At 40.9% G+C, this 71236-nt stretch overlaps 4 protein-coding genes across 4 annotated transcripts; 1 reads left to right on the forward strand and 3 right to left on the reverse strand.

The window, feature by feature from the left end:
* Positions 1–2898: 2898 nt before the first annotated feature.
* On the reverse strand, positions 2899–16469 carry kansl2 (KAT8 regulatory NSL complex subunit 2). Its single transcript, XM_079580858.1, has 10 exons — positions 16393–16469; positions 14210–14470; positions 13905–14074; positions 13708–13822; positions 12875–13038; positions 12143–12306; positions 9558–9636; positions 7919–8166; positions 5614–5841; positions 2899–3014 (listed from the first exon to the last, which is right to left on the reverse strand). The coding sequence occupies exons 2-10, from the start codon at positions 14461–14463 to the stop codon at positions 2940–2942; spliced, it is 1497 nt and encodes a 498-aa protein (XP_079436984.1). The 5' UTR covers positions 14464–14470; positions 16393–16469; the 3' UTR covers positions 2899–2939.
* Positions 16470–24024: 7555 nt separating this feature from the next.
* ccnt1 (cyclin T1) lies at positions 24025–35759 on the reverse strand. Its single transcript, XM_079580857.1, has 9 exons — positions 35579–35759; positions 34954–35035; positions 34083–34211; positions 32014–32074; positions 31553–31615; positions 31430–31475; positions 27892–28055; positions 27688–27758; positions 24025–25440 (listed from the first exon to the last, which is right to left on the reverse strand). Exons 1-9 carry the CDS (start codon positions 35749–35751, stop codon positions 24199–24201), a joined length of 2031 nt encoding a protein of 676 aa, XP_079436983.1. The 5' UTR covers positions 35752–35759; the 3' UTR covers positions 24025–24198.
* Positions 35760–38263: 2504 nt separating this feature from the next.
* Positions 38264–46314, reverse strand: sarnp (SAP domain containing ribonucleoprotein). Its single transcript, XM_079580904.1, has 11 exons — positions 46205–46314; positions 45527–45626; positions 43923–43966; positions 43375–43448; positions 42536–42584; positions 42366–42439; positions 41258–41295; positions 41156–41181; positions 40998–41066; positions 38608–38688; positions 38264–38529 (listed from the first exon to the last, which is right to left on the reverse strand). Exons 1-11 carry the CDS (start codon positions 46235–46237, stop codon positions 38488–38490), a joined length of 630 nt encoding a protein of 209 aa, XP_079437030.1. The 5' UTR covers positions 46238–46314; the 3' UTR covers positions 38264–38487.
* A 6254-nt stretch (positions 46315–52568) lies between these two features.
* Positions 52569–70733, forward strand: pmelb (premelanosome protein b). Its single transcript, XM_079581121.1, has 12 exons — positions 52569–52634; positions 56686–56781; positions 56871–57017; positions 58984–59112; positions 61121–61282; positions 63581–63886; positions 65383–65520; positions 65717–65851; positions 67398–67497; positions 67575–67780; positions 69376–69466; positions 70475–70733. The coding sequence occupies exons 1-12, from the start codon at positions 52577–52579 to the stop codon at positions 70593–70595; spliced, it is 1689 nt and encodes a 562-aa protein (XP_079437247.1). The 5' UTR covers positions 52569–52576; the 3' UTR covers positions 70596–70733.
* Positions 70734–71236: the final 503 nt, after the last annotated feature.

Raw genomic sequence — 71236 nt, forward strand, 5'->3', positions numbered from 1 at the left:
GCGTGCCCGTGGAAGAGCATGGTCGCTTCCAACTTCACCCCCGTTTGGAGCCATAGGAATATACTGGGAGAGGCTTAATGCTAACAACATCTTTGGTTGTTTTGCGTGACTGAGGGCACGCACAAAGACCAGACAGGTACGCATCAACTCGTCTAAACTCAGGTAAGAACATATCTCAGTATGGAAAAACGGTGAACTATTCCCTTCAAGCGTTAGTTTTGTCCAAGTTTACTCCAAACTTTCAGGGGTCACTTTCACAGAAATGCAAGAGAACCAGCCTCATAAAGTTGATACAAATGCTTTATAAGAAGATTTTTTATTTATTTATATTTTTACCACAAATATTAAAGTTATATACAGAAGGACAAAACACATTTTGTTCCATTACTAATCTATCTTCAATGAAGGTTCTTGAGAGACATATTACTCATCTACATTTTTATGCCAATATGATATTTTTTAGGGGCTGGGACGATTCTCTTCATCACGATCCGATACGTATCACGATACAGTAGGTAATTATGATGGATAATATCATTATGGTCACATTTACTGTATTGCCAGAGGCACCTTAACCAATGGGCTAGCAGGGGCTGGAGCCCAGGGGCCCATCATAGGCAAGGGCCTATCAGAATTAAAGGAAAAAAAAATGGGATTTGTTGATTTTCATGTCTATCACTTCACTTTGCGGCATGACTAGCCATATGCGATGATTGTGCTGCGCTCCTACAGTGGGGAAAAAAAGTATTTGGTCAGTTTCACATAGACATTGTATTGGATTTTGGCCAAATACTTTTTTCCCCCACTGTATGCGTGTACCTGGAGTAGCCCGCTCTACCCGGCCCAGAGAGGTACATGTAGGAATAGCAGGGTTAGGGTTGTTGTGGGATTTAGGGTTAGGGTTATAGGTTAGGGTTTGTGCTGAAGGGGGGGGGGGGGCCTGCAGTTCTGTTTAAGCCCCGGGGCCTATGGGTGCATTAAGGCGGGCCTGTGTATTGCTGGGTTTCACGTGACATAGGCCTCTATAGACCTCAATATAATATAGGTATTATTTACTAGGGTTAGAAAAAAAAATATCGGATCAGACTGGGATCGCGATACTTTGTGCTGCAATACCAAGTATCGATACTTTATCAAGTATCGCAATACTTTCAATACTTGTGTTTGGAGGCTTTTTTTTTTTTCCAGTAACAGTTACACAGCACTTTGTTACATATTGCGTCAATGTACTTTTCAATCTTATCACTTCAGTAAAAGTCAAATACATGGTTTATAAACATTATTTTTTACACATTTTAAGATACACATATCACTTGCTGTAATTACTGACCGTATCACAATATGGATCGGCCCCTGAGTATCGTGACATGTATCCGATCATGACAAAAGTGGATCGTTCCAGCCTCTTGATAACATTATCATATAGAGCTGGGGTAGGCAACGTCAGGCCCGGGGGCCAAATCCGGCCCTCCAGCACAGAACCTCTGGCCCTCAAGATGATTATGAGAAATATTATGTAAATAAGAGATAAAATACATGATAAAGTACTCTTAAAAAATACTTTAGGCTACTATGGTGAGGTTCGGCCCTTGATGTTTTGGCAATGATGAAAATTGGCCCTCCACTACGCAAACTTGCCGACCCCTGATATAGATCGTGTAAGATCATGGACCCAGTGACTGACATTAATGATATTTTTTGTAGTTCATACATATTCTTTCAAGATATGTCTTTCAAATGCAAAGATTTCTCTGTTTACGATTTCCAAACATTCCGTCTGTCAGAGGAAAACACGGAAATGTCGATATTCAAAAGCAAACGAGTCACAAAGGACAACTTTGAAAACAAAAAAAGTGTGAACAAGTTCAGCCAAAACGGTGGTTGAACATGTTAAAGCAGAAACGGAGTTGAGTAACGTCAACATTTTCATCATCTATTCAATGCCAGTTTCAATACTTTTTAACGACAATTAAGGCACAATACATTAGGGCTGTGCAATTAATCGAAATTCGATTACGATTTCGATTACAACAGTAAACGATTACAACATTAGCATAATCGCAAAAAATCGATTACATTTTTTTTTTTTTTCCCCACATTTTTTTTCTAATTTTTGGATTTTTGTCACTTTTTTGATGGATTTTTGTCTTTTTTCTGCTGGATTTTTGTAATTTTTTTTGATGGATTTTTGTCTTTTTTCTGCTGGATTTTTGTAATTTTTTTTTATGGATTTTTGTCACTTTTTTGATGGATTTTTGTCTTTTTTTATGGATTTTTGTCACTTTTTTGCTGGATTTTTGTCACTTTTTTGCTGGATTTTTGTCACTTTTTGATTTTTGTCTTTTTTGCTGGATTTTTGTCACTTTTTTGCTGGATTTTTTTAAAGGCAACAAATAATCGTTTGAATAATCGTGATTTCAATTATGACAAAAATAATCGTGATTATTATTTTTTCAATAATCGAGCAGCCCTACAATACACTGAATGACTTAAATGCCTCACAGTATCCATCAAAATGATCCGTTTGAATTGCCTTAAGTCACATGTGTCACGGTCAAAGCCACATACAAGATAATTTATTGTGGCCGCTTGAGGAGCATGAATGGCTGTGGCTACAATAGTAACTTGTGCTGCCGAGTGTGGAGTGAATGAAGAACTGAGTGAAGCGCTTTGGGTCATGTGAAAAGCGCTTTACAAATAAACTTCCATTCTTTTCTAAAATAATGCTGCATTTCTAAATCCAGGCTCAGGAAGGACAGAGGAACCCACACAAACAAACGTGAAAGAAGAGCTTTATTTCTGGAGGAACGAAACATTAACAGTGACAGAAACATGTGACCAACGAAACCATTCACTGTCACCGTCTGTCGGGAACTGACAGGAACTCCTTTAGGAAACCGTGAAATGAACATGTTTTAAACTTGGTGGTTTTGGTGAACTCATCTCGGCGCCTCGACAGTGGAAGAGTCCGTGTCCTGTAGAGAGTTCTCCGCTCTCATCGCCTCCGACACCACCTGGCAACCAGAAGAACGCCTGTGAGTGAGGGCGGTGTGGACTTTTGAATATTAAAGAGTGTTAGTAAAATGATAAGAGAGAGTCTGAATCTAAAGGTAGTGATGGGCGAGTGAAGCCTTGTGACACTTTGAGGCTTTCCTGCAAAAAAGTGTTGTAGCTTCAAAGTCTCTGAAGCACCAACACAATCATGTGGAAGAGAAGTTTCAAACAGACGTGTGGCAGTTTTATTATTACAGCCTGATACTGAGGTTTGATCAAATAAATCATACGCTGATGAATAAGAGTCAATAGGTGTGTTTAGGATGAGCGAGGCGGCTGCAGGCGAGCGGTGCAGGCCGGTCAGAATCGCTCTGACGCCACCTGTGCGACGGTGCCCGTATTCTCGTGAGACCGAGGCGGCTGGAGTGCCTTGGGTCGGCGAGCGAAGTTGCTTTTCTCCGCCTCGCTCGGCTGGCTGAACTACAAAGGCCAAAGGGATTGTGGGAAATGAAGTGCCGTAAACACGTACGCTGACAGAGGACTGACAGATGATTGGATATGAGTTGTGTTTAGATCAGAAACGTGTTGCCGTGACGCTCCGCAGCTCCTGCCTCCTTTTTTCTCATCACCAGGATCTACTTAAATCTGCAGAAATGCTTCATATTTGACAGAAAGTGCCAGTGTGTTCAACATATGGCCTACATTTAAATATGCATAAGTTTACTATTCTAATCCTAAACTGTAAGAGGAGAGTCTGTTATTTTTGCTGTAGTGATGGAGCATCTGTCTGGTGTGTGGGAGAAGCAGAAATGTGTTCACAAACTTTTAAAATAGTTTTATTCCCAAACTCTTTCTAACAAACGCGAGACGCTGCGTGACCTGAGGCTCCTCTCTGTTCTCGGGGCTGAGATGTGTCTGACTCGATTAGAGGCGCCTTTCTCCGCCCTCTGACGCCACCGCCTGGTCTCGTCTGGAATCGAGGCGAGGCTCACTTCATCTTAAACACACCTATTTTCTTTGTAACGTGGGTCTGTGGGCGGAGCTCCAGTGGGCGGGGCCTAAAGGCAGGTCATCAATGCTTGATCTTTTTACTTCATTCAGTCAAAGCTCATTTTGACACTGTTTCCTGTAGATGGCGCTCCTTACATTTCCCTCGCCTGCTTTAGTATCTGTTCAAAAGCAGGACTTTGTAAAGAACAAGAAAATACAAAATGTATTCTGACCCACAGACACTTTCTCCACATGAACGCAGTTAAATGGGGAAAATGCAGCACATTTATTTATCTAAGAAAATAAAGTTATACACTGGTTATAAAGTGTAACATACTGTGATTGTTGACTTAATGTAATGCATTGTTGCATTTGCTGTAAATATGTAACCGTATGTTATTATTGCAACCACATTATTATTGAAGTGAATAGGGGGTGGGAGTTAATAAGCTTGTCTTCTTCCCACTCCTTTTCGAGCTAGAATGCTGTTTTTTTTTTGTAATTATTATTATTGTTTTTCTCGCTTTTGCGTCGGTTTTGTGTAGCTCGAAATAAAATATATCAATCAATCTATGACTAATGATTTACATCCTTATATGGACGAGGAATCATCCGCTGTTTAGCGCCTCGATGCTAAAGGCAGCTCAGTGAGACGCTCTGAGCCGATGACCCGCTTTAAGACTCGATGCGCAACTCACACAGTGAAGCAGTTTTACACATAGTCACGTGACCGGATGTTACTGCAAGAGGCTCCGACGCAGCTTCAGGAAGATCGATAAAATTTCGTAACGTTCATTGTGTCTACTTGTGTTCTAGTATCACTGTTTTTGTTCGTTTTGTCAGACACTAAGGTTAGAGATGTTGAAGATCTTCAACATCTCTAACCTTAGTGTCTGACAAAACGAACAAAAACAGTGATACTAGATCGATAAAAGCTCCAGAGCGCTCAGTTTTTTAGCCATCACTACCAAAAGGTGATTTATTTTCCAGCACAGAAAACAAAATCTTTATAAAGCCGTACTCGCACCTTTACTCAGACATTTGAAAGACAAAGATAATGCTTTCTACTGCACTGGCTTTCAATAAAAACTCATGTGTTTTGTTAATTTGAAAAGCCTAACAACGCACAGTCGTATGAACAGCAGGGGGCGCTGTGGAGACGCCACTGAATCACAACAAGGGAGAAAGTTTGTCCCTGTTGTGTTCAGCGGAAAGTTGTGTATCGGCCACCACCTAAAACACAGTCCTCTTTCATCCCTGGTGTCAGACTTTTCTTTGAGACTTTTCATCTCTCTGTGATAAGATATTTCAGTATTTAACCATCAAATCTAATGTTTATGCTTCAGTTTATATCTGTCTGTAAAGAAGCGACCTTCAGCTGCGTTAATTCCCAACACAACTGGCACATTTACAACATTGAAAATTCCTGGATACTTTGAAAACTTCAATATTTTCTAAAGCAAATGCCTCAGTAACGTTTTGATCAACTTTTACTTTAATTGGAGTAATATTTAACTAATCTGAACTTTTACTCAAGTACTTAGACGATGTCCTTGGAGTTTCTGCCTGTGTGAATCTGCCAGGTTGGTAATTTGGAATTCAAACCCACATAACTGATGAAATCTGCACCTGGTGGCCGATGATGGCGTCCACGTCCCGCTCGCTCAGCCCGGACGCCTCCAGCTCGTCGGGGGTGTCTCCCGTGAGGTCCGGGTTCAGGTCGGGCGTCTCTCCTGTGAGGATGTCCATGGGCGCCTCGGCGATGGCCCTGATGGTCTGATCCTCCAGGGCCAGAGCCGTGTCGAACTGCAGCGGCGACGGGGGACACTGCATCCCGTCGCCCTCCACGTCCAGGTCCTGGAGACATGAGTGGAAGAACAGAACATGCAGATAAAAGATGCGGAGAGGACTTTGATCAAGTTTATGGATAACATTTATGACAGATGTATGACTAAATCGTATTTCCAGGCCTTTATAGTTTATGTCAATTCCATCACGCATTGTCTCACGCTTGGATTAGAGTCTGGTGCCCTCTAGTGGCGATGGTAGCAAGTGGCTTTTCATTAAAAAATAAATATTCCTGAAGCGAATCTGCCATGTCAGCAATTTAAAAGGTAAAAACCCCTCCGATTTTTATCTGAACCCAAACCGGCAGAGCATTTGAAGGATATAAAGGTTCTAGGAAAAGACATTTTAGGAGAATACAGGTACAGTGAAGGCAGGTAGGAAGGATGTCTGTGCCTTCCAACTGAATTGATTCACCCCTTTGAGACTCCGGAGAAACCAACAGACCACAGGAAGGAGTTTGTGTGGGCGCCCTTAGAAACCGGCGGCTACTGCAAGCGGCAGGTCTTGATTGGGGCCAAGTTATGGAAGGAGGGATGAGAAGAGGTGCTTTTTTGGAAGACAATAGAGTCTCCGTGAAATAGAGAGGGCGGGAAACAACAAGAAAGACTTGTGTTAAAGCAAGAAATTTACATTATTCATCTGTTTTGTGGTTCTATATGACAAATGTTTTATTATTATTATGAAAACCAAGTACCGTTAAAGTACTGGTATTGAAAAATGTTTAAGGTCAGCTCACACTACACGACTTTTATGCCCGATTTCGCTCTAATTTTCAGTCGTGCCGAGTCTAATCGAGTCGCGTCTAGTCGAAGGCGGTCACACAGAGTCGGGTCGTGTAGTGTGGGGGGGTCACGACTGGACTGACGTTCGAATCGTGTCGTGTCGGCGGTAGAAAGACGCGACTAGACTCCAGTCATAGGAAATCAAACATGTTTGATTTTTAAGCCCAATTTTGGACGCACGGGAGAAACGTGGGAGATTTTACCAACACAAATGTGAATGACAGAGTGATATAAAGAAAGAAAAACACCGCCGCGCCTCCTTTTTCCACTTCTCTGTTAAACCAGCAGCACAAACAACTCATTTCATGGCCACAGCCCCACACACGAAACAGCACAACTTTATATCAGCAAAAGTTCACGACAACCACCTTTTCCAGCTACATTTCAACCACGAACAGAGTTTAGCGGCACTGACTGTGTTTGGAGACGAACTGTTTAGCTTCACCTCCCCGCTTTCTCCTCCATCCTGAGGTTGACGCCCGTCTCCTTTTCTTATTAAATCCACTGAAATGCGTCCCGCTTATTCATGTCGCCAACTTTTATCTCCATTTGACAGAACTATAGCCCAGTTGAAGCCTTCGTAGTAGCAGTAAGCTAGCGCTGCGGTGTTGTGACATTGTTGACACCGTTGACCAATCGGTACCCGCACACGTTATCCCACGCTCACAAACACAGGCCTGTCTTTGCGGATTTGGGGTCAGTTTTCGAAGCCGTACAGAGGACAGACGCGCTGTGTTATAAAACATCAGCTGTTTGTCAGAATCGTGTGTCGCTCTTACGATTCTCAGTTGTTAAGTGTGAACCCCCAGACGTTCGAAAATCGCACTGAATCCAGTCGTGTAGTGTGGACCCCCATTCTATATAAAATCGTTTGCGATTTGTCGTGTAGTGTGTGCTGACCTTTAACGGTACCCAGCTCTATTAATCACATCCATATAGTGGTTATACGTGTTATGTCATAGCATAACGACAGCATAGAAACAGAATCAAAACATCTCCATCGGAATAAAAATTTTACCTGAAAATGTCCATAATAAAAGTGAGTTTATGTCCGTTGGTTACCTGGGTTACGGCGCAGTGGCCCCATTGCAGCATTTACCCAGCAGAGGGCGCACGAGTGAGTTAAAGTGCAAGCTAAATTTTGTTCTTGCTTTGTTTGTAGCCATAGGGCAGATGTGACGCTTATAAAGCACAACGTGACTGACATTTAGCCCCAGTATTACAGGATAACGCTACAGGAACAACTGCAGCCCGTCTGACTGAGGACATTTAGGGGAACGTGGGTCCTTGGGTTTCATACGTACGTCGCTGAACTCCAGGGGCAGGCTCTCTGTGGGCTGGAGCTCGGCGGCGCTCAGGTACAGGTCTCTGGGCGTGAGCGGCTCCTGGGGCGGCGGCTGGGTCTCGGGCTGGTACAGCGGCGGGGGGAGGGGCAGGTGGAGCGGGCAGCGCGGCTCCTCCGACTGTCCCATGTGAACGGTGCGGTCGCACGGCATGTCCCTCTGCCCCGGGCACAGCTTGAACAGCACCTGGTTACTGTCCTGGTGGATGTCTGCGGCGGCGAAGGTCAAGGGGGAAACGCAAAAGAACGAGGGCGGAATCTGAACCCAAACCGGCAGAGCAAGATAAGAATGGAGATTTTATAAAGAACAAAATGAAGGCAAAGGAAGGATGTCTGTGCCTTCCAACTGAATTGATTCACCCCTTTGAGACTCCGGAGAAACCAACAGACCACAGGAAGGAGTTCGTGTGGGCGCCCTTTGAAACCGGCGGCTACTGCAAGCGGCAGGTCTTGATTGGGGCCAAGTTATGGAAGGAGGGATGAGAAGAGGTGCTTTTTGGAAGACAATAGAGTCTCGGAGAAATAGAGAATGGAGAATGAGGGACAAAATAACTTTGACACTGCTCATAAGAGGGAAAAACGTATTAGAAAGATCCAAGAAGCGTCACAGCCTCGAAACAAAAGACGAGCCTGGGACGCACTGAGGAAGTCTGAATATAACATTTCAGACCAGTTCTAATGAAAATCTCGCTTGAAATAAGAAAGTAAAATTGCCAATGAGATAAGAACAATTTTCTTACCCCATTGGCAAAGAAAATGACCTGAAATAAGGACGAAATGTATCGAAACGAGTCAGAAACATCTCAGAACAAGTGAAATAATCTAGGACAATTCCCAAGAACTTCTTAACTAGTCAAAACATCAAAAAATGTGATTATTATGCTCAAATTGAGATGTTTATACTAGTCTAGTTAATTACTCTTTGCAGTGTGTGAGGAAAAATAATTCACGATCATCGATATTAAGGAAGAAAATACAGAGAATTTGTCAAACCTTTTACACTACGGTCCAAATGTTCTGCCCATTTTATCTCCATGCTTTTAATCTTGTGTGTCAGGACTCCCCTGACAAAGAGATTCTTAATCTCAGTGGGACTGTCCTGGTGAAATATAGGTCAATAAAGTCTTAAAAAATTTGAGGAAAAAATGGAGGGGAAAATGGCAAAATATGTGGCTAAAATAAGGGAAAATTTGGGAAAAAGTGGGAGTTTAATGGCAAAAACCTGTGGACAGACAAAATGGGTAAATAAATTTGGAAAAATTGGGGGGAAATTCACAGGAAAATGGGAGAAAGAATAAGAAAGAGCAAAATAAAGTTGGGAAAAAATTGAGAACAATTTGGAAAGTGTTTTAGTTGGACAATTATGTTTTGTTTGCAGCACATTTTCGCATATTTCTGATGTTTTGCAAAAATATCGCTTCATCATCGTCATCGAGAAAGTCCCACAAAATATCAAGATACTAATGTGAATCAATACGAGATGCAACCGTGGGTCCCGAGATTCTTACGATTGACCTACCGTGAGATTCACAACCGCGGTAATTGTAAACGCGGTTAATCTTGACATCCCTGTTCCCGAGTGAAGCGTTTGTAAAGGATACGTGTGAGGCAGTGCCGCGTCATGGGCAGGCAGGGGTTGGAACACGAGACGCATTTCTCACTCGCCGCTCGGACGAAAGGCTGGAGGGAGAGAAAGGAGGCACAAACAAATACAAATTTAACCCTTCAGAGGTGACCAGGGGGGCAGGAACCACGGTGACACACTGTTGAAACACATCCTTGAGCGACAGAGTTTATACGTGACATTTTACATCACTTTAATGAATCGTCCTGTGTGTTTTGGAGGGCGCTGTCCGGTGCTGAATCGGCCTCTGTGTGTCCTCCGAGGGCTTTGGATTCTGCATTTGTTAAGTGCGTGAAAAACCAATACATAAAAAAGCGTTTCTAAACCTTTGGAGGGTACTGTACACACCGTCACAACAACGCCACGTGACAACTCTGAGGAAGGCCACAGTTGTATCCGAAACAGTCAGGTACGAAATCAACACAAAGGTCTGGCTATAAGAACAAAAATGACTAAAAGACCTAATGAACTTATATGTGTGTATTGGACTAAATTCAAATTAAATATAGTTGTGTTAAAGCAGTACTAAGTGACTCTTGCCCCTAGCCTATATAATGCATTTTGATTCACAGAGGTTTTAATTTTACATAGTATGGCAAGACTTTAGTGTATTTATGTGCGCTTTCCAATTTAACTTATCATCAATATTGATTCCCAAAAACTTTGTTACATACACCCTTTCGATTTCTACCTCTCCAATTTTGAGTTGACATGGTTTGTTTACTTTACTTTGTTTACTTTACTTGTTTCCAAATACAATATATTTAGTTTTATGCAGATTTATAGAAAGTTTATTTATATCAAACCATTTTTTTTAGTATCTTAAGCTTAGTTCCTACTGTATTCAAAAGCAGCTCAAGATCTTTTCCAGAACAGAACAGACTGGTATCATCAGCAAATAGGATACATTGTAATTTGTTGAGGATCTCAGTGATTTCATTAATGTACATGATAAATAGTTTATGTCCCAATGTTGGACCTAAAAATCGTAGCATGGTGCAATTTTTTTTAACTTATTCATTGTCCGTGAGAGTAAATACTACGCTGACAGAAAAGACAAAGGGACAGAGGTATATTGTACATCCAATTACACAATGGAAATATTTTCACTCAAACATGGCTGTGAATACTGTTTAAGCAGCGCAAGCCCGCAGTTAGCCTGTTAGCTTCTTCTGCGTGATTGTATTAGTGTGTATTGGTGGCTCCGGTCCGGTGGCAGTCAAGTTGCTATTGTGGTTTTCTGGCCAGAGACACTAGGGGGAGGGACTATGAAAATTATTTATTACGGTAAACAAGTTACTTAGCATTGCTTTAAAGCTAAAATGCTCTGAAACACAACCCTTTTACAGAAAACATCATTAAAATAACTACCCAGCTTCACATTTATTATATAAAAAAATGTTTTTGACTAAATCTCGACTAAAATTACATTACATTTTAGTCAAAAGACTAAAACTAAAATAAAATATGTTGTCAAAATTAACACTGCTATAGGCGCAGATTGTGTGCCACACTTTCATCAGTCCCAGGCAGAAGTAAAGCAACTTAGCATTTCCAGATAAGTGCTGTATTATCATTGTCACTTCTTCATATCCTCTAGTCTATAGCCCTATTCACACGGGATTATAAAAACCTCGAGAACTCGGGTAAGAAGTTAATATTTCTGCCGTCCTCTGAGATTCTGCCCGTGCAAATCTGCCATGTCAGCAATTTAAAAGGTAAAAACACCTCTGATTTTTATCTCGAGTAAGGTCAGGGGAACCGTAAAACGACAAGGGCAGTATCTGAACCCAAAACGACAGAGCATTTGAAGGATAGAAAGAGATTTTAGGAGAATACAGGTACAGTGAAGGCAGGTAAGAAGGATGTCTGTGCCTTCCAACTGAATTGATTCACCCCTTTGAGACTCCGGAGAAACCAACAGACCACAGGAAGGAGTTCGTGTGGGCGCCCTTAGAAACCAGCGGCTACTGCAAGCGGCAGGTCTTGATTGGGGCCAAGTTATGGAAGGAGTGATGAGAAGAGGTGCTTTTTGGGAGACAACAGAGTCTCCGTGAAATAGAGAGGGCGGGAAACAACAAGAAAGACTTGTGTTAAAGCAAGAAATTTACATTATTCATCTGTTTTATGGTTCTATATGACAAATATTTTAGTATAGGTATCGAAAACCAAGTACCGTTAAAGTACTGGTATTGAAAAATGTTTAACAGTACCCAGCTCTATTAATCACATCCATATAGTGGTTATACGTGTGATGTCATAGCACAACGACAGCATGGCAACAGAATCAAAACGAGTGGCAAACAGTGTCAAGTAAAATAGACAAATAACGCCGTCTCCATCATAGAAAATGCGCAAAATTTCACCTAAAAATGTCCATAACAAAAGTGAGTTTATGTCCGTTGGTTACCTGGGTTACGGAGCAGCAGCCCCATTGCAGCATTTACCCAATGTCCAAAGACTAAAGTGAGTAGCAAAGCTCGAGCAGAATTTGGACGGACTGTAACGGCTCAGACTGGATATTTTGTTCCTGACCTTAAATCCCCCCTCTCTCTCGCTCACCTGCGGGGCTCCGTCGGTCAGAGCCTGCCTCCTCTCTCTCAGCTGTCGGTGAAGCAGAGCCTCGGTGCCGTAGCGCCGGCGGTAGCGGCGCAGAGCCTTGAGTTTCTTCAAGTTCTCCCTCTCCTTCAAGGACAGACCCTCGGGCCCCGTCAGCAGACTGCTCCCTGTGAACACATGATCGTGAGAGGACGAGGCCACGAGATGAGCACACTACAAATAATGGCTTGGTTTACGATATAGTATCTTCGTGACAGTGTGTTTTAAAATTAAAGGAATAAAATACACTAAAAACTAAACTTCATACATTTTTCAGGGTTTATCTAGGTAGCAGTAGGTCAAATTTTATGCTATCTTAACCCCCACATGAACAGAGCACATTTTCCCCAGTTTGATGATCTAAATCTAAAAGCTTCTTGAACAAAGCATCAAAAAAGAAGCGAAAAAGTGCTGGGATTTAGCTGTAGAGTTCCAATAATCCAGCCCATTTTTCATGATATTTGTAGCACCACAGCGTATTGGAGAAAAATAGAGAAAATATGCTCAGTTAAAGGCAGGAGTTAAGAGGTTAAGATCCGATCAAACAAAGAAATGAGCAGTGTTTCTGCCATAATGTCATTATTCTCTCAAAATGATTCAATGCCAGTTTGAATCCTACTTCCTGTATTCAAAGGCCTTAATTTGGCACGATTCCTTCAGTGACTATAAAAGCTCTTGTTGTTCCGTGGTGTTTACCCAGAGTCTCGTGCTCCACTTTGCGGTGGTGCAGGTATCGTCTCTTCTTCTCTTTCAGCAGGTGCTGCAGCCGCTTGAACTGGTCGATGTAGAGGGACTGGAGCCGGATGAGTTTGTCCCGAGTGATGAGCGCCACCTCCTCCGCCGTGTACACGCCGGCATGTCTGCGTTAGACACATCAACCCCACAGTCAGACCAATCAATCATCTCATCCACTAAAATAAATCATTTGAGCATCGTTTACAACAGTGGGTTATGAGATTTCTTCTGTTCGTTTGTCTCCAGTGTACAGACAATTATTTCCAAAGCACAGAAAGTCATCCTCACTTGATAAATAAGCCGTATTTACAATTTGGAAATTCAGTTTTTATAGACACGGATTGTACATGTTTATATCAGGCAGCAGCAAGTCAACTTTAAAGCTTTTTACTGCCATTTTAATGCCCAAGTACAATAATCTCATTTATTATAACAGATGTATGCATGTATCATTTTTTTTTAAAGATTGTGAAACATTAGTTTAAGCAGAGTAAATGCAAGAAACAAGTTGGGCAACTGTGAATGGGAAATTTTGCTGAAAATGTGTTTTTTCAATGTGTTTTTATGCAGATTAAAAAGGTATAATGTAAATGATAAAGCAATGTCATTATTTTCAGGACCTTCGTTCTATGATTCTCTTAATTGTGAAGTCTTTCCTGCTAAGTTCTCTGGTTTATTAACCAGAGAGTCGTACTTAAGACGGTCTTTGTCCTATGATTGTCTTAATTCTGAAGTCTTTCCTAGCGCTCGCTGCTATGTTCTCTGGTTTAATAACAAACTGTGGCGGGTCGTACTTTAGAGGGTCTTCGTGGTCGCTGTCGACGCTGTCGGCTTCACTGTCGGGGTCTCCTCTCCAGGTCTGATCCAGCCCCAGCGGCGCCTGCTCCTCCTCGCTCACACTGTCCTCTTCTGCGGAGGCAACATTTCACAGAAAATCATAAGCTCGCGACACAAAAGAAAAGAGCGAAAGACATTCTGCGCGAGAAAGTACCTAAGATGCGGCTGGATTCCGAGCGTCCGTCCAGGCTGTGGCTGTCCGTGCGGTGGATTCCACTTAACTGAGACACCAGGGCTTCGGCGGACGGTCCCGAACAGGCTTTCCTCATCTGTGCCCGGAGCGCCAGAGCGTTCCTCCGGGCGTGTTCCGCGCAGAAGGCCACTCTGACAAACACCCACAGTGCAGATCTTTAGTCAATATTTTACAGACGTTGCCATCCAGGGTTTGAAATCACCAGCCAACGAGCCAAAAGCTTTATTTATCTTTATTTATCCATGAGACAATTCAATATAACTCACCCATCTTTCCTCTCCATCTTGGGGGCTGCGTTTGGACAGCGCTTGCCGTTTTTGGAGGAAACATAACTGCACTGCTTGTAGGGGGCGCTCTTGTCCTCCAGAATGTGCTTGATGCAGAACTCCTGTCCCTCCAGGCGGGTCTGAGAGCAGGGCCGCAGGGCGAAAGCGCAGGTCTGAAGCTCCAGCGGCCGTGGGGGAGGCTGCTGCACCCGGCCCCGACTCGAGGGCAACACGTGGATCCGGATCCGGTTCATTATAAACCTGAAAGCAAAAGAAGAATATGTGAGTCAACTTAAAATTACTGTTATAGTGCTTGTTATCGACTAATTATCATGGCTCATCCGAACTAGTTCATGCCAATCATTTTTATTATTCTATCATATGTCTTTGTTCTTATTATTATAGACACACAAGGGAACATTATATTTTAGTAGTGGGCAACATTAATGAGTTAAATAAATAATAATAGTTCTCTGATAGGCCACAACAATGTTCACAAACAAAGAAATGCTTCCCTCGCACTGTAAAGATGTGTGTCATTTTAAAAACAGCACTAAAGGCCTGGATAACATTTACCAAAACATTTGTAAAAAATCTTATTAGCTGTAGTAAAAATGAACAGACCTAATGATCAGAAGACATCAGAGACATGGCTATTTTTAACAGTGAATTGCCAAGGACCTCATGTTAGGGCTGCTCGATTATTGAAAAAATAATAATCACGATTATTTTTGTCGTAATTGAAATCATGATTATTCAAACGATTATTTGTTGCCTTTAAAAAAATCCATCAAAAAAGTGACAAAAATCCATAAAAAAAAGACAAAAATCCAGCAAAAAAAAAGACAAAAATCCAGCAGAAAAAAGACAAAAATCCAGCTAAAAAAGACCAAAATCCAGCAAAAATCGTGACAAAAATCCATTAAAAAAAATAAGACAAAAATCCAGCAGAAAAAAGACAAAAATCTAGCAAAAAAGTGACAAAAATCCAGCTAAAAAATGACAAAAATCCATTAAAAAAATTACAAAAATCCAGCAAAAATAGTGACAAAAATCCAGCAGAAAAGTGACAAGAATTAAAAATTTGAAAAAAAAGTGAAAAAAACAAATGTGAAGACAAAAAAAAAATGAAAAATAAAAATTATAATCGATTTTTTGCGATTATGCTAATTTTGTAATCGTTTACTGTTGTAATCGAAATCGTAATCGAATTTCGATTAATTGCACAGCCCTACCTCATGTAGTTATGTTATGTTCAACTACAAAAGCATGTACATGTAGACATATTGTATAGGATAATAGGGTAGAGTAGCTAAAATATTTAAAGGTGCACTATGCAAATATTGATGTTAAAAAAACTTTTTTAGGGTCTCTGGTAGGTTTTCACTGCTGACTGAGCCGTCTCCATTGTTACTACTGTATTCCATTCAGAAAATCTACCAGAAACTCTTTTTTTCTTACATAAATCGTTACATAATTCAATGCATGTCTCAGTGTGGATGTAGTAGGACAGGCAGCACCAAATAGAGCTCAAACAATATATTTTACTCTTAGTTACTGAGTCCCCTTGCCTGTTTTTCTCAAGCAAAGGTACTTTAACAATCTCTCAATGGACCGTCAGCAGCACTTGACAACATACTGGGTGCAGCTAGATATTACTACTCATGTGGAAGTAAGATGTACTGGGTGATTGTTGTTTTTTTTTTGGCATCTTTCACCAGCAAAAACAACCGTAGTAAAGTAAATGCTTGTGTTTCTTTCAATTTAGTGCTTGAAATATTATGCAACGTGGCTTTAAGTTTAAATAGCAGCACCAGTCCCTTTTCAATGATCATAGTGATAAAATGACATATTCCAGAACTTTATATTCCTGTGTTTGGTTTCATTTACACACGGACATAGTAATGAATTTGAAAGACAACCCAGTGAACTACAGGACGTTGTGCTGTCATGTTTTCGCCCCACACCGTTTATCCCGCCCAGACCTGCGTCACAGCGGCCGCCATCTTTGTTTAGCAGATGCTAACACAAATGCTAACCCGAGCCTGTAGCAGAAAAATGCTACTTACGAGAAATTGCGCATGTTCTAATCGAACATATTGAGCGGTCTTTGAATAATGTAGGTGTGAAACGGCTTAACTACAAAATGAGACACAAAATCCTCGATACAGTTTGTCGCTTACCCTTATTTTTGTGTCCAAATGCCTGCGTTCTCACGAAGAGGACTCTGCAACAACGGCTTTGACCAGTGATGAACGGCCAGACTTTGCACCACAGAGGGCCCGCCCTCCGAGCACTGCCATTGGCTGATGAGCTAAACCGGAGAGATTTGATTGGATAACTGTCAATCAATCACACAAGCGCATATCGTAACATGAGTGTAGTGTAATAACAGGACTAGAGTGAATCAAATACAATAAATAATAAATATGGTAATAACCAGAGGCGGGAAGTACTTATTACTTTTACACAAGGGCATAAACTTTTTGAAGTAGTTTTATTATACGGTACTTTTTACTTATAAAGAAGTATTTGTACTCTTAAAAAATTGAAATTAAATGGGTACTCGTTCCACTAACCTCTTACCAACCGAGTGCATGTTCTCCAGTTCGGATTTACTCAAATCTAACAGTTTTGAGTAAATCCATTTGAAAGCTAAGACCTACAAAACTGATCTAAATGGATCTTTTTCCATCTCATTTTTGCCACTTTTTTGTTGTACTTTCAACACTTCTGTTTTCACATTTTTGCTGTTTTTTGTTGAGTATTTGTCTCTTTTGTGTTGGTATTTTGTGGCTTTTGTTGTCACATTTTGTCTCACTTTCATTAGTTTATTTAGATGCATTTTCATCCTCATTTTCATCTCATTTTTGATGCTATTTTGACACTTTTCAAGCTTTAAGATTTGGGTAAAACCGGAGAAAATGTGCTCAGTTCAGGCGAAGATTAAGAGGTTAAAAACAGATGTAGTGGGTGTTTTGTACTTTAATCTTTAGAAATATCTTTTTTAGATGTAATTTTCTTGAATTTGTCACTACTCTTACAAATTGTATTTTACGCTCGGACAGTAAAACATACTCACTTCAGCACTACTTTGGGTCACTACTTTTTGATCAATAAACTAACCCAGACTATAAAAGTCCAGAAAATTGTGCTACCATTCCATTTACACCTTATTACCATGTTATAACTGTGGTGTAAAGTGAAGTACAACCACCATTTCAATATAACCACATAAAAACGCGTGGAAGCCGATTCAGTGTTTTTCTTTGGGCCAAATCCTGTGGAAAAAGTACACACACGTAATACCCAACGAATAATAAACCGAAACAATTACCAGTCGGTGTTCCATAAAATATTTATTGACTTTGATTGGGAATAAAGCAACCACGTTATATCAAAAAGAACCGTATTCACATATAATCTTTTCGACTGAGGGAAAATAAACACGTTATGTCAGGACCTGAGTGTCAACGACTTTTGAACAAGACATGAAAGACGTTACTTTGACAGAAGTAAAAATGGAGCTATGGCTGTTTGCATTGTTCTGTTGCACGAGTGTCATTTTCTCACATTTAGTTTGAAATGCTAATGTTTTCTCGACGAGACGGACATAATTTGGAAGGTTCGGGTTTGAAGTAAATGACATAGTTACACCAGAACTTGTTCCGTAATACTATACAGACAAAATAGTGCACACACTCACTCCAAAGTTCCAACCCATATATTAGAATAATATTTCAGAGCCACTGCCTGAGTTGTGTTATTAGCATATAGTTTTTACTGGAGAAAAAAAAGAAAAAACAAGCTCGAAACTAACAAAAGAGTTGCATTAACCACGAATAGCCCGAACTAAACCTGGTAAAAATGTATTGCCAAGAGCGTGTTGATATATTTATAGACTTATACTCAATGGGGCATTCAAAGCCAACAATGATTTAGCTTATAAATCTAAAAAAACAAATGTATTCTTCAGATTGGACACAGATGATAAACATTTGAACCACCTCAAACTCTACACGTGTCATAGCTTTGTATAATGCATTCGGAAATGTAACTGATAATATCTATTTCACACCGGCTTTGACAAATGTTTTACAAAAAAGGAATTCGGACATTCGGATTTCAATGCTGCAATGACCCGGAGTTGTGTTAAGAGACAGCTCGACGACAAAAAAAGAGGACATATCAAGCAAAATTGAGTTTTAAGCAATGTTTCCTCGACTGCTGGAGCGCTGCTATCTGCATTTTCTGGATTACGTCCTCTAAAATTTGTCCCGTGGATTGATTAGCACGCCGTTGAGTAAAAACGCAGGCTTGTATGATGTTTTAATCAGGCTTAATTTCACCTGTCACCAAGAGAGGGCGCTCCAAGCAAGCTTTTAGACAAACCAAAGAAGCCATACAGAGAAATTTTGCTTTTAAGGGCTGCGTGATATATCGCAAAAAATATCGTATCGCGATATTGGTTGATGCAATAATTGTATCGCAAGAAGTCCCAATATATCACAACATCACTGAAGCTTTCACCCGACTGAGACACACATTTTTCCTAATTTTGTTAAGTTTTGGAGCTGATGTGTTTTTTTTAAGTCGTAATTGACACAATTTGCTGAAAAACAAGTTACTTACAATTTGTGTTTAATTATGAGACATATCGTTGAAATGGTTTAGTGAAATATCGCAATATCGTTATCGCGATATTGCACAGCACATCGCAAGTTACTACGGTATTGTTCAGCCCAAGTTATTTTTTTTGTATAACCACAGCTAAAAATCACTGGTTTCAGATAGAACAGCTGAAAACACGATTTTAAGCCGAGTGCCCTTAACTTAAATGTTGCCTAAAAGAATAAACCGTTTGTGGGACAATGAATCATGGTGTTTTAACTGCACACACGTTAGAGTAACACCACTCCGCTCCATGTTATGCGTTAAAACTGTGTAACGCACTGCTCCTCGTCGGTTAATCTTCATTTACACTGCTGTTCAAAAGGTCAGGGTCACTAAAACGTCTTATTTTAGTCAATGTCTGGTTTGTAACGTGGTATATTATATTTTTAAAGGAATCCCTACATAGGTGATGGAGGCCGTTACTCCAGCGTTGTAATGGTACATTGTGTTAGCATATCGTGCTAAAGGAATAGCCCACCGTTTTTCCATACTGAGATATGTTCTTACCTGAGCTTAGACGAGTTCATTTGTTCCTGTCTGGTCTTCACGCGTGTCCTCAGTCACGTAAACATTGTTAGCATTTTGCCTCTTCTTTAGCCTCTCCTCTATAGCTCCAAACGAGGTGAAGATAGAAGCTACCAAGCTCTTCCACGTTTCTCCTATTTAAATATGGCTACATGAAGTGTTACACTATAAAGTATAATACACAAAATTAAACAATGCCAATTTCCTAAGCAGATAAAAGGGGGAACTATATTGTAAGGTGTAATAATACCAGGAGCAGCTCGACACGCCAATGAACTCTTGATATTATTACGCCTTACAATATAGTCCCCCCTTTTATCAGTTTAGAAAATCCACATTGTTTAATTTTGTGTAATTATACTTTGTAGTGTAACACTTCATGTAACCATATTTAAATAGGAGAAACGTGGAAGAGCTTGGTAGCTTCTATCTTGACCTTGATTGGAGCCATAGAGGAGAGGAGAGGCTAAATGCTAACGCCGTCTGTGCTGTGTTTACGTGACTGAGGACACGTGTGAAGACCAGACAGGTAAAAATGAACTCGTCTAAGCTCAGGTAAGAACATATCTCAGTATGTAAAAACGGGGGCCTGTTCCTTTAAAGGTAATATTATACAACTGAAAACGGTTGTTCTGTTTAGAGAAGCTAAAACAGTCCTTTAAGCTATTTGAGTATCTGGAGCATCAGCATTTGTGAGTACGATTACACTCTCGAAAAAGGGGAACTTTCTTCTGATTCTCCACTAAGAAATTAAGGCTATTCCATTCGAGATTTCATGGAAAACACAAAACTGTCCGAGTGACCCCAAACTTTTAAACAATAGTGTATTTTACACTAAATCAACACGGAGGAGCCCAAAAGCATGCATGATATGTCCACTTTAATAAAAGTTACTTCCATTGCTTGGACCTTGCTACAGTTTCAACAAAAAGGTTCTTTTTATAACTTTGTGGTTTTATAAAATCCTATTATTTGACCAAACCTGTAGATATGTATAAATCACCTTTTTTTTCCATTAGTGTGAATAGTACATTAGAGAAATTACTATCTTACAACCATTTAAAACAATGACTGCAACATCAAAACTAAAAATGAAAAAGTACAAACTTTAGGAATTTACATCTTTTTTTTTGTTGCAAGTTTTTAACAAAAACGTTTTGCGCTTTAAAATATTTATACACATCATCCAAACGTCTCAAGAAATAAAAACCGAAACCGTAGTTTTTCCTCCAAAAAACGAAATCATGGTTTAAGCATCTGGAGAAAAAATATAAACGATGGCTATGAAGCATGCACTTGAAATGGGCCTGTACAGATTCAATTTTAATGTCCTCCTTTCACACGAGGACAGAGCCAAGGAGCACAACTGTGAGCGAGGACTTCCGGTCCCAGGAGAAAATATACGACTCATTTCTACCACAGACTCAGGTCCCACAATATATGATGGAAACTGTAGTTATTTCAGTATTGATGATTCAGATCCATATCAGGAGGAGCCACATTCAGCCAAAAGAAGGTTGAGATTTTGCCTTAAAAATGTGGGATAATTTGATGTTTGTCTGGATTCTCATTTTGTACTTTTTAAAAACGTACTGTGCTAAAAACATCGCAATGGTGTTAAAATATTCAAGACAGTTCTCGAATGCCATTGTGCAGCCCGTATCATAGACTTACAAACATTAACAAAGGTAAAAACGCAGCTAATCGGCTACAGAATGTGGTGATTGATGAAATGTGATCTCTGTAATCGCCCATATATGGTCATGTTTGAAAACAGTTAGGGGGAAAACAATGAGAAAAATTTCAACTTTCTCTAATTATTCAAAAACTACTTTAACAAACGCTGAATTATGAAGATAGTTTTCTACTAAATAAAGATACAAAGACATGGGGAGGAGCAAAGTGGTTCAACAGGCCATAAATACATAAACAGAATGCATCGTGCTAATGCTAACGCTAACTAGCACAAGCTACAACTGAACAATCTGCTGTCAAACATCCATATGGACCCAATTTAGACATGACTCTATTTGTATCTGATAAATAAGGTTATATTTCACCAGAAAATGGCTATAAAGAGTGAAAAATGGTGTTTCCCAAAAGATTGTTTTCCCCTTGTCGAGGCCACGCCCCCTTCTATCTATAACTTATATATCACATACAAATAAAGTCAAGTCTAAATCGGGTCCATGTGCATGACAGACCGCAGATTGTTCAGTAGAAGCTAAAAAAACGTCAGTCGTAGCAAGTGCGAGCTAGCGTTAGCATTAGCACAACGCTAACATGTAGCATCATGTTAGCATTCTCCGTTTCTTTAATGTATTTATGGGCTGTTGAACCACTTTGCTTCTCTTCATGCCTTTTTATATTTATTTAGTAGAAAACTACATTCATAATTCAGTTAAAGTAGTCTTTGAATAATTAGAGAAAGTTTACATTTTTCTCAAGATTGTTTTCCCCCTTAACCGTTTCCAAACATGACCATATATGGGCGATACTATGGTGAAAACGTTTAAAACACTGCAAACTGGTTTTGACCGTCTTTCAGTTTACGACGTTTCAGATTTAATAACGATAAGTTTAAGTTTATATGTGAAATGTATCTGGTAACTTAGTGGTTAAGGCTGCACATATGCCGAGCACTTTGTCTCAAGTTGAACCGTCCATAAAATAAGTCTATGGGAAAACTGAATTGTAAAGTGACTTCTGGAATGACAAGGACCCGCTCACAGCTCTCGTGGGGATGAGGGGGGGGAAGTTTCTCTTAAAAACATTCAAATAAATAATATACTATAAAAAACATTATAAAAAGACAATCGTAAGAATATCTGACAGACTGTAAACCCATTTCTCTTTTTGGACAACTCTCCTCAAACTGAAAAAAAGAACTCATTTCATTCCGCTCCGATCGAATAAAAATATTATGTACAATTTTGCTGTTTTTCTCACATTTCGAGGCTCGCGTCGCCCCGTTCAGATAACAGTAATAATCACTGTGTACGAACTAAAAAAAAAAAAACTAAGATAGTCCCCTGTACAATTCTTCGCTGTCACACTGAAGACCACACGATGTCAAATCAAAAAAACAGAAATGTACAACAATACTGTAACATGATAATGATGTTTACAGGACAGTGATGTAAAGAAAAGGGCTGGGTGCTGCTCGTTTTCACCGAAACACCTTCTGGATCCATAAAACTGAATAAAAAACGCCGTGTTTAAATTGGTTGCAGGCTACAATTACGCATACTATTAATCTTCATATTGAAAGTATTGTAACTTCTTCCCATAACAGAGCAGCGAGTCATAATTTAAAGCCGATATACTACAACAAATCTGTGAATATGGGGAGGGGACATTCTGATATTCGAAAGCAGATTAGACACAAAAAGCTACTACTTTTTAGCACAAAACTGGACAATTTCCGCCAAAACTGTAGCTGAATGTGTCCGACCATAACTTTAGGACTTTCAATGAACTTGTGCAATAATAATAGTTGAGTTAATGACATTTGTGGCCTTCATTTTGGGACTTTTAATGCCCCGTAACAATTTAGGTTTGAACATTAGCTCACACTTCGCTGTGATTGGGCAACCCCGCCTGTCACTCGAGCAGGAGTGGGCGGGGGAAAGTAGAAGTGAGAGGTTTCACGCCGGAAAAGCCGCAACTGAGCGAGAAATGGCCCGAAACTGAGCAGTGAGAGTGGCTGAATTGTGGGTTAAAAAGAATGATAAAGAACAAAACCACGAGAGAGCTACTTATGCTTTGAAAGACCCTTAGCAGCAACTTGGGAGGAGTTCCCCCTGGAGAGTTAGTAGCCAGGATAATGAAGAAATTAAAAGGCTCATTCATGCTTGGAAATGTTTTGTTGCAGCTCCATGGCGACAAGGCAAAGAACGAGAAGTTCTTGCGTCTCGTGAAGCATGAATGAGCCTTAAGAAAATGGCTTGAAGCGTCGTCACTAGTGTAAAATGTGACTCATTAAGAAGGTGAGGAAATGTAGAAAGCTTTTGGTGAGCTGCTAGTTGGAGATCCTTACTCGAGGGTAGGGCTGGGTACCATTTAATGACACCAGTACTACTAAAGCATTGAAAGCAAATCTGATGCTGTTGGTCCAGTTACAGCATTAAAAAGGAATTTACTTGGTTGTTTCAGCTTAAAGACATTTTTTTTTCTTCAAATTTCCCCCAATGTTCTACACAGTTTTCTTATTCATTTCCCCGATGTTCTTCCCTCATTATTTCTACTAATATTTTCCAAATTTTCCCACATTTTTTGCCCCATTTCCCGCCCATATTTTTGCACTTTTTTCCCCCAATTTCCTCCCCAAATTATTCCCCATATTCACACTTCGCTTGGCATTGGAGATGAACCCGATATTGTAAATTTGCAGATCTTCCAACACATGATTGTTCTCTGGTTCTAGATAAAGATATCGGTCATAAAGCATTGTTAAAGTACCGGTACAGGAAAAACTGTTGTGGTACCCCCTACCCAGCCCTACTCCCTGTGCGGCTCGTGTGGCTGTACTGGTGATTTTACTTCACGGTGAAAGGATTAAGCGAAGAAAAAGACTTTAGGGGGAGATTTTTCAGAGCTCTTAAGGAAACCCACTGGTGAAGACTCAAAAATCACTCAAAAGGTGCGAAAACGGGACGATGAGAGAACATTGTCACGTGGTAAAAAAGCTCTAAAAAGTCGGTTTTGCATATTTAACACACAAACCTCGAGATAAAAAAGGCGTTGTTGAGCAGCACCCAGCCCGATTCGGAGAACTTACAAAAAAAAACTCATTTAGGCAGCGGCGGGAGGGGCGGAGGGGGTTCTGACGGCAGCGGGGGCGGTCTCGAGTTGCCCCCTCTCGTCCCGCCGCTGAACCTATACTCCCCGTACTGCTGCCTGTAATCGAACATGGCGGGCTGCGACGGCTGCACCCCCTGCGCGCTCAGCAGGGAGTTCAGCATGTCGAACGTGTCCTGAAATTCGTTCGACTGGCCCCCCGCCGCCGCGCCGTGCCCGTTCGTGTCCGACTTGTCGCCCTTGCCGTGGCCGTAGCTCCCCGGCTGGTGCGGCAGTCCGACGGCGGGGAGCGCGTCGGCGCCCTGGCCCGACGAGGAAGACATGGCGGCTAGTTTGTACGGGTTACTGGACGACTTGCTCAGCTTGGCGTGGGACCCCGCCGACGACGGGTCTTGGGGTCTTTTCCGCGACCCAGAAGACGAGCTCGTTCTGGAGGAGTCGTTGGCGGACTTTTTGCCCGTCAACGCGCTACCGGACGAATGTTTATGCGACGAGGAGGACAGAGAGGCACTGCTAGAATGGTGATGCGAGTGGTGGTGATGGGAGTGGTGGTGGTTGGATCGCTCTCGATGCTTGTCTCTGCTTTTGCCCTCCTCTCCCGAGCTGCCCCGCTGCTTCTCAGGCACGCGGATTTTCACTTTTATGTCCTGGTCCTGCCCGCTGCGACTGTTCGAGCTGTGGCTGCTGCTCCCGCTCCCGCCGGACGGGACGGGGAACCGCATTTTCAGAGAGCTGCGGTCGTGCCTTTCCTTTTCCAGCGGGATTTTGAGGATTATGGGCGATTGGTTGTCGGAGGCGGAGGCGGCCGCTTGCTGCTGCTGCTGGTGGTGGTGGTGCTTCTCCTTCTTCTGCTGCTGTCCGATCAGCGCCTGGGCCGCGTTGGCGTACTCCCGTTTCACGCTCGCCTCCATGTTTTCCAGTTTCCGCTTCTGGGCGGCCAGCACGTCGGCGTTCTTGGCGCGGTACTCGCTCAGGGAGACTTTGGCCGGAGTGTGGATCTCGTTGTTCGTCGGCGTCTGCTGGTCCTGGGCTTTCCCGCTCCAGGTCTGAGCGCTTCCCGGCGTGGTCCTCTCCCCCTTCTCGCCCATAGAGGAGGAGGGAGGCGCGGAGAGACTCATGAGGCCCGCCACGGTGCTTTCAGAAGACGCCATGGAGATCATACTCATCATGGTGTCCCTTTGGTCGCCTTCCTCCTGGACCTTGGGCTTGACTTTGGGCGCCTGTCCCCCGGCCTAGGACAGAAAACAAGCCTTGTTACAAAAAAGAAAGGTTTGCCATTTACTGATCAGACGGCGAATCATTTAACCCCTGAACCCCCACTGTCCAGTTCGGCTTCACCCAAATCTAAAGGCTTCTTGACTGGAGTTCACAGCCTGTAGGCCAATGTAACGCCGCATTTGAAAGCAATGACCTACAAAACTCACCTATGCCTCTTCATGGTGCTTGTTGTCAAGTTTTAGTCTTTTTTTGCTTCATTTTTAAATTTTTAACTTCCTTTTATAGGGTTTTTGCCACATTTTTGTTTTCGTTGCTTTTTGAAAATGCAAAACTTGATGTCGGTAAAATTTGAGAAAATATGTTACGGTTATGGTGAGATTTTCTGGTCGAATGGCGCATCGAGTGGACACTAAACCACGTAAGATTAGATAAGAGGGGTCAATGTGCTTGTTGCAGGTATTTCATGATAATCTCAAATACATCTTTACCACCATCTTGCACTTTGTAGGCTGTGTTAATTTAGTCGACTAAAATATTTAGTCTTAATTTTAGTCAGATATTTTTGACGACTAAAATTGGACTAAAACTAAATTAAAAGTTTTTCATGAGACTAAAACTATGAGTAAAATGTCCAGATATTTTAGTCGACTAAAATAAGACTAAATAAAAATGAAAAGGAGAGACTAAAATCAGCCAAACTTCTATTGAGCGTCTGAAAGAGCCTCATATCATTTAAATTCTCAGCCAAAGGATCAGCTCTGAGCTTTGTTCATGTGGAGCAGCTCCATGAAGCAGAGGAACAAGATTAACTAGATTAGACTTCTTCTAAAACTAGACCAAAATTGAAAAGATTTTTTTGACTAAATCTCGACTAAAATTACATTACATTTTAGTGAAAAAAACTAAGACTCTTAAGGTGTCTTTCCACATGCAGGCGCTTGTCAGCAAATGGCCTTTTCACCCACTTTGCCGAGCTTTTATCCATAACAAAGGCCAGGGCCAAACCGGTCTGACCAGGTATAGGTTTTGGGACGGACCTCTGGCTGTGGCTGTGCAAACCCTTGTATGATGTGATGTGAACTGACTCTGAGCTCTGATTGGCAACGAGAGAGTGGACAGCCGTCACTAACACGCAGGTCATACGGATTTAGTATTTCACATTACATACGGCTGTTCTAAAAGGGGATTTTGCCGATGTTAGCATTTAGTCGCTGTTAGCGCAGCTGGTGCTAGCATAACATTTGCGTGTAGCTTACAAGTCGTAGTTTTTATTCTATTTTACAGCTTGGCACCTCTGAACGATTCCATAACTCCCACCAGAAGGCAGCATTTGTCCACATTTGTTCTCATCGCGGCTCTAAAAACTTTTAATGACGATGTGTACAGCTCCTCTGTGAGGGCGCCGCCCACAACAAAAGCATGTGTGGTGGAAACAGTGTGTGAGTCGATATGTGCGCAGTCAGGTCACGCTATGTGCAACGACGGCTTTAGTTTCTCATGGGGCTGATATTGCGGCGATACCACCCCCTAGTGGCTGGGGCGACTCCAAAAGGTTGACCATAACTCGTGTCAAAAACACCTTAAATGTCTGGCTCTAAAGACTTTCATGGTTTCTAAAAAATACAGTTTATAGTTTATTCCCATGACAAAGAGCGACATATTTTTTTACCACGCCGTTTCTTTCTGGCATGCCTTTTTAAATATGTGTAATTTTATGTACGTGAAGCACTTTGAATAACCTTGTGCTCTAAAATTGTGCTCTACAAATAAGCTGTGGGCTTTGTTTGACGGGCCCTGGAGCACTGTTGCTGCTCAGCTGAGTTTCCCGCCATTTTGTCCTTTGTAAGAACACGCTGTGTACTCTCGACTGGAGTAATTAATGTAAATGGGAGGAGTTAGCAATGACAGCCTATAAATACAAGTCTGTGGTTGGAAAATGCAATATTGATCAAACAGCTGAAACAAAACATCCAGTAGCTTAAACCTCCTGATTTACAAGTGATCTCCCCAAACCCCACCCACCCTGCTCCAAATGTTTCTATGGCAACTTTCAACTTTATATATAGATCTCTGCCCCCGGTGGTTGGGGACCACAGGTGTAGCGCTTTAAGAAACTTATGATTATACGTAGGTGGAGGGAATCTGGGTAGAACAATTCCAGGAAGCCAAAACCGCCTGAGCAGTTTCACATGTGAACTTTCCTCTGGATTATTTTAATGTTAGCTACGACAACTGAACAGCGAATATTAAGATATGCGTACCTTCCAGTTGCGAATGCGCTTCAGTCGACTCGGGGTCTTTTCCAGGATTTGCAGGAACTCATGGGTTAGTTCTGCACCGTGGAACAATAACAGAATATGGCGCTTGATTTTGGTTGGATGTGGCACGAAATACAAACTTCGTAATACAGCTTCTAGAATGACATACTGCAGTACACATACAAATGTAAATAGATAATAACGTACCGTCCAGTAGTTCGAGGGTGACTGTGGGGTCGACGTACTCCCACCAGTGCTTCCCGTCTGTGGACACGGGGATCTCCCAGTTGGACCATTTACAGGCCAGGTGGATGCAGACGCAGGCCACCACCGGGGGGCTGTACTGCAGGCAGAACGTCGTCAGGTGGAGACTGGGGGGCGACAACAGGAGAGGAGGGTTTGTTACACGCCATTGTCTGAAGATCAACCATGGGACAAGTATTTTAAAGTTAAATTTCATCAATAGAAGTCTCATTGGGTTCGTTGTCCTACATGATTGTATGCACTTTCATGTAGCCTATTATTACAGTGTATTTGTTAAAAATGCTACTGATCCGGCTCCTTTGGCAAGTTTAAAAAGCCAACGTGGCCCTGGTTTGCCTACAGTGTTTTAAGGGCATTTTCACACATGAAGGAGCACTTTGTAAACCGACCTGAGAACGCTCTAGTTTCAGCTGTATTTTTTTTTTAGTTTTAGCTGCATTTAAGCCTTTACAGAAGTTAGTTCAGTCTGCATTCACATGCACTGCATAAACTCGCCATCAGCCACAACAATCAGCTGTTTGCCAAACGTACTCCCACGACAACAGACATCCTCACGGTCGAAACGAGGCCGTTTTCTCATCGACACCGGCCGCCACGTCACGGGAAGGGGCAACATCGCAAACTCGGGCTGCACAATATATCGCAAAGCTGACTGTATCGCGATATTACGCAATGTCCGTATGACAAGAAGCCACAATATATCGCAACATCGCTAAAGTCACCAGGCTGAGATCGACGCATTTCTTTGAAAACTCGGCCAATGAGCAAAAGTGTAGTTTTAGTTCAACATTTCCTAGTTTACTTAAATTTCACCCTGGTTTTTGTGCTATTTTTTAAGTCACATTTTGATACAATTTGCTAAAAAACATGTGTTTAATTACAATGGAATGTATCGTGTTGAAATGGTTTTAGAATTGCAATATTGTTATTGCACTATTGCACCGCCGTATCACTTGTTCAGTAATTTCCATATTGTTCAGCCCGAACGCAAACTAATGAGCGAGTAACATCGACTTCACTCTAAAGTTTTTCTCTGAAATGATCGGTGCAAATGTCCTCAAACTGCATGAAAAGTTGCAAACCGATACCAAACTACGAGGGCTGGGGAAAAATATGGTATAGCAATACCAAGTACCAATACTTTATCATGTATTGCTATGCTGTGGAGGAATTTTTATCCTACACCCCTTAGTTTTCCAGTAACAGCACTTTTCAATCCTAACACTATGGACAAAATTTCATGTCTCGATATTCATATATGATATAACTATGAGTTGGGTAAAAATTAAGCATTTTTCAGAAAAATACAATCATAATGCAGAAGAGTGCAGCTTTATTGATGAAAATGTATATTGTTTATATCTTGCTTTTTCGATTTTAATATTTTGAATGTTCATGTCTCGACATCGTTACGATAACGATATACTTTTCAGCCCCACCTAACACTTCAATTAATGTCAAATGGCATCTGGTTTATAAACATGACCATTTTCCTATTGCTCAGGATGCAGGACAATATCAGCCGCTGATGATTATCTGCAATTATTGGCCTTTTTGACGACATCCCCAATAAACCGATAAACACTTTTCCGGACGATAATTAGGGCCTATAATTCTAAGCTCAAACTGCATTGAATCTGCGGCTCCAGCTCACCGATTTCCGCTCCCCCTGCAACTCCGAGCTGCTGCAGATTCATGACAAATTCATAGCAACAAATCTACGCTCTCCCCGAGCCACTTAATGTATCGCTTAATGTATCAGATCGGCCCCTGAGTATCGTGACGAAACTGCATCGTCCCAGCCCTAGAACCTACCATGAACTACTAAAGGCTGAAACCGATTGAATAGGGCAACAAACATGCCTTTTTAAAAGTTAAGAATTATGCGGGAACTACTTTTCAACAACGTTAACGTACGCTTTACCAGGTTGTGCTGTATTTTACGTTCCACTGAGGTTTGGTTACTATCCCTGATATGTAGGATTTCAGTGTCTACAGCAGTGGAGCGTGCTTTCCTATGAGCCGCCGCCTGATGTTTGCCCCTCACCTTTGTAACCCAACGTGAGAAACGCCGAATGTCCGACCGTGAGGATGAATCGATCAGGGTCAGTGCACCGACACGCACATACACGCAAGCTTCCCTGACGTCACGCGGGGGTCATTTCTTTCTCGTAGCTAAATAACTGAGGCTGATGGCCGCAGAAAAATGCACTTAAAACGTCACACCGAGACGAAAGCTTTACTGCACAGACAGAGGCAGGGAAGACGTACCTCGCCAATAGAAAGTTGATCCAATTCGCTTCGCCAGACGAATGTTCCAAACGTCCAGTCCTGCAGTGCGCGTTAGTTAAAAATAATACATGCTCATGGCTCCAAGTCCTTTGCTCAACAAAAAAAAAAGAATGAAATAGGGCTGCACGATTTGGACCAAAAAACCCTAATTGCGATTCGATTTGCGGTTCAAAAATTTCATATACAGCCTTTTCACGTTTTATTCTCATGCAATTGAGCATTGAGTTACGTACATCGCAGTTTACTCTTTACATTTGAGCTTCAGCAACAAGATGCAAATGTGCATTTTAGGAGCCGTCAGAAAAGCATTTCTTCAGGTTTTATCTTGTTTCTTCGCACTCACTCTCCCTCCTGTTCTCCAGGAGCAAACGTCAAGTAAAACAAACTCACGCACAGGGAGGCAGATTGTGGACATGGGATATAATAAAGCTGCATAAGTGCGGTTTCTGAATCACAAGCTGCATATTCTGCTCATATTTAAGTGAAAAGACCTGCTGTAAAGAGAATACAATTACAAGTGGCTGAATACAACGATGCCTGCGGCGGTGAGTGGAGGCAATAAGCTCATTTTGAGCACCTGCTCCGCAATGAAATTACAATTTCGAGAAACAGCCCAACCCATGAGACACTTGTTTGTTGCTAGCGATGAGGACAGTTTCTTATTTGCACAGCGTGAGAGTCGAGACTCATGTGGAGTTTGTTTATAGCGACTGCAGAGCATTCAAACTGGATTCTCCTGAAGCCAAAGGCAGCGACGCTCGATGTTTCTGATTGGTGAACACGTCTGTCGCTTGAACGGCGGAGGCGCAAAGCAGGAAAGACACAGGTTACCGCCGTGGCTTAAAACTCAATATCGATGCGGCGAAGGTTAATCGTGCAGCCCTAGAATGAAACTGAAACTAGGTCGTCCTGAGGTCGGCAGCTTTTACACTCCTTAGTGCGACAGACGCCGCTCTGAGACCAGCCGTTCCAGCCGGTCTGAGAGCGGCGCTTTAGGTTTGGCATAAAGTGCTGCGGTTGAATTTACACGGACTCAAAAGCCCCATTAGATCGACCTAAACAGTGTCAGTGTGAAAATGACCTAAGATGTACATTTTTGTTCCGTTTATGAAACCAATCTGGACTTTTTACACAGGGATATACAGGACTGGTAATGCAGAATTTGACTTTGCATGAATTGCTAACAAACCTGTTTGTTGCCATGAAATAAGACGTCTGGGCAAGATCTTTGCTCGCTGGAGGATTAAACAAAACACATTATTAATATTTTCACTCTAACAACTGAAACCTCAGTAGAAAAATCTAAACTTACCTCTAACGAGCTGCGTGCACTTCACGACATGGGTGTGCGGGTGGTCAATAGTGATCTCAAACGCTGGAGAGAAACAAGGAAAGGACCATTTTTTATAAGAAACAATGAATGGACTGATTTTCTGGTCAAGACAATTCCTTTAGTCACCACCAAACATGTTTAACTAGTCCTGCAAATCAGAAATTAATCGAGTTATTTTATCACCGACTTAAATCTTTAGCCTTAAACTTCACCGCTTAGCGTCTTCTGGAAACTTAACACAATTATCATGGTCAATGTAAAAAAAAAAAAAATACAAAATCGGAAATGTATCGCCGCACCGCTTCAATTTAGTCTGTAAAGCAAAATAGTAAATCGTTGTAGAAACGCTTTCAATTGCGCCTAAGTCTTCTGTGGATAAAAACACATACAGCATGTTACTGAGGGGAAACTGGGAACCCATGTAAGTCTCCCCAACTTACCCAGGGTCTGCAGTATAATGCTCTCAAGAATGACCAGGTCTTGGGCTTGTTGCAGGTAGGCCTGAGGTCAGAGGACAGGCACATTACTGACTGGGCGCCTCTATCCATCATCAACAAGAGCAAATGCACCTTTTTTGTATTAGTTTTACTGTTTTTTTTTGTTAAGTATCTGCACATATGACATCAGATTGCATTTTATAGTGTTGATGTGGTGAGATGGAGGATACATATGCTCTTGCCTTCTTTTACTTTGTCAACAATAAACAACATGGCTTCCGTATGACAGGTTTTCTAACAGGGATGAAACAATATCAACAAAATAATACGTCATAACAGGCATTTACAATCAAAGTATAAAAGATGTTTGTAGTTCTAGCCTGGCCGGCCAAATGGCACACTTTTCTGAATGGCGGATCAACCAACAGCAGAAACCCTCCAGTGAACTTCTGCCAAATCAATGACACATTACACAGGGTTTATCAGGGCTAGGGATGGGCACCGTTGAACAGTTCCTACTTGGAACCGACCGAAAAGCTCCGGTCGGGGGCGGTATCGAAACATTTTAATTCTTTCGGTGCCAACTTTCGGTTCTTTTTCCCTCCATACGTTAATATCTGACACAGTGAGTCTTAAAAAAGCAACATGAACGCGAGTGGCTTCAGTGCAAATGGAGCGAAGCAAAGATATACTACACCGGTTGTAAAACCCAGAGCTAAACTAAACCAGTCATAAACCAGGACTGAATAAGAGACTTTAGTTTTAGTCAAATTGAAAAGCAAAAGAGAGCAGTGACAAGAAAGACGTCTTTACCTTTAGCGACAGACCCGGAGGCTGCGCTTACGTGCTGTTGTTTACAACTTTACAAGCAGCTGCAGCGACAGGAATATCAAAGATGGTTTGTTGAAAGCGAGCGCTCACTCTGTATTAGACATTGTTGGTCCAGTTTTGGTAAATTGTCAGTGGCAGAGTGAGCGCTCACACCATGTGAGGATCTTTGAGTGTGAAGTTGCTGGTGTGTTTAGAAAAGTTTAGCTGAAAGAAACTGATGCCTGATGTGGATGTGGATCTGTCCTGTCTCTGCAGCTTAAGTTAATAACGTCCTTTATTTCTTTTTTATCTCTGCTGAAGTGGAAATTCTGCTCAGGCGACGCTGCTGCTCCTGTGTAGCTTCTGCTGTGCTGTTTTAGGTTTTTTTTCCTGAACTATACTTTTTTTTATACACGTTATTTTTATTGAATTAAAATAACATAGGTATCGAAAAAAGTACCGTTAAAGCAGTACTAAGTAACTTATTTACCTTAATAAATCCTTTCCGTAGTCCCTGTGGGGGTAATACAAGTGTTTATGGGATGATTGGAGGGTCTTTCATCTCCCCCTGGTGTCTCTGGCCAGAAAACCATGTTTGCAACTTGACTGCCACCGGCGCGGAGAAAGCAACACACACTAATGTAATCACGAAGAAGAAGCTAACATGCTAACGGGCAAAGCTAACTGCGGGCTAACGTCACTTTAAACAGTATTTACAGACAAGTTTGAGTGAAAAAAAATATTTCTATTGTATAATTGGATGCACAGTAACCCTCTGTCCCTTCGCCTTTTCTGTCAGCGTAGTATTTACTCTCCAAGACAATTAATAAAGTAAAACTAGTAACTTGCTACTACACCTGCAGTTGCGCTTATGGCCTTTAGGGGGAAGAGTTACTTAGTACTGCTTTAAGGCACCGGAACCGAAAAGCAGGTATCGTTAAAGTACTTGGTATCGGAAAAAAACAACAACGGTACCCATCCCTAATCAGTTTATACATCTTTTGGTTTCGAGTGACGAGATTGGGTCGATTCCAAACTTGCTTTGACCCGAGTCCCAGACGTTTCTGCTATTGAACAAGATACAAGTGGTCGACCGGCCAGGCTAACGTATTAAAATAATTGTGAGCCCAAATAAAATTTAAAAAAATGCTGTGAATTTTGTTTTTTGGATAGCGTTACACCCCTATCGACTATGACCATGGGGTTGAAGAAAATGTAACGGGTGCATCTGGAAGAAAAAAAAACGAGAGATAAACACTCACGTCGCTGCGCACGTCTGGAGACGGATCCTGGGGATTGAGGCAGGCGTGCGCCACTTTGATAACGTGCTCCAACTTTCGGGGCTGTTCTTCCACTTTAGCGGCGAGGAAGAGCGCTGCGGGAGACACGACCTGGCGAAAAGGCACGTAGGAGGAGATGTAACAATGCGGGACTGTGCCAAACTTAAAGGAACAGGCCACCGTTTTTACATACTGAGATATGTTCTTACCTTAGCTTTGACGAGTTCTTTAGGACCTGTCTGATCTTCATCCGTGCCTTCAGTCACGTAAACACAGCGCAGACGGCGTTAGCATTTAGCCTCTCCCTCTCTCCTCTATAGCTCCAAAACAGGTCAAGATAGAAGCTACCAAGCTCTAAGTATAATTACACAAAATTAAACAATGTGGATTTTCTAAGCGGATAAAAGGGGGGACTATATTGTAAGGCGTAATAATACCAGGAGTAGTTTGGCATCGGCACAGTAAAGTGAAGATTACTGCGCAGATTTCGAACTACGCCTGGTATTATTACGCCTTACAATATAGTCCCCCCTTTTATCCGCTTAGAAAATCCACATTGTTTAATTTTGTGTAATTATACTTTATAGTGGAACACTTCACGTAACCATATTTAAATAGGGAAAACGTGGAAGAGCTTGGTAGCTTCTATCTTGACCTGTTTTGGAGCTATAGAGGAGAGAGGGAGAGGCTAAATGCTAACGCCGTCTGCGCTGTGTTTACGTGACTGAAGGCACGGGGGAAGATCAGACAGGTCCTAAAGAACTCGTCAAAGCTCAGGTAAGAACATATCTCAGTATGTAAAAACGGCGGCCTGTTCCTTTAAGCCCAAAGTCTGGCCGGAGTAAACACTTACATTTCTGTGAAACCTCGTGAACGACTGGACCATGTAGAACCGGTGCATATAAACAATGGCAGTGTTGATCGTGAGCTGGGACCTGGTGATGAATGGTTAAGGGAAAACACGGACACAGACGCGATAATAACGGTGTCCTACATAACGTGTTTACACAGAAAACCTATCTGGCAAAACAACACGCCAAGCCTTGGTGTTAAACGACGTAAAAAAAAACACACAATCAGTCGCATTGCAAACTAACTCACTCCCATATCACCCACCAATAAACAATGCACGATAGCGAAACAACCTCAGGCCGGCTTTGATCAAATTATTTACTCGTGTTTAGTGGAAAACACATGCTAATGCTAATGTCCTCAGGGCCCGCTGAGCGCCGAGGCCTTGCGCGCATTGGGTTAGCTTCGTGCCCCAGAAACAACACGCCGACCGCACATAAATAGACCACAAAGTAGAGTATTACTGTGTTAAAGACATAAAGCAAAGATAAAAAGTGCAGTAAATTACGCCCCTCGTCAAAATCCTGCCCTGTCCCGTAGCGAGCCGGCTCTGTTTAAAGGCCACACGCCGCTAGCCACATGCTAACAGCCTGGTTATGCTAGCAACGCCGCACGACAAAAGATACACATTGAGGCGCTGTCCCATGTCCTGGAGGAGGTTGGCGGCCTGTTGCCTGTAAGACAGCTCCTTATCGGGGTCCAGTCCGGCTCTCCGAGAGGGGCTGTTGTCGATCTGCGGCCGGCTGAAGTACCATTTGTTGTTACTGTTTGACGGGAGAGAGCGAAACGCAGCCGCCATCACTGAGAAGGAAGGACGAGAGTTTAAAATTTACTCGCGTCACCGGAACTGACGTCACGCACCGGCGAAAGTAACGCGAGACGACCCCGCCGCTAGGGGGCAGCAAAGACGTATGCAGAAGTATTTACATACTCACTCATTTTTATTTATCTGGATTATAGATAAATGAAAAAAAGCACATTTGTAGATTCTGGAAGAAAACTATACATACACACACGTATACCTCTTTTTTGCTGTTGTAATTTTTTTTTATTTCAGGTTTCAGATTATATATTTTTCCCAAAACAAATATGTGTGATATTTATTTTCAAGTTGCTCCCTGATTTATTGCAAAATCAGGATTTTTTTTTTTTTTTTTTACTGTGGATGATAACATTGAGGCGATAAACATTTGAGTTGAGATACAGACGGCATCTCGTCATAGAAGGGGGCGTGGCTTCGCCAAGGGGGAAAATAGAATCTTTAGAGAAACACAATTTATCACTCTTTTTAACCATTTTCTGGTGAAATATGAACTTATTTATCACATATAAATAAAGTCAAGTGTAAATCGGGCCCATATGGATATTTTCTCACAGCAGATTGTTCAGTAGAAGTGAAAAAACGGCAGTTGTAACTCGCGCTAGCTAACCGTTAGCATTAGCCCGATGCTAACTTGTAGCATCAAGTTAACATTCGCTGTTATTTATGTATTTATGGGCTGTTGAACCACTTTGCTCCTCTCCATGTCTTTGTATCTTTCTTTAGTAGAAAACTATATTCATAATTCAGCGTTTGTTAAAGTAGTTTTTGAATAATTAGAGAAAGTTTAGATTTTTCTCCAAATTGTTTTCCCCCTTAACTGTTTTTAAACATGACCATATATGGGCGATTCCAGAGATGCCGTCTGTATCTATCCGGCATCTCTGGAATCTCCCATATATGTTCATGTTTGAAAACAGTTTAGGGGGAAACAATTTGGAGAAAAATCTAAACTTTCTCTAATTATTCAAAAAATACTTTAACAAAAAAATAAATTATCAATATAGTTTTCTACTAAATAAAGATACAAAGACATGGAGAGATGGAGAGGAGCAAAGTGGTTCAACAGTCCATAGATACATAAATAACAGAGAATGCTAACATGATGCTACATGTTAGCGCGTGCTAATGCTAACGGCTAGCTAGCGCTGGCTACGACTACCATTTTGTCACTTCTACTGAATATGCTGTGAGAAAATGAATATCCATATGGGCCCGATATACGCTTGACTTTGTTTGTGATTAGTAAGAGTAAAAAGAGTGGGCGAAGCCACGCCCCCTCCTATGACGCGATGCCGTGTGAATCGGCGACATCTCGTCATAGAAGGGGGCGTGGCCTCGCCGAGGGGGAAAACGGACACAATTTTTCACTCTTTTTAGCCATTTTCTGGTGGAATATCAACTTATTACATACAAATAAAGTCAAGTGTAAATCGGGCCCATATGGATATTTTCTCACAGCAGATTGTTCAGTAGAAGTGAAAAAACGGCAGTTGTAGCTAGCACTAGCTAACCGTTAGCATTAGCCCGATGCTAACATGTAGCATCATGTTAGCATTTTCCGTTTTTTTAATGTATTTATGGGCTGTTGAACCACTTTGCTCCTCTCCATGTCTTTGTATCTTTATTTAGTAGAAACTATGTTCATATTTCAGCATTTGTTAAAGTAGTTTTTGAATAATTAGAGAAAGTTCAAAATTGTTTTCCCCCTTAACTGTTTTCAAAAATGACCATATATGGGCAATTCCAGAGATGCCGTCTGTATCTATGGAAACTTTATTTGACATAACCAAAGTAATTGAAGCCACACACATTTTACCCAATAAATGATTACACATATTCATATTATTGGCAATTAACTCCAGGAGATCTTGACGGCAGGTAAATATGACATTAAAATAGTTTACATCCTCATCCATTCTTTTAATACCTACAGCAAAACTAGCATTAAAAAATGATAGACCAAAACATATTTATTATTTTTACAAAAATGACCAAAAAAGTTCACTTTGATTCGAGTAAACCCTTTCCTAAAAAGTGGTACTTTCTGGCCAATTAATCCAAATTTAGTCGGGCAAGTTGTACGACTGAAACCTTACACAAACCGCGAATGCACTGGCCTTTCTAACCGTAAATAAGAAAACAATCATTTTTTGAAAACAATTTATTAATCACAAAGTTTTATATAAAATGGACCGAGAACAAAGGCCGTTTAATCATTTCACAAACTTCAACAAAACAAAATCGCAGCTGTAATACATCCGTCAAATCAAAGCACAGTGTAAATAGGTGTAATCATGGGGAAATGAAAAGTCGGAATCCTGTTCAAGTTTAGAATTTGAATCTAAAAAAGCACAAATAAATCAACACTTTTGAGCGATATTTGTGTCGGCAGACTATTAATTTTACCGAAGTCTCAGCGCTTTCATCTTTCCCAGAGTAAAGAAAGATGGAGTCGTTCCAACAAGTCCAATTTGACAAACAGTAACAACTAAATAATCATCTTACTGTAAACGTTATCAATGCTACCTAACCAAAAAACATGAGATTATCTTTAAAAAATACAAATAAAAGGCAGTAATCAAACTTATTCAAACCTATTTACAATGGGAGATGATTTATTAGAAGCCCATTAAGTGAAACTGTAAAGTAAATTTTTTTTGTGTACTTCTAGGAAAAACGTTTTACAAAAAGATCCCGACTTGAGAACCATTTTTATGCCATTCCGAATCGTTCCGCGCGCTTCAACTTCTTGGCCTGTAAAACGATGAACAAATATTAATACAAAATGGAGGTCAAAGGGTGTGAGTAAAGACGATAAAGGACGATTGTTACCTGGACTTCAGCGCCGCCGGCAGCCGAGGTCTGAGCCCCAAATCGCTCCTTCCTCTTCTTTAGTTTCTCGTCCTCTTCCATCTGGAAAACAGGACCACAAAAGTCACGTCTCAACTGCTTCGATATTTGTATGTGAATGAATATACACTTAGCTACGCCTCTGTTCGGCTTAATGGAATACAGCGAAACAAAAATAATTGTAGCCAGACTTTTATTGTGTGTAAGGAAAGCTTTTGATTCTGGATTGGCAGGATTTACCGTTTTAAAGGTGTTTAGCATAAAGCCATTTGCAACATTTATATTTGATTGATTTTGCAGTTTTATACAGCCGTGAGTAATTGCTTTACTTCTGAACCGAGCACATTTCCCCCCCAAATCTAAAAGCTTCTTGGAAAAAAATAGTAAAAATAGTGAAAATGTAGCGAAAAAAGCAACAAAAGGACCCCCAAAAATTCAAAAAAGCAACAGAAAAAAAAGAGAAAAAAGAAAAATTGCAAAAAAAACAGACAAAAAAGCTACAAAAAGCAACAAAAAAGACAAAAAGCAACAAAAAAATGACAAAAAAAAGCAACAAACCGTTCCAAAAAATAATCACAAAACAAAAAAAATTAAAAAGGAAAACAAAATCTGACAAAGCAAAACAAAATCTATGATAAAAATAGTAAAAAAAAACCGACAAAGACAAAGAAAGCAAACATTTTCCCCCCCCAAAAAAGCAACTAAACATAAACACACAAAGATCACAAAAAAAGCAAAAAATTCAATGACAAAAGCAGCAACACATTTTTTTTTTAGGATATCACCACAAAAAAGCAACAAAAAAATGTCTAAAATGCGACCAAAAAATGACAACGCGAGGAAGCGCTTATCACTTTTGGTCTTGGCTTTTTGGGTAAAGCCGAACTAGACAGAATGCGCTCGGTGAAGGCGGGGCTAAGAGGGTAAAAGATGTATTTTAGGGCCATGTGTGACGTCTGATTGGTTTTACTCCACATCTGTTTGGATTGACAAAAAACTGCCTCAAAACAGGAGTACAAGAGAATGTTCCTGTAAAGATAAACTTAGATTTGGTGTGTACTGTCGCCCTCTGCTGGCGACAGAGGGGTGGTGAAGCTTCTAGAAACACTGGATCAGGTGACGACAGGCGAACAGGAGAAAACGCTACAGCTGTTTGTCAGGAGTATACTGCACGTTTTGTCGTCTTAAGATTTTAAGATGTCGCATTGAAGACGAGACGTTGGGATTGTGAGATTGTGAACCTGCGCTCGTCTCCACTGTGTGACGGTTCAAAGAGAGAAACTAAACTACTAATTTTTCCCACAAATGAGGGAATTGAGAACCGGTTCTACAAGTCGACCCGGTTCTGTTTGATGGGATGGTCACACCTTAGCGATTTAGCGATTTAACGTCCTACAAGCATAAGCTGAACTTTTTTTTTCTTCAGTTTTGTAATTGTTCATACGCCGGCATATACTGGCTAAATCGTCATGGTGTGAATGCCCCGTGAACAAAAGCATGGGATCCATACGTCTACTTCATAATCGATCCCTCTTATCGATGCTCCCAAGGGCCGAAACTCACAATTGTAGCCCAAAGTAAAGCCCCTTTTTTCTACGAATTGAAGTTTTGCACATAATATATGACCTTATGCAGAGTTTTGCTGGGAAATGTGAAAATATTGACAGTATTTTTCATCTTTTAGAGTCCTTTTCACGTATCTGGTCCCTGATTTATGAATAAATGTTTCTTCAAAATTCTCTTGGGAGCCCCCGGACCCGTTTTAGAGGATGCCAGACAGGCTGAGTGCCAGCAGGAGCCACAGTATATTTGAAAACTTTCTTTATTCAATTAATATTTGTGCTTGGGAAAACTAACAATGTGTCTGTAATAGAGCACATTCATTCCTTGCGATAAGAGAATCGATAGGTAAAATTATTGATGGCATTGATATCAATAAAACCTTATCAATTCCCATCCCTACTCATCGTGTCTTTTTTGTCGTTCTTCTATTGCTTCTTTGTCGCTTTTTTGTGTGGTTTTGTCGCTTTTGGTCATGTTTTTGTTGCTTTTTCATCATTTTTTCCGTTTACCACATTCTTTGTCTCTCTTTAGTCACTTTTTTGCTGCATTACTGTTGCTTTTTTGTATGTTTTTGTCGCTCTTTTATAGCTTCTTTATTGCTTTTTTGTTACATTCTTGTCATTTTGTTACATTTTCATTGCCTTTTCATCCTCGTTGCTATATTGACACATTGTACAAGAAGCTTTTAGGATTTGGGTAAAGCTAAACTGGAGAAAAAAAGGTTAAATAAGCACTTAATATGAACTGTTAAGTCTGTGGGACCACATGGTAACACCACTCCTCTCCGTGTCAGTGTTTTAAATATTCACCTTTACTGAAACGGCCGACACATTGACGCCAAATCTTTCTGCTCTCTTCTTCAACTGATCGATGTTTACCTACAAAACAAAAGCACAAAATAAATACATTACACGCAACAATCAAAATGGTTTAGTGCAATGATGAGCTCAGTGTGTGTAAAACTTACCGGAGCTTTACTGTTTGCCACTGAACCTGCAGAAAACAAACATGTGATCACTACAAATGACAAAACAGGCTTCATTTACGTCACAATAGAGGATTAAACTACCTAAGGATGGACTTTTGGCATCCCCGGGCAGGCCGAACCTACACAGAAGAACAAGAACATCATAATATCGCAATTAATTCGATTACGATTTCGATTACAACAGTAAACGATTACAAAATTAGCATAATCGCAAAAAATTGATTATAAGGTTTTTCTTTTTTCTTTTTATTTTTTTTAATTGTTTTTTTTTTTTTTTTTTTCTTTTCTAATTTTAAATTTTTGGATTTTTGTCACTTTTTTGATGGATTTTTGCAATTTTTTTGATGGATTTTTGTCAATTTTGTGATGGATTTTTGTCCTTTTTGATGAATTTTTGTCCTTTTTTTGCTGGATTTTTGTCACTTTTTTGCTGGATTTTTGTCTTTTTTTGATGGATTTTTGTCACTTTTTTGCTGGATTTTTGTCACTTTTTTGCTGGATTTTTGTCTTTTTTTGATGGATTTTTGCAATTTTTTGATGGATTTTTGTCACCGTTTTTGAAGGATTTTTGTCACTTTTTTGATGGATTTTTGTCACTTTTTTGAAGGATTTTTGTCTTTTTTTGATGGATTTTTGTCATTTTTTTGAAGGATTTTTGTCATTTTTTTGATGGATTTTTGTTACTGTTTTTGAAGGATTTTTGTCACTTTTTTGAAGGATTTTTGTCACTTTTTGATGGATTTTTGGCATTTTTTTGATGGATTTTTGTCACTTTTTTGATGGATTTTTGTCACTTTTTTGCTGGATTTTTGTCTTTTTTTGATGGATTTTTGTCATTTTTTTGAAGGATTTTTGTCATTTTTTTGATGGATTTTTGTCACTTTTTGATGGATTTTTGTCATTTTTTTGATAGATTTTTGTCACTTTTTTGCTGGATTTTTGTCACTTTTTTGATGGATTTTTTTAAAGGCAACAAATAATCGTTTTAATAATCGTGATTTCAATTATGACAAAAATAATCGTGATTATTATTTTTTCAATAATCGAGCAGCCCTACATCATAATATCAAATGAAAGATAACTAGACTTGAAGAGTTCATGTACGTAAGACCCCAGTGAGACAGAGATGACGAGCTGTTTGCATGTGTACAATACATTGTGTTAACAAAATAAATGCAAATGGCCGTACCTGGCTGCGCGCAGGGCCTTCTTGCTGTCTGCGGTGGCGGGCATGTTGAAGCGCTCGGCTCTTTTCTGGAGTCTCTGTGAATCAAATCAAAAGCAAATTATTAAATGAATCTGGTAAAACGACCGTGTCCATGAGAAAAATACAGAGATTCATCTGAAACTTGTACGTACTTCAGTCGCTGATGATGGAGGGGCAATTTTCACAACCTTCTTATCAGCTCTATGAATGTAAAAAGAAGTTAGAAGTTAGTAATGGCTTACACTAGAAGAAGAACTTTACACTAAGGCTGGGCATCGGATTTACACTTAAGGCGAGACACTGCAGGTGAATAGGGAAAAAATGTATATTTACAGATATCAATTTGAAACTGTTGCTGTCGATCACTGGCATAAATATATGCATTGTTTTCTGTCATTTTATCTTTTCATATAAGAACAAGGTGTTTTATGCCTAAAAATGCCCCAAATTTCCCATCTTTTCGGCGACGAAATCTGAATAATGGATAGAGCTACATTCAAATTTATGGTTTCATTTTATTGATAAATGAGTTACCAAGACTTTTTCAGAGGGGATTTTGGATTTCTTCAAAAGAAGCTGTTTTTTAGTGGAAAAAATTGTAAAAATGTAATTTTTGCCTTATTTTTTGACATTTAAAACTCAATAAATGGGGCTTAAGGGATTAAATAATAAAAAATCCCTCTGAAATATTGTTCCAAATATCGTTCAGTCCAAGGCTGGAAAATGTGAAGTCTTTAGGTCCGACTGACGTGGACATAGCGTCGCCACAATGACAGAAAAATGTGTTTTGAGAAAAAGGCCCTTGAAATTGCATTCTCCCATATAAGTCTATGGGGGAACATTGAATCAGCGCAATATTTAAACATGTTATTGTGAAGATTAGGTACATTGTCTGTTTCCGGGTGAAAGCTTGTATGTTCAGAGACCAATTTGGCCCAAAACCTGAAAACTGAAAAAATTGAGTTTTGCCTGTAGTGTCTTAACCACTTACTCGTCAGCTGAGTCCGTTGTCTCCGGTTGTTTGGAGTCTTTTGCAGGGCTGGCACTCTCCACTTTACTAAAGTCCTACGACAAAAACAAACAAACTTAAATACCCAAATGAATGAAACTGACCACTCTTAAACCAGAGAAAGGGCTTTCCCACCAGGGTGCTGGATCGGAGCTGGTACTGGTTCTGGTTCTGGTGCCGGGCGGGTTCCGTACTGACTTGGTTTTCCACCATAATGAAAGCTGGCATTGTGTCGATTGCCATAGCAACGCTTTGGGAAGTGAACTGTCGCATAAAACATGGATAGCAATATCTTACTAAAGCCATAAGCGCTAAATGGTTGTTTGTCGGAAGAGAAAGCCACGCCCCCAGTCACTGGTGCTCGTTTCTTGGATCTGGCTTCGAACTGATTCCCAACTGGCGCCAGTTTTTAGAAACCAAGAGCAAGCGCGTTTTCAGTGTAAAGCGGAAAGAGCCGGTTCTGAAAGTGGAACCAGCCCAGAACCAGCACCGACACCAGCTTAGCGGAAAAGGGCGAACAGAGTCATTACCTCCCCATCTTCTGCCAGAACATCGTCCACATCAACGTCTTCCTCTGTTGGAATAAAAATGGGAAAAACAAAAGTTAATGTTTGCTCAAAGCAAGATTACCCGATGTGAAGTAATTTGTAAAGCTATGGTCACAACCGGTCGTACGTGCAAGAAATGCATTGTAGGGCTGCACAATATATCGCGAAAAATATCGTATCGCGATATTAGCTGATGCAAGATCCGTATCGCGAGAAGCCACAATACATCGCAACATCACCATAGCCTTCATCTGACTGAGATCGACCCTTTTTTTTGCAAACTCAAACTCGCATTGAAGTCATGTGTAAAAGTTCAGTTTTAGTTTAACATTTACTGGCTTTGTTAAATTCTACCCTTGTTTTGGTCCTGACTCTACGGGCGCGTATGTTTTTTTTTGGTTGCAAGAACACTATATGTGACACGGTTGCGGCACGGTAGCGCCTCCGCTTCACAGAAAGAAGGTCCCGGGTTCGATTCCCACCAGGACAGTCTCTGTATGGAGTTTGCATGTTCTTCCCGTGTCTGTGTAGGTTTCTTCCGGGTACTCCGGTTTCCCCTACCACTAAAAACATGTCCAATAGGTGAATCCTCCAGCCAGGTGATTCTGACCATCAGCCTGGCTCCACATCATGGAGATGGGTCCCCGAGCACGGCACTGCCGTCGACTACTGCTCCTTACGGGTTGCCCCAGCGGCATCGAAGGATGGGTTAAATTCAGAGGAAAAACTTCCCTAAGGGGGCAATAAAGTATACAAACATACATCTTTGTGAGTCGTCTGTGCGGCCATGTCTTTCGTACGTTAGGTAACCAACTTTTTCCGCAGGTCGCACTGGAGTAGTTTGTGTCGTGTGTCGTGCACCAGACGCAAACCATGAGTGCGGCCGACGCAGATTCACCTACGTCCTCAAGACCAGTGTTTTTCAACCTTTGTTGAGCCAAGGCACATTTTTTTCATTGAAATAATCACGAGGCACCACCAGCAGAAAATGTTCTCATCAAAGTGTCTTGAATAGGAACACCGTATAGTCTCACTCGCCACAATGCCTCAATACATCACTAATTCTCTTGTCTCAAAGAAATTAACTACCTGAAATGGAAGAGTATAATATGGTTACTCTGCCGATCACTAGACAGCATAGACACTCGAAAACGGTACTCTGTTTGTGGATAAAAATGCATCTGTCTTAAAAAAAATAACAACTAGGTGAGATTGGATAATTTCCCATGGCACACCAGACGATATCTCACGGCACAGTGGTTGAAAAACACTGCTCTATACAGGTCGGGTGTCGTTCGTGAGTTGCCCGTTCGGCGAAAGTGAATGAACCGCATGAAAACTCCGATGTATAAAGCATCAGTGGTGCCATTTATACAAAGTTTTCCCAATATGCCGAGGAAGAGAGGGAAGGAAAGGAGAGAACAGGTGTCAGACAGGGAGGAGAGAGTAAAGGGTGGCAGACAGGGCGTACTCAGCGAGGCTTTAACTCTCCCACTCCTGGAAAAAGTGTGTCATACTGCCACAAACAGGCACCTCCCTGTTCTCCGTAAACGAAATAGACATAGGCATAACGTGATTTCTCTCACCGTGCTCCTCCAGATAGGCCTGCAGCCGCGCGATCAGTTCTCCTTTGTTTCCCTTGGTCTCCAGCCCTCGAGCCTCACACTCCTGTCTGAGCTCGGCAAGCTACAAAACACAAACATCAGGTAAAAGAAGAGTTTCGGACAGTCAAGCGGCTCGTTCAACTGTGCGTTTGACAAACTAGGAAAAACGCACATATTAAACAAATGTCAAAGTATGCGACATATTATTACAATGTCTTAAAAAACAGATTCAATAAGAAAAATTCTACTAAAAGCCTTAACGGCAAAGCGCGCACGAGACTAATCAGACCAACGTTTGCCTGACGATAATACGCGCACATTTTTAGATTTTCAGAGTTAACATTTGTATTTGGATGCTACCTGCTAAACGCAACACAATCTGAATTTAATTTCAAACCCATATCCTGCATTTTGGACGCGCTACTGCGAGTTGTTTGGCAAAATAAAAGTGAAGAGCAGCAACAGTAGCTATTAGCATCAAGCTAGCCGAGTGAACAACGTGAACACGCCGGTGAACGAGCCGCAGCGGAGAAACGGCAACAAGGCACGGTTTTTCAGCGCAATACGAGTCCCACAACGGCCTTTAAATCTTCACCGACGTGTGTACGTGCCCCTCGGAGCGGGGTTGGGGAGGAAAACGTGTAAATGAAAGTTCCAAACCTTGAGCTTCTGCAGCTCTATGACTTCGGCCATGTTTCTTTGTTGATCTGTCCTTCCGCCAATCACGCTCCGGAGCCGCTCCTTCTGCGCGCGTGCCCCGCGAGCCCGGCCCACAGCGACTCCCGCCGGCAACCACGGGAACTGCAGCCTTCACGGATAAATGCTGTTTTAACAAATTAGGATCTTTTGTAAATAAATATCGATAATGTTCGGCAAAATGGAGCTAGAATTTAATGAGAGGTGTGTTTCCTTGTTATTTGGAAAGTAGCTATTCTAAAAACTCTCAAATGAAAAAATGAGTAATCTAAATATGTATTCTAGATACATGTACTTAGTTACTCCCCAACACTGTTATAGTTCTATTTTTAGACAGTGTTAATTTCGTCGACTAAAATATTTAGTCTTAATTTTAGTCAAAGTGATATTTTTGCCGACTAAAACTGGACTAAAACTAAATTAAAAGTTTCTCATGAGACTAAAACTATGACTAAAATGTCCAGATATTTTAGTCGACTAAAATAAGACTAAATAAAAATGAAAAGGAGAGACTAAAATCATCCAAATTTCAATTGACAGTCTGAAAAAGCCTCATATCATTTAAATTCACTGTCAAATGAACAAGTTTGTGCTTTATTCATGTGGAAGCAGCTCCATGAAGTCGAGGACCTTGATTAAACATGATTATAATGAATATTATAAATATAAGTCGACTAAATAAGTCTTAATTTTAGTCGACTAAAACTAGACTAAAATGTAAAGTTTTTTTTTTTGACTAAATCTTGACTAAAATTACAAGACTAAAACTAAAATAAAATATGTTGTCAAAATTAACACTGTTTTTAGATGACTGGGAGAGGGAGAAGGTTGTGTGAGCAAGATTGTCCTGTGTTTAGTGTTTGTCTATTTTGTTTCTCTGTATCAACGGTGCTGCAGTGGAGAGGCTGACCAGCACTAAGTTCCTGGGTGTGTCACAGAGAAGCTCTCCTGGACCATGAACACTACATCACTGGTCAAGAAAAGTCATCAGCGTCTCTACTTTCTCCGCAAGTTGAGAAGAGCCAGAGTCCCAGCCTCCGTTATGTGCAACTTCTACAGAGGGACTATAGAGAGCATCCTGACCAGCTCCATCACTGTGTGGCACCAGCACTATACCACCTGCCGAAGGAGCCTCCAGCGCATCGTGAGAGCAGTGGAGAAGATCTGTGGAGCCCCTCTCCCCTCTATTAAGGACCCGTCTCACCCGCACCCCCATCACACAGTCTCTTCAAGGTTATGCCTTCAGGGAGGAGACTGCGGAATCTACGGGTCAGTTCCAGTGGACTGAGGAATAGTTTCAAACACAAGGCCATCGGGAAGCTGAAGTCCCTTGCCTTAAAACCTTAGAGTGACTTTATAGGCAATATATATTTAAAAAAAATCCAATAATTGCCAATTTCAAGACAAATAACAAGATTACACTGCAAAAAGTATTTAACTAGATCAGTATAAACATCTCAATCTGAGCACAATAATCCAAATTTTAGTTGTTTTGACTATTTAAGAAGTTCTTGGGCATTTGTCCTGATTATTTCACTTGTTCTGAGATGTTTCTGACTCGTTTCGATACATTTCGTCCTTATTTCAGGTCATTTTCTTTGCCAATGGGGAAAGAAAATTGTTCTTATCTCATTGGCAACTTTACTTTCTTATTTCAAGCGAGATTTACCCTAGAACTGGTCTGAAATGTCCTCAAACAAGCAAAGTAAACTTGGTCCGATCAGGAAAAGTGTCTAAATGAGTGAAAACCGCTCAAAACAAGATACGTTTCCTCAATTCAAGTCATTTAAGCCAATGCTTGATATTTACTTTTTGTAGTCATTGTCGTCACTTTGTATTTCCCCTTTGTTTTTTTGTCACTTTTTTATTACTTTTTTGCTGCTCTTTTGTCACTTTTTTTGCTGGATTTTGGTCTTTTTTTGCTGTTTTTTTGTCTTTTTTTTGCTGTTTTTTTTGTCCTTTTTTTGCTGTTTTTTTTGTCTTTTTTATTTTACATATTTGTCGAGCTCTAAAGCACTAGATTTTAAACATAATGAAACCCCTAAAGAAGTGCATAATTAGCTCTCCGATTTGCCACCATGTGATTTACAAATTTTGATAGAAGTCAATGAATCATCGGCCACATTAACGACAGATGAAGGAGGTCAGAATCATTAGGATTTGGTGGTGAATGCGCACATTGTTGTAAAGCGCTTTAAACGGCGTCGCGGTTCGGGCCGTGCGAAGGAAGCCAGCACAGAGTGACTTTCTGTTTCTGCGGCTCGTGGCTCAAAGCCGGATGAATTTAGGGGGTCACAAGCTTCGCAGTAATCCACGTTTACTTTAAATTCCTCCGGTTTGATCCAGCACGGCCTTGTTACGCAGCAACGGGAGTGGAAATGTAGAAATGTGTTTTTAAAAAGGTCACGCTGATGTAAGCACGAGGAGTTTACTTTTATTTTCTGTAGAGATTGATCTACTTCTGGCTTCAAAACACTGTGTAATCCATATAATAGGGCTGCTCCATATATCGCAAAAAATATCGTATCACTGAATTAGGTGATGCAATATCTGTAATGTAAGAAGCCACAATATATCACAAAATCATTAAAGATCAACACATTTTTACTCAAACAAAAGACGCAAGGAGCTCAATGTGTAAAAGTCCAGTTTAAGGCGAGACACTGCAGGCGAATAGGGAAAAAAATTATATTTACAGATATCAATTTGAAACTGTTGCTGTCGATCACTGGCATAAATGTGAGAAAAAAATACATTGCAAGTTTTCTGTCATTTTATCTTTTCATATAAGAACAAGGTGTTTTATGCCTAAAAAGGCCCCAAATTTCCCATCTTTTCGGCGACGAAATCTGAATAATGGATAGAGCTACATTCAAACTTATGGTTTCATTTTATTGATAAATGAGTTACCAAGACTTTTTCAGAGGGGATTTTGGATTTCTTTTTTAGTTTTAAAATAAGCTTTTTTTTAGTGGAAAAATTTGTAAAAATTAAATTTTCGCCTTATTTTTTGACATTCAAAACTCAATAAATGGGGCTTAGGGATTAGATAATAAAAATCCATCTGAAAAAATCTTTCAAATATTGTTCAGTCCAAGGCTGGAAAATGTGAAGTCTTTAGGTCCGACTGACGTGGACATAGTGTCGCCACAATGACAGAAAAATGTGTTTTGAGAAAAAGGCCCTTGAAATTGCATTCTCCCATATAAGTCTATGGGGGAACATTGAATCAGCGCAATATTTAAACATGTTATTGTGAGGATTAAGCATATTTTCTGTTTCTGGGTGAAAGCTTGTATGTTCAGAGACCAATTTGACCCAAAACCTGAAAACTGAAAAAAATTTGTTTTGCCTGCAGTGTCTCCGCTATAACTGTACTACTTTAGCTCCATTTGAGTCTGGATTTGGTCTTGATTTAGAGTTTTTAAAGTCTTATTTGAAGTCTTGAAAAACAAATGACTTACAATTGTGTTCAAATTGATTCGAACACAGTGATCAAATTCAGAATAATCTTTATCCCCGTTGTCAGTGAAAGGTGGTTCGCACGTGTGGATTTATCTGTTGGGGAAAAAGGGCATGAAATACTCTTAATAATAATAATAATAATACAATCAAAAGTAGTGAGATAAGTTAATAGAATGAAATATAGTTTATGCAAAATTATCTAGAAAAATACATCTACGCCCCCTACACCCTAAGGTAAATATTTTCAACCAAAAGGGCAAACTTTGAATCCAAATCTATATGCAGTTTAATTGTTCCTATTGCAATAAGCACATTCCGATACAGAAGCTGCAGTATTTGAGAAACACAAACATTCATTGTGAAAATCATGGACGTAGCATTGCCATAGCAGCTTAAAGGGACTATACAGAGTTTAAAAAATGTTAAAATTAAGTATTTTCCTCCCCCTACATGTTCCAGCCATGTCCTAATGTGTAGAATGAGCTCAGACCTGTTCACCACAACTGCCTCTAAAATCCTGCACTGTCACTCAAGAAGGTGTTAATTCAGGTCCGAAGTGCCGTCATGCACGAGTTCAATATAGAAGCTGCAGTTACACGTATGACCTGAGATGGCAGTAGTGAGTAGAAAATGGCCAACTTGCATCTAGCCCCTTTAAAGAGGGGGTATTATGCTTTTTTCAGTCACATAGCACCAGTCTATATCACACTACAATGATGAGCAAACCTTCTGTTGGTCTGTAAATGCAGTAAATTAGAATAACCGCCTTGTATAAAATGTCTCTCTCAAAATGGCTGTAGTGAATGTCTTGAAATAGGCCTCTGTCTCTTTAAGAACCTCTGAGCCTTTAGACACGCCCCCTCCACATGCTGTCTGTGGCATCAGTGGGGAGGGGGTTCTGCTGAGGAGCAGTGGTCGGTTACTCGGCTGGTGACGAAAGCTCGGAGGCGTCTCCAGGAGGTGGGGGCGTTCCTAGGAGGACTCAGGCAAACCTATCCCTAAAATGGCCGCCATCAGAGTTTTTACAGATGACTCAAAAATACGTGAATGTGCCAAGGCAACACTTCAGGCATGTTTTTAATGAGGGAATGACATAATAACATGATGTATTGTTAGCATTAGCCTCTTCCAGTATATTCCTATGGCTCCAAATGGGGGTGAAGTTGGAAGCGACCGAGCTCTTCCACGGGCACAAAGACCAGACAGGTACGTATCAACTCGTCTAATCTCAGGTAAGTATATCTCAGTATGAAAGAACGATGGCCTGTTCTTTTAAGAGCTGGCTCCAAAAACTTCTGCTAGCATACTGAACGCCATTAGCCCCCTCACTTATAGTCCATTGCTCTTCTACAGTGTCTGAAAGTGATTCATAAATTTTAGCTTCTCATTTAGTACATTTGTAAAACATGAGCGTGGACGAGCCAAACAAACAGTTCATTTTCGTGGCTCTGCAGAATTTTTTAGTGTAAATCCTTTTATAACGAGGTCCGAAAGTGAATCATGTGACCTCCGCAGAGATTTAGGCCAACAACGAGCCCGGCTTAGGAGTCTGCGGTTTCCTTCACTCACGCCACTGGAGGCTTTATCAGTAGTTATTTCATTTTTATTGTATTTAAAGATGTGTAACCTGCAACAGTAACCAAGGAATGTGGGGAAATTTGGATATTTAAGGCGTGACACTGCAGGTGAATAGGGAAAAAATGTATATTCACAGATATCAATTTGAAACTGTTGCTGTCGATCACTGGTGTAAATGTGAGAAAAAAATACATTGCAAGTTTTCTGTCATTTTATCTTTTCATATAAGAACAAGGTGTTTTAAGCCTTTTCGGCGATGAAATCTGAATAATGGATAGAGCTACATTCAAATTTATTGTTTCATTTTATTGATGAATGAGTTGCCAAGACGTTTTCAGCGGGGATTTTGGATTTCTTGTTTAGTTTTAAAATAAGCTGTTTTTTGGTGGAAAAATTAGTAAAAAATTTAATTTTCGCCTAATTTTTTGACATTCAAAACTCAATAAATAGGGCTTAAGGGATTAAATAATAAAAAATCCCTCTGAAAAAATCTTCCAAATATTGTTCAGTCCAAGGCTGGAAAATGTGAAGTCTTTAAGTCCGACTGACGTGGACATAGTGTCGCCACAATGACAGAAAAATGTGTTTTGAGAAAAAGGCCTTTGAAATTGCATTCTCCCATATAAGTCTATGGGGGAACATTGAATCAGCGCAATATTTAAACATGTTATTGTGAAGATTAGGTATATTTTCTGTTTCCGGGTGAAAGCTTATATGTTCAGAGACCAATTTGGCCCAAAACCTGAAAACTGAAAAAAATTGAGTTTTGCCTGTAGTGTCTCCCCTTAAAAGTTTTTGTTGGACTTTTGAGCAATAATATAAGTGAAACTAGGAGCATATACAGACGTTTTCTTTGTGGCTCATGTTTTTGATCATTTCTGTTGAACTTATGGAGGAATAAAAGTCAAGCAGTGCCATAAAGTTCAAGGAAAAGTAAGTTTAATGCATCACAAAGTCTATTTACCGTTGAGTTTTTGAGGATCTGTGCTTTACCTGAGCAGTATTTGAACTTATTACTTTAAGTTGCTCCACTTTCCCCTGTGATATTCCACTCGCGTCTAATCCTGGAAACACTGTAAACGAACAATAAGTCTTTATCTGTGCGCGTGTGCCCCAGAATCCGCCAAAGAGGAGGAGGAGGAGGCGGAGCTTTCGGGGGGCGTTTCCTTCGGCTAATGCTCCTGGGTCGGGACTTCGGGGGGTTTATAAAGGCCGTCGCCGCTGATCAGAAAGTTCAAAAAGGGATATTTGTCATTCGGACCCCGCCCCCCCCCCCGCCCGGTTGCCGTGACGATGGAGGCGACGTACAGGCTGCTGGTTCTGCTGCTGGTCGCTGCAAACAGTCTGGCCAGTGAGTATCAAAGGCTTTCTTATACTAAAGTATGTTATGTACTCCAAATCCAGGCAGTTTAAAGGGAGACATTGCAGGGGAAAGTTTACTCTCTTCACGTATAAACTTTCAGCAACAAATGAATGACCTGATCTTCACAATCAGGCGTTAAAATATTCAAGTCGATGTTTCTCCGTAGTTTTATAAAGGGGAAATATGAACTTAAAGGACATTTTCTCAACATGCATTTTCCTCACAGTGTTGCGACCACAGAGTAGCAGCAATGTTTACTCAAGTAAGAGTAAAAAAGTATTTGGAGAAGGGTTTACTTGAGTAGTGTGAGCAGAGGTGGGTCAGTTACTTCTACTCAAGTATAAATAATGCTTTGAAGGGTCACACTTTATTTTACCTTGATGCATTGTAGTCAACTAAATTTACTACAATGTAATGTCCTCTGTAATAATGTGTAATAACCTGTAACTGTGCAGTACATACACAATGGAATAATGTGTGTTAGTACTTTGGAGATACATAATGAAATAAGGCGTGAGACCCTCAGGGCAGTGTTCATTTCGTCGACTAAAATTGGACTAAAACTAAATTAAAAGTTTTTCATGAGACTAAAACTATGACTTAAATGTCCAGATATTTGAGTCGACTAAAATGAGACTAAATAAAAATGAAAAGCAGAGACTAAAATCATCCAAACTTCTATGACCGTCCGAAAGAGCCTCAGATCATTTACAATCACTGTCAAAGGAGCAGCTCTGAGCTCTAAGATTAAAAATGATTTTAATTAATATTATAAGTCTTAAATTTAGTCGACTAAAACTAGACTCAAATTGAAAAGATTTTTTTTTACTCAATCGACTAAAATTAAATGACATTTTAGTCAAAAGACTAAAACTACATTAAAATATAATGTCAAAACTAACACTGCCTCAGGGTTAGAGTTTGGGTCTTATGTCTTATTACATTATTTATCACCAAAATACTGATACACATTATTCCATTATGAATGTACTGCATAGGTACAAGTTATTACACATTGTTAAAAAACACATTACATTGTACTTACTGTGGCAGGTACAAAGTATCAAGGGTAGTGTCAAATGAAGTGTTGCCTTTTGAAGCAAACGTTTTTTCATACAGTACTTTTTACTTTTACTTGAGTAATATTAAGATGAAGTTTCTGTTTCTTATTTGAGTAAAAAAATAGTAACTTGTCTCTCTGTGAGTAAATCCTTAAGAGACATTAAAATAGACATTTACAATGTTCACATGATTTCATGTTTTGTTTTTCAAAATTGATGTCACAACTGAAACATCACTTTATCTTAAAACATTACTCTTACTTTTAATACAATTTTATATATTTTTTTGTTTCTCATATATGGGCATACCCACACTACTCTATTAGTCTAAAGTAACGTTACTCTGGTATTGAGTAACTGATGGAGTGTAAAAGTTTGATTCATGTTTTTCGGATGAAAATTTGGAATATTTTAAAAGTAAATACCATAAAAACACATAAAACAAGTAATATAATACATATATTTTACATGTCAAAATGGCACAAGTTACTTTATTTTACTTAAGTAAGAGTACAGATACATAATTGGAATATTACTCGAGTAGAAGTAAACACGTGTATGATAGAGTATGATAAAATTACTTGCAAAAGTACGGTTACTCCAAAAAATTACTTACAGATTAGATTCAACTGCAGGTTCTATATAAACCTCGTGCATGACGGCACTTCGGACCCGAAGTAACACCTGTTTGAGTGACAGTGCAGGATTTTGGGCTCTTTCTACACATTAGGACATGGCTGGAACATGCAGGGGAGGAAAATACTTCATTTTAACATTTTTAAACTCGGTATAGTCCCTTTAAGTACTTGAGTAAATAGGTGAATCCTCCAGCCAGGTGTTTATGACCCCCAACCTGGCTCCACATCTGGAGACGGGTCACCAGGCGCAGCTCTGCCGCCGCCCACTGCTCCCTACGGGTCGTCCAGCGGCGTCCAGGGACAGTTCACCTATAATGACAAATAAAGCAGCAAACAAACGCTATTATATGTTATTCAAAAAGTAAACAAGATCCCAAACCCCTTGAAAACAAAATATCCTTTACTTAGAATTTGTTGCAGTAAATTCAGGCGCTTTTGATCTTTTTAATAAAATCTTCTGCAAAGGATCTTGGGTAATGTAGTTTACAGCTTTAAAACGTTGAAATCACAGGCCCAAGACTTGGTGATATCGATGAACATTTGTTTCCGCAGACTGTTCCTTCTTAACCTGCAGAAAAAGGGAAGCCTCAGATCTGGATCTAAGTCTTTCCCGTGACCTGGTTCAGTCATGCGTCGCCTGAACGTGAATACCAGAGACTTAACCTTTACATCTCTGAGGAGCGCAGCAGGTCACTCGCTCTTTTAAAGACAAATTCAGATTCAATTCATAACAAAATGGATTCTGATAAAAGCTTTACTTTGAGGACATGACAAAGCCCAGCTGTAGTCGGACGAACATGAGGCGTCACATGAGGGAGATGAATGAAAAGCACATTGTTTAAAAATGCAATGAGGTTTTTAGCTGTGGGTTTGATCTGCGGGCGAGTCCTTGGGCAAGACACTTCCACTCTGTCTCCACTGAAAACATATTTCAATTTTGTTTTAGTCTCGGCCACATCCGGCCCGCGAGATGATTGAATCCGGCCCACAACTTGTAGGGCATAAATTCCATGACCGTCCTTGGCTTGATATGGCTAGATATTTTCAGAATTTAATGCTACTACTCAATATCAGCATCAGATATTCAAAACACACAATTTAGTGTAATGTACAATAGGATAAAGTTGCAGAATAAGCTGAGTTAGACTCAATTCAGGCTTCTTATGTGGTCCCTTATGAAAATGAATTGCACACCCCTGTGTTCAGTGAAAATAAGTGAAAATAAGATAACAAAGCATGTTCCTAAAAAGGGCAAAAAGGCTTTTTAATGCTTTTTAATTCCATGTAACAGAAACCAGCATGGCTAAAATTATGACATCCTTCCCAGAGTCGTCACATGGGTCACAGCGATCTTTAGAATGAAATAATGCTCTTGGAGGCTGTTTTTGGGAGGTGTAAAGTCTCCATTGGTTTCCATTTTTAAAGGAGGGCTATTATGCAAAATTTACTTTTTCAGCTTTACATCATGTTATTATGTCATTCCTTCATTAAAAACATGCCTGAAGTGTTGCCTTGGCACATTCACGTATTTCTGAGTAATCTGTAAAAACTGTGATGGCGGCCATTTTAGGGATAGGTTTGCCTGAGTCCTCCTAGGAACGCCCCCACCTCCTGGAGACGCCTCCGAGCTTTCGTGTCGGAAAGGGTCAAAGGTTCTTAAAGAGACAGAGGCCTATTTCAAGACATTCACTACAGACATTTTGAGAGAGACATTTTATACAAGGCAGTTATTCTAATTTACTGCATTTACAGACCAACAGAAGGTTTGCTCATCATTGTAGTGTGATATAGACTGGTGCTATGTGATTGAAAAAAACATAATACCCCCTCTTTAAAAGTTCCTTTTGGAGCCGTCCCTGGCCACCAGGGGGTGATATTGCAGTAATGCCAGCTCCCATGAGGACCACAGAGAAGCGCCATCCTTGCCCAATGGTTTAGTCCCTTCTCTTAATTTTTATTCAGGTTTTATTACTCAACATAAATATATCTGGTGGTATTTGCTGTACTTATATATAGTCTCATTATCAATTTGTGTTGTGTTTTAGTCAAAAATAATACTTTGACATCAGGAAGGAATATCATAGTAAATGAAATTAACACGGTCCCCAGGATCACTTTGAGTCTGAATGTGAGGGTGAGCAGGAACGTTGTGCCCGGACATAAAACTATCTTGTCATTGAATTGTTTATTTAGACATTATATTTGCCTGGACACGACATCTGTTATTGCTTCACTGTGTTAAAGTTTGGCGCAGCCCCGTGAAGAAACTCCTGTCGTGAAACTGGGCTCCACAAAACAACTTGACTTGAGTTTCTAATAAAAAGGTGTTTTTCTCTGCAGAGCCCAGAAGCCGCTTCACTCGTTTCCGCTCATGGAACACGAAGATGTACCCGGTCTGGAAGGAGGGCGACCCGCGCTTCCAAGACTCATGGAAAGGTACGAGAAACAAAAACACTGTGATCTCAAACGGGACACAGGCATTAAATGTTATATGGACCACACTGACCCACGTCTCTTCTGTGCAGGAGGAAAAGTCACGTTCAACGTTGGCAACGACTCCCCGACGCTGACCGGAGCCAGAGTGACCTTCACCATCGACCTGCAGTTCCCCCACACTCAGACAGCGCTCCCTGGAGGAGAGGTGGTGTGGGCGCAGGACGGGTTCCACAACGGTAACGACACGCTGCCTGGAATCAGAAAGACCGCCGTGAAAAGTCTCAATATAAGTCTCTGGATCTGAGTTGTTCACACGCTCACCTTTATATTCACTGTCACAGGTCTTATATGAAGAAATAGGAGGCCAATTATTCAACATCTGCAGGTTTTCTTCCATTTTTACTTCAGCGACTATAGGCGACTGGAAACTGGTGAATGTCTGACCTCTGACTTGGAAAAATGTCATGCAGGGTTGCCAGGTCCACGATAAAACCATGGAATTGGGCAGCCTCTAAGCCTTGAAAAAGCTGCAAAGGATACGGAGGACATCTATTGCCCTAGTTTTTTTTTGGACATGCTTTTTTTTAAGGAAAGTGGGCTTTTTAAGCTTATTTCACGAGAAAAATCACTATTTCACATGACAAAGTCTCCAATATAAGGCCCTGAGAGATGTGTTTTCAGGAGCACATGGGCTCTGTACGCTATGGTAAAAACTAGAGCTTGGACGATCCACTTTTGTCATGATCCGATACGTATCACGATACTCAGGGGCCGATCCGATACGTACAGTAAGTAATTATGATTTGTAATATGTTTAAAATGTGTAAAAAGAAAACAGTCATGAGTCTAAAGTTTATAAACCCAATGCCATTTAACATTAATTGAAGTGCTGTTACTGGAAAAGTGCAGGATAAAAATGCCTCCAAACACAAAGTATTGAAAGTATTACTTGGTATTGCAGCACAAAGTATTGCGATCCAAATCCGATCCGATATTTTGTTCCAGCGCTAGTAAAAACATTGAGAGTTCCAGCTGCTCCTCTGATATTTCGGGGAGGGTTTGGCTGTTGAGACCTGGCAACCCTGACAACATGTAATCAGACAAAGATGGAGACAGCATGTGAGGAAACGTTCATATAACATCATATAACATTAGCATCTTAGTAGCTAACTGTAGCATTAGCCGTTTTGTTAACGTACGACATACGTGTTGAAACAGACTCTTTTGAGATGTTTTCTGGTGGACTACAGGCCTAAGCATATTAAAGGAGCTATACCTGATTTTACTTCTAGAATTTTTTTTTATTTTATCCTCCTTTAGTATATTGTCCGTGACCCTGAAAAGTGACCCTGCATGTTGTGAAATGTGTCTATAAACTTGTCCCCGTAAAGAATTTGGATGCTTTCAATACATTAGGAAAGTTACGAATTACTTTGGACCACAACGAACAATATAATCTAGTGACTTCCCCTTTCATTGTTTGCAATAAAAAAAAAAACAGGTATAGGGCCTTTAAGGACACACAAATAAGGTTTGGTCAAATCTAGTCCATGTAAATGTTTTGACTCGTGTGGTCTTGTAGAAGTGAAAACCAGGACTCGAAGCTAACCTTTTAGCATGTAGCATGAAGCTAGCGTTAGATGGTTAGCATTGTCCGTTTATTCACAGTAGCCTGTACTTATCGGCTGCTGAACCAGTTTGCTCGTCTCCATGTCTTTATCTTTATTTGTAGCATTTGATGAAGTGGTTTGGCGGTCATTTATTTTATTTCATTTTCATTTAATTTATTAATTTATTTTGTTTTATGTGGGACAATGAATGGAAAAGTAGTTCTTCTCCCCATTAGTTTCCTCTGGCAGGTCGAGCCATTTGTGGGCGTTCTGCATCCATTCCAGTTTTGCACACCCGCTTATTGCAAGTTGATTTAAAGAGACTAAATTGGTCATTTTATACTCACTACTGCCACCTCAGGTCTTACGCGTAACTGCAGCTTCTATATTAAGCTCGTGCATGACACCTTTCTGAGTGACAGTGCAGGATTTTAGAGGCAGTTGTGGTGAACAGGTCTGGGCTCATTCTACACATTAGGACATGGCTGGAACATGTAGGGGGAGGAAAATACCTAATTTTAACATTTTTTAACTCTGTATAGTCCATTTTGAGTGCAGCCACGTTTTAAATGTCATGTATTTTCTGTTTCAGGAACGAAGCATGTCGCCTCTGAGCCCGTTTACCCCACGGAGAGCGCAGACTGGAAGTCCGTGTTTCCTGATGGGAGCCCAATCAACGACGACAAGAAGCCAAACTACGTGTTCGTGTGGAAAGCCTGGGGTAAGTCTCTGTCTTTGTTCAACTAAAAGGGAAATCCCTTTAAAATAGTGCTCAAGACAGAGCGAAATAGTGCTCAAGACAGAGCGAAATAGTGCTCAAGACAGAGTGAAATAGTGTCAAGACAGAGCGAGTCAAAACAAGACTTAAAAATAGTGTCAAGACAGAGCGAGTCAAAACAAGACTTAAAAATACTGCCCAAGACAGAGTTAAATAGTGCTCAAGACAGAGCGAGTCCAAACAAGACTTAAAAATACTGCCCAAGACAGAGTTAAATACTGCTCAAGACAGAGAGAAATATTGCTCAAGACAGAGTGAAATAGTGTTCAAGACAGAGTGAAATAGTGTTCAAGACAGAGTGAAATAGGGCTCAAGACAGAGTGAAATATTGCTCAAGACAGAGTGAAATAGTGTCAAGACAGAGTGAAATAGTGCTCAAGACAGAGTGAAATATTGCTCAAGACAGAGTGAAATAGTGTTCAAGACAGAGTGAAATAGTGCTCAAGACAGAGTGAAATAGTGTCAAGACAGAGTGAATCTAAACAAGACTTAAAAATAGTGCTCAAGACAGAGTGAAATAGTGCTCAAGACAGAGTGAAATAGTGTCAAGACAGAGTGAAATAGTGCTCAAGACAGAGTGAAATAGTGTCAAGACAGAGTGAAATAGTGCTCAAGACAGAGCGAGTCAAAACAAGACTTAAAATAGTGCTCAAGACAGAGTGAAATAGTGTCAAGACAGAGCGAAATAGTGTCAAGACAGAGTGAAATAGTGCTCAAGACAGAGCGAGTCAAAACAAGACTTAAAATAGTGCTCAAGACAGAGTGAGTCAAAACAAGACTTAAAATAGTGCTCAAGACAGAGTGAAATAGTGTCAAGACAGAGCGAAATAGTGTCAAGACAGAGTGAAATAGTGCTCAAGACAGAGTGAGTCAAAACAAGACTTAAAATAGTGCTCAAGACAGAGTGAGTCAAAACAAGACTTAAAATAGTGCTCAAGACAGAGCGAGTCAAAACAAGACTTAAAAATAGTGCTCAAGACAGAGCGAGTCAAAACAAGACTTAAAAATAGTGCTCAAGACAGAGCGAATCTAAACAAGACTTAAAAATGCATATAACTGAAAGTATTTTATCTACACTCTTGCCTCTTACCGTAATTGATTAATTCTATGTTGATGTTTTTATTGATTGTATTTGTTTTCTTATATTTATGCCACTGTGAAGCACTTTGAATTGCCTCGTGTATGAATTGTGCTCTACAAATAAACTTGCCTTGCCTTGCCTACTTTGTCACAGAAGTAAGATGAGGAAGGAAGAAGTAGCAGTCCAACTACAATGAGTAAACGAGTATTTGTATCTGCAGCAGTGGATTTTCAAATGATCGGATAGAATAATACAAATAATATTCATTTCCTTATTTGCATCTGCTACAATGATGGATGTTCTTTAACTCCCGTCACGTTTTGTGCGCACAAGCCTTCTCACGGCTTTGTTTTGACAGTCAAATTTCCGAACCTCGCAGACATGAAGTACAATTACTCCTTGAAATAAGCATTATTTTCTTTCCAACACCAAACTCTCATTCATCAAGACAAATGTGAAATTATGTGACACTTCTGAGCAAACGCTTAGTAAATTACCTCCATTGTCTTGAGTAAGAAACTTGCTTCTTCCACTGCTCTACTCTCTAAAGTATCTACTGAGTAAATACTTTATCTACTGCACACACCTCTGCCCAGTTGAAGTAAAAGAATGAAGTCGGGGTCACTCGGCAGAATGAGCCCCGTCACATGAGCAGATTATGATCCTTCATTAGAGCTGCCGTGAAAGCCGTGTTCAAAGTGAAACAGCTCAGAACCAGATTAAACAGGACTCCGTCTGTTTGGAGCCGGTTTCTTTCCCCCCAGACGAGAAAATATTTGGATCAGAGTCTCGTGTCCGCGGCCACAACCAAAGCTTTATAAACCGAAGTATGTTTGAGTGATTTCCTTTCTTCTCCGTGTGTGTTTTCAGGGCAGTACTGGCAGGTGTGCGACGGCCCCAGCTCGTCTCTCACCATCGCCACGGACCAGGTTCCCCTGGGCTCCTACGTCATGGACATCGTGATCTACCACAACAGGGGCCGGCAGAAGTTCATTCCCCTGGGATACGCCTCCACGCAGTTCTCCATCACAGGTCGGTGAGGCTCCAACGATACAGGAGCCACTTTGGAAATAATGTGCAATATGTAATAGAGCTCAAAGTGCAATTATCAACATATAGAAGGACATGACGTGGCTAAAAAACAAACAAACGCCACATAAAAAACCTAAGCGTAAAATACTGGACAATAAAAAGTCCATACAAAAGTTAAAGTGCCTTGTTTAGAGTCATAACTGCTCAATGGTGATCAGTGGAACATTTGACAGAGTTTTCCCATACGATGAGAGTCAAAATGTGATTTAGTTAAGTGTCAATAAGCAAAACTTTGTTTTCATTAAACCCACACTGCAAAAAGTCAATATCAAGCATCGGCTTAAATGACTTGAGTTGAGGAAATGTATCTTGTTTTGAGCGGTTTTCACTCATTTAGACACTTTTCCTGATCGAACCAAGTTCACTTTGCTTGTTTGTGGACATTTCAGACCAGTTCTAGGGTAAATCTCGCTTTAAATAAGAAAGTAAAATTGCCAATGAGATAAGACCAATTTTCTTACCCCATTGGCAAAGAAAATGACCTGAAATAAGGACGAAATGTATCGAAACGAGTCAGAAACATCTCAGAACAAGTGAAATAATCTAGGACAAATGCCCAAGAACTTCTTAACCAGTCAAAACAACAAAAAATTGGATTATTATGCTCAAATTGAGATGTTTATACTAGTCTAGTTAATTACTTTTTGCAGTGCATCCATCCATTTTCTTCTTGCCTGGCCTACCAGACACTCCTCCTTTCTGTTCAAAAGAAGAACGGTCTGGGCGGCTGCTTGCAGACAATCATTTCACGATTTTACCCACATCGGTCCAATCACGCACCAAGAAACGGAAGCCGTCACCATGTCACCACCACGCACTCTACCGATTAACATTAAAGACGGCGGCGCGGCAACCGACACGCTGTTTTCTTCTGCTCTTTCGTCTGTTTTAAATCATTTGGAAAATATAAAATCCCTAAAACCGGAGCAAGAAGCAGCGTTCGAAGCGTTCCTTGCAAAAAAGTACGTTTTTGGAAAGGCTTCCTGCCGATTGTTACTGCGACGTATCTAGCGTTGCTCTGATACCCAGTGGGGCAATTTCCCAGAGGAAAATCTTGCTTCCAGACGACGTCTTTGAAATATCTATGAAAAAGCATGTAGTTTGGCAGACCAGGCAAATTTTCTTCCGCTTTATCTGGGGCTGAGTCATGGAGGTAGCAGTGTGAGCACAGAGTATCCGGATCCCGCACACTTCCTCTCGCTCCTCAGGGGGGAGACATAGTCCTTCCAGCGTTTTCCTGGGTCTTCCCGGTCCCCAAACTTGTACCTGATCTGGCATCACGGGACGGGTACCTACCTGGCACTGGACCGGGCAGGAGGTGCCAGTGGAAAAGGGACAAAAGGGCGGGCGGCACAGTGTTGTAGCAGTTAGCATTCGTGCTTCACAGTACAGGGCCTTTCTGTGTGGAGTTTGCATGTTCTCCCCGGGTACGCTGGTCTTCTCACCACTAAAAACAGGAACAATAGATAAAGGCAACGCGCCATAAAAGGGAGCGTGGCCAAGCCGAGGGGGAAGAAAACCTCTCATGGGAATCACAATTTGTCTGTTGAGTAGAGATATTGTTACATATTGTAGCACTGCATTTTGGTATTCAAAATGGCCGCCGGAACCATGCGTGATGTCATTGGAAACGCATGTATAAACACTTGCTGCTCACGTTAGCATATGTAGCATGAAGCTAGCGTAGCTTCCTGGTTAGCGTTGTCAGTTTTTTAAAGGAACAGGCCACCGTTCTTCCATACTGAGATATGTTCTTACCTGAGCTTAGACAAAGCTATGGGAATACATTGGGAGAGACTAAATGCTAACAACATCTTTGGTATTTTTACGTGACTGAGCGCACGCACAAAGACCAGACAGGTACGCATCAACTCGTCTAAGCTCAGGTAAGAACATATCTCAGTATGTAAAAACGTTGGCCTGTTCCTTTAAGTATTTATAGGCATCTCCATGTATCTTTATCTTTATTTAGTTGAAAAATATATTCATAATTTAGCATTTGTTTCGGTAATGTTGGAGGAATGGAGAGTTTCCCTTCTTTCTTTCCCTCTGGTGGCTTCGAACATGACCATATATGGGCAATACCAACAGTGCCATCTGTATCTGTAGGTCCCACACCCAGGTGATTCTGAACATTATTATTGACCCGTCCACTGCTCCTCCAGGCTGAAGGATGGGTCAAATGCGAAGAATGAATTTCCCTACACGGATCAATAAAGGCCTTCGTTTCTCCCCCAGACCAGATCCCGTTCTCCGTCTCGTTGGACCAGGTGAACGACATCGTGGCGGGAGACCTGCGCTTCATCCAGAACCGCGCCATCGCCTTCACCGTGTCCCTCCACGACCCGAGCGCGTACCTCAGCACCGCCGACATCACCTTCAACTGGGACTTCGGCGACGCCAGCGGGGCCCTGATCTCCAGGGAGTGCACGGTCACCCACACCTACGTCAACTCGGGCTCCTTCAAGCCCCAGGTCGTCGTGCAGGCGGTGATCCCGGACAAGAGCTGCGAGCCCACGGAGGGCCCCACCAGCGCCCCCACAGGTGAATACTAATACTAATACTCATACTAATACTACTACTAATACTACTACTAGGGTTAATCAGAGTTTGTACAGAAGCAAGTCAACTGTAATGCTTTTTAATGCCCAAACAGTTCTATATTTTAATGCCACAAATGCATCAAAATCAGTGCTTACTTAATGTCTTATGGTGAGCAACCATAGTAGGTCTTAACACTGATTTTCAACTAATGCAGTAAAAATGAGTCCCGTCATGTCATTATTTTTTAAGTCTTTTAACACATTGAGTGCCGCGCTGTTTTTGGGATTTAGCTGTTGAGTGCCAACAACAATCCAGACCATTTTTCATGATATTTGTAGCACCACAGCATATTCTGTTATAGCTATGGACACATATGGCTTGTTTGAAAGGTGAGACTCTAAGCTCTCAGGAGATGACAGTTTAATTCTACTGCCTCGGTTCCTGAGAAATCTAAACTAAACAGAGGCAAGTTTTGAGCAAAGTCACAGACTTTTTTCTAGAAACAGAGATAACGGGGGTTTTATGAAACACTCTCCTTTCTGATTAACTCCTCTCTCTCCTCTCTCCTCCTCTCTCCTCTCTGGACGGACACTAACGTTATGGGAAGAGGCAAATGCCTAAATATATACGTTTCAAGTACATTTTCAATCACAGTATTGTTGACACATTGAAACACTGTGTGTATCGATCGCTTTGGTTCTCAGATTGAAGACTTTAACAGGATGTTTCTCAGTCGTCTTTGGACCCTATTTTAACCATTTAAAAACTGAGAGAAATGCGAAAATCTCAACTGTTTCGATCTGTCCATGTGAAGCGGCTCTGCAGCTGTTACTTCACAACACCACGACCTCTCGGACTAAAAAGAAGAAAGAAAAGAAACGCAATAATACATGAAATGTTCAGATCGTGACTTTTCCCAAGTTTTTGATCATCATCTATATCAGTTCTGTTCATCACAGAGCTCCCAAAATCACACATACGGTGTATTAGAGTGTCTAGTTTCATAATAAAAATATGAATAATGAAAAAAAAAACACAAGAACAAGTTTTTCCATTTTTGGCACTTAATGTTAAATGTTAAAAATGGCATTCAACCGTTTAACACCCGCCTTAACCGACCACATTTTGTCAAGTTTTACCCAAATCCAAAAGCTTCTCGACCGGAGCTTACGGTCAGTGTAACGCCTCATTTGAAAGCTAAGACCGACAAAACACACCTGTACTTCTTCCTGGTTTTTGTTATCACGTTTTCATTGCTTTTTTTGACACATTTTTGCCGCATTTTCAATTATTTTAAGCAACAAAAACATGATGAAAATACATACACAAATGACAATCATAACAAGGAAGAAGCTCAGATGAGTTTCATAGGCATTAAATTTACTTTAATGACTTGTAGAGTAAAACCTCCTCGGGCTAAAAGGCAGCACAGGATATTGTTTTGCTCATTTACTCTGATCTCTCATCTTGTTTCTTTCACAACTTCATCTGTGCAGAGAAAGCTCCGGTCATGGTTTCGGTCGTTCCTGCGGTTGTTTCCAAATCGAACACGGCTTCTTCTGACGCAGAGGAGGACAACGCTGAGTACGAAGCTTCCTCAACCAACCACATGGAGTCAGCCGCGGTCACTGGAGGTAAACATGCAGGAAAACTTTAAAATTACGGATCTAACAGGACAAAACCTGAGCTTAATTGACACAGAACAAGGTCTAAACACGACTTTACTTGTATGTTGAAAAGTGTCAGCAGCTCCATTGTACGTGGCGCCTCGCCCGAACACTCGCTCCCCCTGTTGTGTAAGCGTGAACTGAAGCCTGTCTGTCCCAACAGGAGCGAAGGCGGCGGCGACTCTGACCGGGAAAGCGGCCGTTGTCGTTTCGGCGCAGAAACTCAGAGACGACCCTCAGGACGACGACTGCGTGATCTACCGATACGGCTCCTTCAGCACCGGCATCGAAGTCTTCGGTCAGTTTGATCAAAGTCATTAGTTCTTCACGTTAACTACAAAGACAGAGGAAGCGGTTCTAGATCAAGTGTTTGAGAAAGAGACAGTTTTCAAAGGAAATCTCGGAAAAACAGACAATCTGCACACATGTTGAACCCACCTCAGTATTATGTGGAAGTTAAAGTGGATATATCATACGTATGGGACTTAAGGGACTATACAGAGTTTAAATATGTTAAAATAGCCTCTAATGCCTCTAAAATCCTGCACTGTCTCTCAAAAAGATGTTAAATCGGGTCCGAAGTGCCGTCATGCACGAGCTTAATAAGCTGCAGTTACATGTAAGACCTAAGGTGGCAGTATTGAGCATAAAATGACCCTAGCCCCTTTAAAGATCATTAAAGGGGATGGATGACAGGCGAAATGTTTGAGTACACTGAGTACAGAAGACGACTCGAACACCTTCATTCAAGATTGACAACCCCTGTACGACTGAGAGCTTACACAGACATCATTAAAACATTATTTTAATTCAAAATAATGTCTCTGTAAGAATTAAAAGCAACAATGAAACACAGGGGCTGGAGCTGGTGAAGACTATGCCTGGGGCTCTTCCTACTGGCAGTTGTTATTAAAAAAAATTATTAGTTTTGATTTATAGCGTGGTTTACGGCTTCAGTACGGTATCCATTAAGTATAAGGAAACGCTGACATCGTGGAAGCCGAGGATTTCTCAAGGCACATTGAGTTGCCTCGTGTATGAAATGGTATGAATGGTATAAATAAACCAGCCTTACCCTCAAACCTGCTAGCCTGGGAGTACCCATGCTGCCGTGTGTGCTTGAATCATGGATTTGGGGACCTATCACAGAGCGAGGAGGGACGGCAAGACGATGACGCACTATTCGACATACAGAAGCTTTCAGTTTGTTTGTGGATAACAAAAAAAAGGAAAAAAGTTTATTTACAGATCCAACATGACAGCAGCGAATCTATCTTTCGATCAAGTTTTAGACCGTGTTCTAAATAGTTTTGCTTGAAGGTTTACAGTGGGTACGTCATACGTCATCGGATACGATTAATACGATTGATACGATTGATACGATTAATACGATTGAAACGATTGATGCGATTGATGCGATTGATGCGATTGATACGATTGGCTACGTTCAGACACATAATATGTGCACATATCTGCACATATTATGTGTCTAACGATTATTATGATTGACATTAGTAGCTCATAAACCAGACTCCAGACTAAATATAACTCCAGACTAAATATAACTTGTGATATTTTGTCAGTCTACAAACCTGTGTGAATGTAGTGAGATACTACTCCAGATCTATCTTCAACGAGGAAGTTGATTATAAATGATGCCCAAATCTGCCATATTCACCTTTTAGACTAAAGTCCTTTCAATTGGCCGACATCGATTCAATGTTTTTGAATGTTTTCACAACTAAAGGACAAAACAAATGTACACATTTCCACCAACTACAAAAAAACCCCATCTCATGTCCTTCAAATATGAAGTAAAGATTTGCCTTGACCTTTGTTTTCAGAGGGCATCGACAAAGTGGAGATTGTGCAGATGGAGAATGCCGTGGCGACGTCTGAGATGGACAAAAACGTGCTGGACGTCACAGTCACGTGTCAGGGAAGGTTTGTACGAACACCGAGTCCACACGGTGCAACATCTAACCCAGGAAACAGAACCAAACACAGGCATTTCCCCCCAGTTTCCCGAAGGAGGTGTGCAGCGTGATCCTGGACGCGGACTGCCTGCGGCCCCTGCACTCGGTCTGTAACATGGTGGAGCCGTCCAAGGAGTGCCAGCTCGTCCTGCGCCACTTCTTCAACGCGTCCGGAGTCTACTGCATCAACGTGTCCATGGCCAACGACGTCAGCCTGGCGCTCACCTCCGCCAAGTTCAACATCGGAGCAGGTAACCGGGACAAAACGGCGGGATTTATCTTGATCTGGCAGAGGGCATGTGCCGCAAAGATACAGGAAAGGATTTATAGAAATGGGTTTAATCTGCTCTTCTTTTTTTTTTAGCTCAAACAAAACCTTTCAACTAGGGCTGGTATCCCTCATAGGTTCCCAAATCGATCACTTCACAAGGGCCCGATTCGATTGAGTTTGATTGATTTTCGATCACACAGTACCAATTTTACTTGTTTATGGAAGAACTAATGCTGCAAATAGTAGAAACTAACTCTAACTTGGTACATTAGTAAAAAATATGAATATTTATATTGAGAATTTTACCCAATGCAGCTACATTAATCTTGTATTTTTTATTTAAAGAGACTTGATGCAAGTTGGTCATTTTTATAGTCACTACTGCCACCTCAGGTCTTACGCGGAACTGCTGTCTCTATATTAAGCTCGTGCATGACGGCACTTCAGACCCGAAGTAACAAGTAACAACTTTTTGAGTGACAGTCCAGGATTTTAGAGGCAGTTGTGGTGAATCGGTTTGGGCTCATTCTACACATTAGGACATGGCTGGAACATGTAGGGGGAGGAAAATACATAATTTTAACACTCCGTATAGTCCCTTTAACATAAGTAAGTAAATAAGTAAGTGCTTCATTTGTCACTGTACAACCGTACAACAAAACCCGCATGTTTTTGGAGGTGGAGGAAGCTGAAGCACGTGGAGGAAACCTGGCTGCCTTCAGTCTCCTCTGATCCTCTGAAACGGTGCACCACCTCCTGGGTTTGTCCCTGTTTCAGAGCGTGGTGTCCTGCACTGCTCAGCTCATCCTCCTTCCTCTTCCTCCTCCTGCGCTCCCTCCACTCCACAACAGTCTTTACCTTCACCTTCTGTGAAGAGCTTAGCAGTTAATCTGTTTTATTCTCCAATGAACGTCCATTAGCCGGAAAAACAGTAGGGACAGAAGGCATGTGTGGCTTAGCTGTGAGCCTTGCCCGGATACCTCCTTGTTTGTCCCTTCCTTGTGTCCTGTAGCGCCTCTTGTGACGCCTCCACTGTGCTGCATGTGTGGGGGGTCTTTGGTTCCTCTTCAGTGTTTCAGAAGAAGAAATTTGTAGGTTTACGTTTAAAAAGCTGCTTTCTTCAGGACCATTATGAACTCTCTGCATAAAAAAATCCCCCGAACCCCTGGAAAACACGGCAAAGACGTACAAAAGCATCCAGTAAAACATTGTGGGACACAGAAACCACAAATGCAGCTTGCAGAAAAAGGTCAAATAAAGCAGCTGTACCGAGAGAGAGGGAGGCTGCTGCTTGTTTACACGTTGCCATGACGCATCTAAGACGGAGTCAAGAAAAAGACGCACTAAAAGGATTGATCTAAGGGGTTTTTGAATCAATATCAGGCTATTCAAAGGTAAATCAATTAAAAAATGATTACACGATTAAGCCCAGCCCTACATTTAACCCTGTAGTTTAGCTCTACAAACATGTCCTGCAATCCATGTGATTCCTGCATCAGCTTCATCCGTTCATGTTTCATATTTCTTCTCTCAAAGGGACGTTTGTCATAATAAACACTTTTCTTTTCCTTTCAGCCTCAGACCTGTCGATGCCGGGCCTTTTCGCGGTGATCCTGGGCGCCTTGATGGTTTCCGTTCTAGTGGCGATGATCACGATTTCCTACAAGTAAGAAACAGCTGAGGGAGAAAGATGAGGTTAAACGCTATCCACACATTCATTTACATCATCACATACTGCCATTGTGTCTTTAGGCAAAGGCACTTCCCACACCAAGCCGATGTGTTGTATGATAAAGAGTGAAAAGTTAAGGTTAAAGGGATATTTCAGGATTTTTGACATAGGGCGTCATTTCCTAGTTATCCAGAGTGTTGTTGATTTCTGGAGATATTTCTATATTTTAAATCATGCAGTCCTTATATTTGAAGAGTTTAGCGGTGCTAGGCTAGTGCTAGGCTAGTGCATGTCTATGGTAACTAGTAGCCTGCGTTAAAAACAATCTGACCCGAGCACAGAGCACCTGAGGCAAATCACTTATAACACCAGAATATCCATATAAGTGTCTGTGTTGAAATATAGCCATTTTGCATTTAAAATAACTTATATTTGAGCAGCTTCCTGGTTGTAGCTACGCAGCGGCGGAGTGATCTGCTCGGTTACCGGATCTACAGTAGTTTGTTTACCTGCGGCCGCATTACTACACGTGGAATTCACAAAGGAGCTTCCTACAAATCAGATATGGCAACGTTTGGAGGACTGTATGATGATTTTGAAGAGGTTTTTAATGCAGGCTACTAGTTACCATAGACATGCACTAGCTTAGCACTAGCCTAGCACCACTAAACTCTTCAAATATAAGGACTGCATGAATAAAATATTAAAAAAAATCTCCAGAAATCAACAACACTCTGGATGACTAGGAAATGAGGCCCTATGTCAAAAATCCTGAAATATCCCTTTAAGGCCTAATTTTCACAATAAGGTGTTTGATTTGAACGTTTCTCCACAGATTTATATGGAAAATTGTGAATTCAAGGGCTATATCTGATTTCTATCCTGATTTATTGAGGTTTGAACCCTAAAAAACAGGGGGCAAAAATCAAATTGAGCCAGAGTTTTTAGAGAATATACCTTTTTTACTGCATAAAGATTACCCTGGCGTGTGATTTATTCCAGGCACCTGAAGTCGTACCGGCTGCTGAAGGACGACCTGTGCTCAGGCCCTCAGCCCAGACCTCGCTCCTCAGGATTCGGGACGACAGAGGAGGACAAGAGCCCCCTGCTGGAGACGCCGTGACGAAACATCTGTGACCTGCAATGTTTTTTTTTTTTTTATATATACTTTTATACATTTTCTACCGGAGAAACGAGTTGATTTGAGTGTTCTGCAAGGAAAAAACAAATCTTTAGGGATTGTCGTATTTGGAAGCTTGAATGGGATGTACTTTCAGGTTGAATATTAAATAAAATGTTCCAACAAATGATGCATTGCTTTGATATTTCTGGAGACGCTATAGATACAGACGGCATCTCGTCATAGAAGGGGGCGTGGCTTCGCCGAGGGGGAAAATAGAATCTTTAGAGAAACACGATTTTTCACTCTTTTTAGCCATTTTCTGGTGGAATATCAACTTATTTATCACATAAATAAAGTCAGGTGTAAATCGGGCCCATATGGATATTTTCTCACAGCAGATTGTTCAGTAGAAGCGAAAAAACGGCAGTTGTAGCAAGCGCTAGCTAACCGTTAGCATTAGCCCGATGCTAACATGTAGCATCAAGTTAGCATTCTCCGTTATTCATGTATTTATGGGCTGTTGAACCACTTTGCTCCTCCCCATGTCTTTGTATCATTATTTAGTAGAAACTATGTTCATATTTCAGCATTTGTTACAGTAGTTTTTGAGAAAATATACATTTTTTCAAAATTGTTTTACC

The sequence above is a fragment of the Gobius niger genome, assembly GCF_951799975.1.
Source record: "Gobius niger genome assembly, chromosome: 22".
In the NCBI taxonomy this organism is placed as follows: domain Eukaryota; kingdom Metazoa; phylum Chordata; class Actinopteri; order Gobiiformes; family Gobiidae; genus Gobius; species Gobius niger.

Coding starts and splice junctions, on each gene's coding strand:
- kansl2 (XM_079580858.1), bottom strand. CDS start 14,463: ATGAACCGGATCCGGATCCACGTGTTGCCCTCGAGTCGGGGCCGGGTG. Junction 13,039..13,707: donor GACCACGAAGACCCTCTAAA/GTACGACCCGCC, acceptor TGTCTAACGCAG/ACATGCCGGCGTGTACACGG. Junction 12,307..12,874: donor AGTGGAGCACGAGACTCTGG/GTAAACACCACG, acceptor ATGTGTTCACAG/GGAGCAGTCTGCTGACGGGG.
- ccnt1 (XM_079580857.1), bottom strand. CDS start 35,751: ATGGCGGCTGCGTTTCGCTCTCTCCCGTCAAACAGTAACAACAAATGG. Junction 31,616..32,013: donor CATTATACTGCAGACCCTGG/GTAAGTTGGGGA, acceptor GTTTCTCTCCAG/CGTTTGAGATCACTATTGAC. Junction 28,056..31,429: donor TATTTCATGGCAACAAACAG/GTTTGTTAGCAA, acceptor GTCGCCCCCCAG/TCTCCACCTGACGACGTTCT.
- sarnp (XM_079580904.1), bottom strand. CDS start 46,237: ATGGCCGAAGTCATAGAGCTGCAGAAGCTCAAG. Junction 42,585..43,374: donor ACAACGGACTCAGCTGACGA/GTAAGTGGTTAA, acceptor TTACATTCATAG/AGCTGATAAGAAGGTTGTGA. Junction 41,182..41,257: donor TGCCAAAAGTCCATCCTTAG/GTAGTTTAATCC, acceptor TGTTTTCTGCAG/GTTCAGTGGCAAACAGTAAA.
- pmelb (XM_079581121.1), top strand. CDS start 52,577: ATGGAGGCGACGTACAGGCTGCTGGTTCTGCTGCTGGTCGCTGCAAAC. Junction 57,018..58,983: donor GCAGGACGGGTTCCACAACG/GTAACGACACGC, acceptor TTTCTGTTTCAG/GAACGAAGCATGTCGCCTCT. Junction 69,467..70,474: donor ATGATCACGATTTCCTACAA/GTAAGAAACAGC, acceptor GATTTATTCCAG/GCACCTGAAGTCGTACCGGC.